The sequence below is a fragment of the Hibiscus syriacus genome, unplaced genomic scaffold (assembly GCF_006381635.1).
Source record: "Hibiscus syriacus cultivar Baekdansim isolate YM2019G1 unplaced genomic scaffold, ASM638163v2 tig00004072_pilon, whole genome shotgun sequence".
Lineage (NCBI taxonomy): Eukaryota > Viridiplantae > Streptophyta > Magnoliopsida > Malvales > Malvaceae > Hibiscus > Hibiscus syriacus.
The window spans coordinates 2,045,017-2,116,842 of NW_024061998.1; the positions used below are offsets into that span (position 1 = coordinate 2,045,017).

Below are 71,826 nucleotides of genomic sequence, written 5' to 3' on the forward strand. Positions count from 1 at the left end.
TGTCCGGTGTCTCCACATCTAAAGCAGACTCCAGAAATCATCCGACATACCCCTGAATGATTCTTTCCACAATGCGGGCATTGTCTGGCTTGACTCTGATTAGTTCTCCCAGCTCCAGATTCCACTGACTAAGTTTGTCTACCTCTCATTTGATTTGATCCTCTAGCGGAGGATGCCACTGATTCTGATCTAACCTGGGGTCGAAAACCAGCATCTTTGCCCCTTTTTGATGGTGCAGAACTCGAAGAAACACCCGTTCTTTTGACTGTCTGAGCTCTAGAATTTTCAAACCTCTCGTTCTGAGCTCTTTCCAGAGCCTTGGCACGGTTAACTACTTCTTGAAATGATGATAAATTTAAGACAATCAATATTTCCTTTAACCGAGGACGTAAACCCTCTACGAACCACTCACAAGCATCATTTTCAGTAGGAACTAGCTCGGCAGCAAAGTGGCTCAACTTATTGAATTCACGCTCGTACTCATATACAGTGTGATTCCATTGCTTCAAATTCATGAACTCTTGCTTCATTTGACGAACAAATTGATCTCCAATGTACTTATGCTTGAATTCTTCTAAAAATAATGACCAAGTTACTTGGGCATTAGATATCCTCAACGTAACATTGGTCCACCAGATCCTTGCTTGTCCTCTTAAGAAGGAAATTACTCCATCCAACTTCTCAGCATCGGAACAATGAAGTCTCGTAAGCATGACTTTCATGTCATTAAGCCAAAGGTCCGCAATAACAGGACCTTCATTGGCTTCCCCTTTAAACTCTGGAGCTCCTAATCCCTTCAACTCTTTCGCAACATTCATTTTTGGAGTTGAAGTAACAAGAGGTTGGAAACGCGTCAATACCACGTTTAACGTTCTAAAGAATATATCTTGATCATTGACAGGCATTCCAGAGGATGTCTGTTCTTCACTCTGCCTGGCCAGGACAGGTGAATTACTGCTTTCAGCGGGACTATCGTCTCCCGCTTCATTTCTAGATCTACTTTGTCCGGACATCTATAAAAATACAACCATATAGTTCTATTAGTAAAACAACATACTTACTATTCCATCATATCAAAAGTTTCCACTATTTTATTGGCATGTATACCTTATAAGACACTCTAGACTTCGGTTTATGCCGAGAATCGACTAAACCGTAGCTCTGATACCATTAAATGTAACACCCTTAACTCATATCCAGCCCGAATACAAGTCTGAGGTGTCACATTGACTTTTCAAACTTTGACTCTTATAGAAAATCCCGGGAATTTTTAAAACTTTCATTAAAACGAAATACATTAATTTACATAAGACCATAAAATACAAAATCAATCAGAGTATTCATAACTAACATTTATTACATGCCAACATTCTATACATAACCAAGTACATACTTTGTCAATTACTTCTGAAACTTTCCAATTTAGTCATTAACCCGGTATTGAGGATGTTACAAAAATGTATTCGGCTTCAGTGGTAGATAATGCAACACAATTTTGTTTCTTTGTAAACCAAGAAATTAGCATATTTCCAAGGAATTGGCAAGTACCGGCGGTGCTTTTCCTATCTAATTTGCATCCTCCATAATCCGCATCAGAAAAAGCATGCAAACTAAAGCTAGAGTCTCTAGGATACCAAAGTCCTAAACTAGGAGTGTCCTTAAGGTATCTAAAGATTCTCTTAACAGCTAGTAAATGTGATTCCTTAGGGAATGATTGAAATCTAGCACATAAGCAAACACTAAACATAATGTCCGGTCTACTTGTAGTTAGAAAAAGTAGAGATTCAATCATTGACCTATATAATTTAACATCTATACATTTACCTCCTTCATCTAAGTCAAGCTTCTTTGAAGAGCTCATTGGAGTGTCATGAGGTTTGCCATTTTCCAGTCCAAACTTCTTAAGCATGTCTTTGACATATTTAGCTTGATTGATGAAGATGTCATCTTTTCTTTACTTGATTTTGAGTCCTAAGAAAAATGAGAGCTCCCCCATCATGCTCATTTCGAATTCACTTTGCATTAGCTTAGAAAATTCTTGGCAAATAACATCATTAGTAGAACCAAATATTATATCATCAACATAAATTTGAACTACTAATAAATCTTTACATTTGTGCTTTAAAAACAATATAGTGTCAACCTTCCCTTTTGAAAAACCTTTTTCAATTAAAAATTTGACAATCTTTCATACCAAGCTCTAGGAGCTTGTTTTAAACCATAAAGCGCTTTTGTCAATTTAAGAACATGATCTGGAAATTTTGAATCTTCAAAACCTGGAGGTTGTTCCACATACACTTCTTCCTTTATAAAACCATTTAAAAATGCACTTTTAATATCTATTTGATATAATTTAAATTCATGAAAACATGCAAATGCTAATAACATTCTAATTGCTTCCATCCTAGCTACGGGAGCGTATGTTTCATCATAGTCTATGCCCTCTTCTTGAGTATACCCTTGAGCAACAAGTCTAGCCTTGTTTCTCACTATATTACCACTCTCATCAAGCTTATTCCTAAATACACATCTAGTACCTACAGTAGATTTATTACTAGGCCTTTCAACTAATGTTCATACTTTACTTCTCTCAAATTAATTTAATTCTTCTTGCATAGCCATAATCCAATGTTCATCATTTAATGTTTCTTTAATATTTGTAGGCTCTATGTATGAAATAAATGCAACATAATTACAAATATTTCTAAGAGGATCGATTTGTTGCCCCTTTGGATGGATCACCTATAATCTCATCATCCTTGACATAGTTGTACTCTCTTGGATAAGATACTTCCCTTTCTTCAATGGTTGGATTCTCGAGGGCATCATGAGTTTCCTCATCTTTCGTTTCTTCTTTTGATGATGATTCTCCAATGTCATGTCTAACGTCATTTGTATTTATAATACCTACATCATCATTAACACAAGAATCCTTCCTCGGAAGGGGATTATCATCGAAAACAACATGTATAGACTCTTCTACAACTAAAGTTCTTTTATTAAATACTCGATAAGCTTTAGAATTTAAGGAATAACCCAGAAAAATTCCTTCATCACTTTTAGCATCAAATTTGCCAAGGTTTTCTTTACCGTTGTTCAAAACAAAACATTTACATCCAAAAGGATGAAAATAGCTAATGTTAGGCTTTTTATTTTTGAAAATTTCATATGGAGTTTTCTTTAAAATTGGCCTAATCATTACTCAATTTACAATATATCAAGCGGTATTTGTGGCTTTCGCCCAAAAATATTTTGGCAAATTATTTTCACAAAGCATGGTTCTACCCATTTCTTCTAAGTTCAATTTTTCCTCTCAACAACTCCATTTTTTTTAGGGGTTCTAGGTGCTGAAAAATTGTGACTAATACCATTAGAATTACAAAACTCAGTAAATCCAAGATTTTCAAATTCAGTGCCATGATCACTCCTAACACTAGTTATAGAGTAACCTTTATCGTTTTGGATTACTTTTGAAAACGTAATGAATTTTTCTAATGCTTCATCTTTAGTACTTAAGAATAGAACTCAAGTATATCTAGAATAGTCATATACCAAGACAAATGCATATTGTTTTCCACCCAAGCTAGTAGTCCTAGTTGGCCCAAAAAGATCTATATGGATCAATTGTAATACTCTACTAGTTGATACGTCATTAATGGATTTAAAAGAAACTCGCTTTTGTTTTCCTTTAGCAAAAGCATCACAGATTTTATCATTATCAAATTTAAGCTTAGGCAACCCTCGAACTAAATCACCTTGAGTTAGCCGTTGTAAAACACTCATACTAGCATGTCCTAGTCTCCTATGCCATAACCAACTATCATGTTCATCCTTAGCAACTAGGCACAAATTAGTCATATCAATAGAATCTAAATGCACCATGTATATGTTTCATATTCTATGACCAACAAGCATAATCCGATTAGATGCAATGTCAATGACTTTACAACCATTAATATCAAACATGACATTGAATCCCTTATCACAAAATTGACAAATACTCAATAGATTATGCTTTAATCCATTCACATATAAAATATTCTTAATTTGTATGGAAGAGGTATTACCAATAGTATCAATACCTTCAATGTGACCTTTTGAATCATCACCAAAAGTCACTTCTCCTCCATTTTTGGCGTTAAGCTCAATGAACCGGTTTTTGTCTCCGGTCATGTGTCTTGAGCATCCACTATCAAGGTACCATGAATTTGGATTTGTTTCCCGTGCCTTGTAGCAATGCTCCTTTTCCTACAAACATAGATTAATTTCTAATTTTTTGTACCCAAATTCTTTTGGGTCCATATTCATTAGTTTCCAAAATCCTAGTCCCCTTAGGTATCCATTTGTGTAGGATATCATTATCTTTAGTAGTAATGAGCTCTTTAGGAACCCATATACTTCTAACGATTTTTCCATTAGAGGTTCTTTGGGGACCTCTATGATTGTAGTTTTTAAAACTTTTTCTAACAAAGTTGGATTTTGAATTTTCTTCATTTTCAAAACGTTTTGTTCCAACTTTATCAAAAGAAGTTTAAAGATCATCAATTTTCTTTTGATGATCATCATTGACCTTTGAAAGTAAATTTTGCAAATCCAAAATTTTCTTTTCAAACTATTCTAGTTTGATTTGCAAATCTTTTATTTTACTTTCAAGATCGTTGTTGGTTTTGGATATGAGTTTATTTTCATTTTTTAATTTTGAAACATCATTTTTATATTTTAAAAACAATTTCTCATAATCCGTAGCCAACCCATTATATTCCTCTAATAACTCATCATAGGATAAATCATCAAAATCAGATGAGTTAGAGGTTACCTTAGAATCTTCCCCGAATACCATCAAGCACAAGTTTGCTACTTCTTGTTCCTCTTCATCGGAACCTTCTTCATCGCTCCATATAGTCATATGAGCCTTGTGCTTAATTTTTGATTGACCGTTTCTCTTCAGTTGTGGGCAATCATATTTGATATGCCCCGACTTTTTGCATTCATAGCAAATGATCGGGTCCTTCTCTTTTGGTTCATTTTTGAGGCCTTCATTTCGTTTGAATTTTCTTCCTCGGTAAGGTCTCATCATTTTTCTGAACCGTTTGGCAAACAATGCCATTTCCTCGTTATCATCATCTTCATCTGAATCATTCTTATTTTTTGTGGATTTGAGAGCAACTCCAATGTTTTTCTTCTTCTCCTTCTCCTTTGGTGTCTCTTCAATCTTATCAAGGTCCACCTCATCTTCAATCATCATTTCATGAGTGAGGAGTGAACCGATTAGCTCTTAAAGAGTTAAGGATGTTAGATCCTTAGACTCAATGATTGCCGTCTTCTTTGATTACCACGATTTTGGAAGGGAGTAGACTAACTTTCTCATAAGCTTTTCATTTGAAATGATCTCTTCATATGATTTGAGACCATTGACAATCGTTGAGAATCTATCCGTCATAGCTTTGATATCTTCATTTGGTTTCATCCTGAAATTTTCATACTAATTTTAGATTTCTTTACCTCATCGGTACCTTCATGAGTGACTTGAAGTTTGTCCCATATTTCTTTGGCGGTTGTACAAGATGAAACTCTTCCGTATTCATCTGGTCCAAGAGCACAAAATATTATATGGATGGCTTTGGAGTTGAGCTGGAACATTTTTGTCTCTCCTTCACTCCATAATCTTGGATGAGTGAGAGGCTTGAAGTATCCTTCTTCTACGACATTCTATGCTCACATGTCACTTGCTTGAATGAAGTACATCATCATATTTTTCCAATAGGCATAATTAGCCCCATTGAAGAAAGGAGGCTTGTTGACGGGCATCGAATCGATACTGGAGTCGAAGTTTGAAGTAGAGGCCATTGATGACTTTGATTATCGATGTAACTCTTCCCAAATCGACTCAAGAGGCGATTAAACCTTCAAATGAGTTAGGCTCTGATACCAATTGTTGAGTTAATCGATTGACGGAATTGGCCAAGAGGGGGTGAATTGGCAATAAAAATTTTGGTGGAAGTTTTTGCAGAAAATTGAAAGAAATTGCACATCGATTTAGAGTGGTTCGACTTTCTCAACCAAAGTCTACGTCCACTACCTTAGCTATCCACACTAAGGATTTTCCACAAATTCACTAATTTGTCTTTCTTTTGAGGACAAAGAGTAACCTTACAAACCCTCAAGAATTATACCCCAAATTCTTGAGAACACTCTCTCCCAAAGAGAACAATACAAATTTGCAAACTTACAAGGAAATCCTCACAAGGTAGATTGTTTGCACAATTTTAGAACAAAGAAAAGAACACTCAAGAATGAATACAATTGAGCACAATAAGTGTTCTTGAAAGTAAAATGAATATTGAATGAAAAATAGGCTTGAAATGCTCAAACTTGAGGTTTGATGCTTTCTCTTTGATTCTCTCTTGATTCTAATTGCTTGAAGTTTCTTGTTTTTAGTTAAATACACCTTGAATCACTTCTGAATGTTGGGGATCATTAATGAAGATAATATAGCTATTTTAGTGTGAAATCAATTAATAAAACAGTTTGGAGCGTGGGGGAATTGGTACCCCTTAGGGGGAATCGGTTCCCTAAGTGTAAAATTCAAATATTTCGACTGTTACAAAGGGGGGAATCGGTACCCCCTAGGGGGGAATCGGTTCCCTCCGAGCATACTGGAATTCTCGGAGCCAAACCATTCAGGGGGAATCGATACCCTCTTGGGGGGAATCGGTTCCCTCTGAGCAATCTAGAATTTTTTGCTTTGAGATGGTTCGAAATATTTTGTAAAATCGTTTTGAAATTATTTTAAGATTAAAACTTAATTTTACACTTGAGTAAGGATTAAAAATGACATTTGAAAGATTTAGAATAATATTTTGATATTCGAATAATTATATCGAATATACTTAGAAAATCTTTTTGGAAAATCTTAAAATTCATTTAACTTAATTTGTTATATCAAAATATCAAAATGTTTTCAACATATAGTTTTCAAAAATATTTTTAAAACTATATACCATATAATTTTTCAAAATGATTTCAAAATTATATAATACATATAAGTTTTCAAAATGTTTTTTTAAAACTATATATATTTTCAAAATGTTTTAAAAAATATATATATTATATTTATTTTCAAAATGTTTTAAAAATTATATAATATATAAATGTTTTCAAACATATTTTCAAATATATATATATATATATATATATATATATATATTTTTAAATGTTTTCAAATAAAATAAAAAGAAAACAAAATAATTCCGGGCGAAAAATAAGTGTCTACAATAATATATCTTCAAGCCTCCCAATATTTGATCATAGCTCTGTCCGTCCTCATTACAGAGTTGACATTTTCAATTTAATTTATTTTAATCACAATATCAATATTTAAACTCTTGATCTTACTTGAAAATCTAATACCTCTTTCAAAAGTTTTTTAATATTATTGAGGTAACAAATCACTTATCCTAATTAAGATTGAAGTTGATTTATCTATAAATTGTACTTATTTAACAAGTATTAGAAGAAGATAAACATAATTAAAATTGAAAATAAGCGTTTTAAATAGTTTATTGCTATCACGCCAAACTTACCGAGTTTGTTTCTTGTTTTGGATTACTTCGGGCACTCACTCACGCGACACTTACACAATGTTTGTTGTATGATTGTGCCCTTTCCCCTTTGCTTTGCTTGCCTTTCACGACTTTTGTATTCATTGCTTGTATTAATGACAATGTGAACATGGTTTGCTGGATTTCGTCGGAAGTTTTCTTCGAAAGGCTTAATTCTAAAATTGGTCCTCTCAATTATACCTTTTCTACTAGGCACTTCTTTTAAAAGTGGTATTTAAACTATATTTTTTTGGTTTACCCAAAAATAATCATACGGCCGTCATACGACGGCACATGACAGAATATATAGTGTAACCCAGAGAAAAAAGTCTAGACATCTAGGTCGAAAGAGAGTATAGTGTAAAGACCGTGTATATTATTCAGCCTAAAAAGGGTAAACTACATCAAAGTTCACTAAAGTTTGGGTAAAATTCTATTTTACCACTGAAGTTTGAAAAGTTATGGTACGGTCACCAATATAATTGATTTGTAACAAGACACGTCAGGATAGCTGAAATGTCTTTTTCTTTAACAAATTAATACCATCAAATAATACTCTTGTTTTTTAGTGACCATTTTGTTACAAATCAATAATTTTAGTGAGTTTAACAGGACTTTCAAACTTCAATGGTGAAAACAAGAACATAACCAAGCTTTAATGACTTTTTTGTAGTTTAACAAATCGGGTTGTAATCAACGGAGTTTGCTAACAAGATATGCGAGAATGTCCGTGAAGCCGTGGGGCCATTAAGGAGACGAGAGGATTGTTGCCATTGCCAACAAGGAAAAAAAAGTTGAACCCAATACTCAATAATAATGGAGAGGCAATTGAGCCATGCTTTATAAAGAAGAAAAATATAGAGTTTGGCTTGAAGTATAAATGCTGATATCATCTTTAAACTGAAAAGGTCAATGTTTTGAAGACAATTAAAAGCAAAAATTGAACGTAGGCTATGGGCCATTTGCATTTCTCGACTTTAGAAGGCCTTCATTTGTTTTAAGTTGCGTTTGATTCACGGAATATAATATAACCAGTGAGAATAAAAGATTATACGGGAATAGGATTACTGAAAATATTGTATTTTGTGTTTGGTTAATTTAGCAGGAATGTAAGATTACCGTGTTTGGTTAAATGAATAAAAGATTATTAGAATGTATATTTGACCAAATTGTCCTTATTATATATTTGTTTTTTTAACAATTTGGAAAATATTTATATATTTTCTTTAAAAAATTGAAAATATAAAAAGGTTTAATGAAAGGATAAAATTTTATTTTAACCCCTGAACTTCATATAAAATTTTAATTATATATTTTTTTTGTAAATATAAAATAGTTTAAGGATAAATTTGTAATTTAACCTTCATAGAATTTTTATTATTTAATGACAAAAGAATGATATTTTTTAAGAATAAAAAAATTAAGGGCATTTTAGTCCAAAACGTCGGTAATGACATTCCTTGTAATATACCCAAAAAATTCACTATTAGTAATAAAACATTACCGGTAATGACATTCCCGGCCAACCAAACGGGGAATGTGGATTCCCCACATTCCCCAAACCAAACAGCCCCTAAGGGTGCGTTTGGTTCACGGAATGTAAGATTACCAGTGGGAATGTAAGATTACCAAGGAATAGGATTACTGGGAATGTTACATTACTGTGTTTGGTTTGTTTGGCAGGAATGTATGATTACAGTGTTTGATTGAAGGAATATGAGATTACTGGAATGTATATTTTACCAAATTGTCCTTGTGCTATATGTGTTAACAAGTGGAATTCTAAATATTTAAATTAAAATATTCATATAAAAAGCATAAAAAATATATTACTTTATTATTTTAAATTTATATACTTTTTAATAAAATTTATATATAATTTTTTTATAAAATTTAAAAGATAAATGGGTAGAATAAAAGAGTAAATATATCATGTATTATTTTAATTATAAATAATATTATTTTTTTACATTAATTATCTAAAAATATATTAAAATTTTACATCATGATTTAACTAAATAAGTATATGAAAATTTTAATAGATGAACCATTTTACTCCTAAAGGTTACAAAAGCTAAATTTTATAATTTAAACATTTTTTAAAATTATAACAAAAGCTAAAATTTATATTTATTCATTCAATAATTTCATCATTTTATTTTGAAGTTCTTGATTGAGGTTGTTATTATTATTCTCCCCTAGAGTGGTCTTCATTGTTGTTTAAAATTTGCTCTAGTTTGTGGTGTTGCAAAGTGGATTTGGAATTTCCGAAGATTGATGTTCAATTCGAAAATCTGGCTGTTGAATTTTTTGTCCATGTTTGGAGCAGAGCATTAGCAACCATTCCCAATTTTATTTTTAACATTATCGAGGTAATAATTAATCCCTTTTTTAAAAGCACATATAATGCTTCTATTTCTTGTTCATCCCATTCCAGGGAATGCTCTGCCATCCCAATGTAGTAAAACAATTTAAACCAGGCATACATGGAATAAGGATCAACCTGGTATAAATAATGAAAATTGAGAAGTAAATAGGTGTTCAGAACATAATTAAGTAAAAGTGCAAATTGAAGGATAAGAGATAAGCTTACGTTCTTTGTTTAGCTTACAGAACAAAAATAAGTATAACATTAACCATAAAAAACAACAACAATGTCCAGACTTACAAAAGATAATAGCCATGACATTCTAAACTTAATCATATATGTTGGCTATATTATATACAAAAAAAATTCTCCAAGTCAAAAGCTTCACATATACCTAGTGAAGCTAGACAAAAAAGTTGGGACCATATTCTAAAGTCAAAATAAAAAAAGATCGGCATACAATCTCCATCATTTGCAGTTGTAAAATAAGAACTATATCTGCAGACCACTGAAACCACATTGCCAGTTGCCAAGGTTATATCCTAGAACATAGTATATTTCCAAGGAATGACTTACTGCCCTCAACATATGGTAACATGAACTAACAGCAGAAAAATTCAGGATGAACTACCTTGACATGTCAATTTTTTCCACTTTTCAAAATCCAAGCTAGAAAGCAGAACAACATGCTTCTTTCCACTTGCAGCAGCAAAATTTGCCAAATATTTGGCAAATTCAACTATTCGCCCCTGATTGGAATGACCATTCAAAGATTAAATCATTCAATCTACATTCAAGTTTTGTCTAGCTTGAAAATGAAGTGGGAAAATTATTTGGAAGACAAATTTTAACAATGTCAAAAGGATACAGTTAGTTCACAATTGAATTTCAAATGGCATTTTGATCCCTCAGTCAGGACAATCAGAAATGACCCAGCACTCGATCTAAAAGTAGTCATTCATTGCTTCAAGAAGGTAATTGAAAGAAAAGAATCCATTAGCATAGGACATCAATCCAGGCACTTAACTATATAAATTTAAAAAATTTTATTAATGGGGTTCCCTATATCGAACTGACTAATATTTAGTTAACACAGTTGCATTCTAATAACGATCAAATAAAAAATAACAAGCAATTTACAAGTAAATTCAATGGCTGTTATCCTTATAGTTCAGTTTTAAGTAGTAAAACGGCCTTAAATCGATGATGAGTATTCAATGTTAACCATCTCAGAAGGTCATGGCAGCAGAACATACTTGCAACAGGAAAATATAATCGAATCATTCTAACTATAATTGAAGCAATACCATAACGACCAGAGACCACTGTTGGAGAAGAGTGCGATGACTGAAAGATGATTCGTAAGTTGAAAGATCAAGAAAGGACGTACTCAAGTTCTAATATATTAGTCCAAGCTTACTATAACAAACAATACGAAAGGGGAGTAAAGTGAGCACCTTCGAGAGGAAGAGCAAGGTCGCCGCAAGGAATAGGGTATAAGCATCGTTTCCAACGCAGGGAAGCACAAAGGGATAATATGTATGATTCTTGAAGAATTGTTGAAGTTGCCAGCCTTCACATCCTGCTTTTGACAGACAGTTCATGTTGTATTTGGTCCCTCAAGACTCTCCTAAGCAATTTGTTAGATGCAGTTCTGGGAAACTCTGGGATGATCTTCACACTGTTCACCTGTGATCAATCAACTATCAATGTCTCTCTCTTAATGCAAACCATAAATATCCCTAGCCAACATATTTATTTATGTAGAAACATATTCACAAACAAACCACAATACACCCAAATGGGTATGAGCCTATAACTGAACAACAATGCTATTGCAGTGAAATTCTAATTTACAATGAATCTGAAATAGCTTGACCATCCCAATTTTTTGTCAAAGTAAAAGGCAATTGCATAAATATAAATAAGAAACTCTAAAACATCCTCATGTTACATCTGTCTGTAAATCTTGTTTAACATTAAAATCAATACGATCTGAAGCTTTCAATTTAATAATTAGAAATCTGCATTAAGAACTCAAAATAAACATCTGATTGGATTTAATGCAAGTTATCAATGATTGGAACTTACAAAAGTTTAAACTTAATACATGAAAAAATATCACATAGCCACATCTATGTACAATCTCAAAGAGACCCAAAGATCACCCAATTAAAATTATATTGCCCCAAAACAGCCATTTCTATGATATAAAATGGTTTGCATCACAAGCAGGTTCTACTTTTTTCTGTTATATATTACTACAGCTATTGTTTCTCTAAATTTGAAATATTCAATCATTTGAAGTTAATTGTTCTTATCCCACAACAAATCCATCAAATAAGTTGTCAAAATGCCAGTTCAGCTAGACATGGTAGTAAACCAAACGCACAAAGCAAGAACTCAACTAAAGAAACTCGAACAAGTTTGTCTAAATTCAAAATTCCCTTTCAAAGCATAAACGGAAGGAAAGAAGAATTTAACCCCCAGCTGTTCTATCTCTACCAAATCAATACTATGAGCAAATAAACTCAACCATCTACGAAAATCCTCGTAACCAAACACCGCCTTACTCTCAAAAGTCCCTTTCAAGCCTTTCGTCCTTCAATTCATAACTTAAATTGCCATCAGATCAAATGACTAAGTGACCACAATAATGCAGTAAAACCAAGAAACTAAGAGGAAATCAAAATAAGGATAAACATATGTATCCTGGCAACCGTGGGGTCCTCCGCTTGAATCTCATCGGTAACCTGAAGGATGGTGTCGTTGTTAGTGGCGCGACCGAACGAGGGTGGGGGTTGAACCGCACCGGCGATCCCACCCGGCGATATCCGACCCATCATAAATCCTGAACTTCATATCCACCAAATCCTCCTCCGACATTTTTGCACCTGCTTCCACTTGTTCAATTCCTCCTCAAATCCACTCACCCACTTATCACCGTCGACGGCTCATCAAATCAAATCCACCACCTAAATTTTCCACAAACGGAAAACAAAACTGAAAATTCAACTAAATATTAAATTTAAGTACCGACCGAAAAATGAAAGGAGTAAAATTCAAACCTGAATTCTAAAATAGGAAATTCGAAGCTTAAAAAGGGAACATAAGAGGAATAGGAAGTGAGCGTTGGGGAAATCAATGGAGAGATGGGAAAAGACTTTGTCCATTTGCTTTGAAGTCTCACACCAAGAAGCTCATAAATAAAGGATAAGCGGTGCACCACTCTGGGTTTTTTTTTTTTTGGTTCTTTCAAAACCAAGAAATATGTTGAAAATAAAAACTGAAATATGAACACCAGAAGCAAATATCTAAGTTAAATCAAAGAAGAAGAAGAAGATTTCAGCAGAACGAAGGGGAGCGTGAGAAGGCTATTTTAGACAACGGGGACAGGAATGAGTAAATACCTAAGGGAGATGAGGGATAAACATTCCTGGGAATGCAGTAGAAAAAATCCCTGTTGGTATTAACTTTTTCCTGATACTTGGTAATATAACCCATCTAAACATGGGTATATTCATCTGGGAAAACAACATTCCTCCCAGGAAATAAATATACCCTGAACCAAACGAGGCCTAAGGGAATAAAATCTGGAATGAGTCGAGTCTAAAAAATGTAAACCTCAAACTAGAATGATCCAAACTTACAAAAAAAAGGTAAGAATTCACATAAAATAGTTATACATACCAAAAGAACATGCAAATGCTATATCGAATTTCCCACCTGTAGACACTTAATTTCGCCCGGAGTAATTTTGATTTTATATTCTTATTTTATTATTATATATATATATATATATATGTATGTATATATATAGTAATACAGTTTTTGAAAATGTTTTGACAAAATATAATGTATAATTTTCGGAAAAACGATTTTCGAAAATAAGTATATATTATATATTTTTTGAAAACGTTTTTAAAATCTATATAGTATATGGTTTTGAAAATTATTTTGAAAACATTTATATATTATATAGTTTTTAAAACATTTTGAAAATATATATAATATATAGTTTTTAAAACATTTTGAAAATATATATAATATATAGTTTTTAAAACATTTTAAAAACATATATTATATAAAACATTTTTGAAAACATTTATATATTATATAGTTTTTAAAACATTTTGAAAGTATATATAATATATAGTTTTTAAAACATTTTAAAAACATATATTATATAAAACATTTTTTGAAAACTTATATATAATATATAATTTTTTAAAAACATTTTTGAAAAGTATATAATATATAATTTTAAAATATTTTTGAAATTATATATTATATAGGTTTTGGAAAATATTTTTTTATATAATATATTATTATTAATTTTTTCATTTTCTCTGTTTTATTATTATTAACATTTTATTATTATTTTTTTGTAGGTCTAAAGTTTAGGTCCGAATAAAAGGGTCCAAGTCAGAGTCCAACAGGCCCAACCAGGTAGCCTGATCCAGCTGACCCGATTAGGCCCAAGTGCATGAAGATTACACAGCAAGACTAGGGTTTCTGAAACCCTAAAGTCAAGGCACCGCACAGCAAGGTCAAGGGACACGCGAACCGGTCGGACGTCGACCGAGGATCCCGGGACTAAACCATCCCGGGATTTCAGCAGTAACGCCACGAGCAAAACGGAACAACCCGGGGTATTGGTTCACCGAGCAGGGTATAAATACCCCGTGACCAACAGAGGACAATCGGTACACAGAGATCATCAGCCAAGATAAAGCCAAAAAACCATCACAGTGAAACAGAGATATATCACAAGACAAAAAACATCAACCATCGGCCAGAAAACACCACCAACGGGAGGCAAAACAACATCATCAAAAACCCACGGCAACCACAGTACCGATCACCAGAACCACGAGAGTACACGAAAGAAATCGAGCTAACAGTCAACCACAGAAACCATCAACATCGAGAAAGGCCATAAACATCAACGACGAACCAAAAACCACAGCCAATATCGAGAACAATCACAAAACAAAAACAAAAAAACCAAGCAAGCAAATATTCTACACAAGAAAACCCACAAGCACAAGACCAAACCGACGGACACCGGAAGTAAAAAGCCACCGACGAGAAAGGTAAAGGCCGAGGCTTTGACGCTAGATCTACGCCAATAGGAGTATTTTTCGGTTATTTGGGCTTTGGTGTTTAGTTAGAGACTTTGAGACGAATATTCGGCGAGGTTTCGATTTTCCGGCCGCCGGCATTTGACAATAGCCGGGCTCCCACCGGTGGTGCTCTCTCAGGAGAGAGGCGACAGAACCAAGTTTTCTCTCGTTTTAGAGAGAGAGAGCATTCTGAGGGAAATGGTGAGAATGAGGAGAGATTAGGCTTATTGAGGTATTTATATACCAAGGACCATAATACAATTACAGCATTGTTAAACTTTCTCCGCCGTCCCTAAGAGTTTAAATCGCTTTACAATCTGGTCACTTCATGTAATTTGGCCTTTGAATTTTCGATTTATTCAATTTGGTCATCGTTTACACTTTTTATATTTCATGAATTAACCCCCTAATTTTGTTTATTTTCAATTGCAGTTCACTTTTTAAATTCATTTCAGTCCATAAATTCCAATTTCACTCAATTTGATCCTTTTTTATTTTTATTTTTTTTCATTTTTCATTTTTCATTATTTTTATTTTATTTTATTTCACATTATTTTACTATTTTTACGTAATTTATTATTTTTTAATCATTTTTTTCATTTATTTTATTATTGTTAGTATATATTTTTTATTTTATCTTTCTTCTGACTTACTTTTTGTGTCCTTTTTTTAAAAAAATTCTCTCATTTATATTTCTCTTTTTTCCTCTCTTATTTATTTATTTATTTACTTTTTTTTGTCATCTAACATTTTTTATTTTTCTTTTGGAAGAATTTCAACCAATCAGATGTAAGTAATTCGAATCGAAATTTTAAATTTAAATTTAAATTTTTAATTTTCGCAATCTAGGCAACCGATAAATTAATTGGTACCGAAAGGGCGGTTCAAGGGTGATAATCCTTCCTTGACCGTAACCGACTCCCGAACTCGACATGTTTCTTGTAAAACGTAGATCATGTAAGATGGTGTCCGATCCACCTAAATATTTTTTAAAGTGATCGGTGGCGACTCCAATTCGTTTAATCCAAATCAAAACCCAATTTTAAGACTCAACCGAAAGACAGTTCCGACACCACCTCAACCTTGTCTCGATCTGTTGTGCACTTTGTCTATTGAGCAATTATGTGAGCCGTGCTTACTCCAGAAGTTGTTAAGTTTGTCACATGAGCTGGAAGGTGTTATGACGTCACCTGTACAGCTGGGTCTCGTTCCAGAACCTTTCATATGTCTCTACTGTGTAAACCTAAGTAATATACGAAGATGTCCTTTCAGCATTTCTTGTATTACAACATTGTCTAAAACAATGCTCGCATGTGTACAAAATACATTAGAGAAACAACAAAAAGCAACAGCATTCAACATGATGCGTATTGTCTTGAGTTAAAAGTGGTCTAAAATGGCAGACAAATCACTTCTCTTTATATAAAGCAAGTAATATTATGGTGGAACTGCACATTCACTTTGCCAATTTTGACTATCAAAAAGCCAATGGTTCGTTGACCATGAACCCGCTACGGACCGCCTCGTATGCATTTTATTTTCACAGTAAGTAAAACTCGATTTGAAAAATCAAATTTTTTTAACTCAATTCGACTAAAAAAAACTTGATTTGAATTGAGTTCGAGTTGCAATTTCATAAACTCGACTCGAAAAAATTTCAAATTCAAATCGAGTTATAAAATGCAACTCGAATAACTCGAAATTTTTGGTAATTAATAGATTTATTTTCAAGTTTGACTCGAATCTTTAGACTTTGTATAATATATGTATATCACATATGAAAAAATTATGAAGAAATATATTTGTATTACATATATGTTTCTAGAAAATCACTTACATTGGAATCAAATAATATTATAAATATTTACAATTAAATTTAAACAGAAATTCAAAAACTCGACTAGATTCGAATTTTTTTAAAATCAAATCCGAGTTATAAAATAAAACTCGTCAACTCAAAATTGTTTAACTCAACTCAATCTAACTCTCCCCCTTATTTTCTTTGGTAGTATTAAAAAATTGAGAACATATATTTATAGCAAGTTAACGACTACAATATATAGCAAATCTAAATTCTTGTAAATAAGGACAAACATAAGATTTTACTTCTATAATTTTAAAAAGATGAAAATAAATTATTAAAAGAAAATATAAAAATATCTAAAAATATATAATAATTTAAATTCATAGAAAACGATGGTTCCAGCCACACCAGTATATCTATCTCTGTTTGTAAATGGACCTCAAAATTCTGGTCATGCCCCTCATTTATTAATCAACAATGTTTGGTGTGTTTTCTTCCTGAACGTCTGAAAATAGGTGGCAATTACTTTGACTAATTTGATAATTATTTGGCAATTACGATGTTCGGTGTGTTTTTGTATCGTATTTGTCGTGTGCATAGAATACCTTTTTTTCACTTATATAAACTTCTTGCATTCTAGTCACCAACCTTCTAAAGTTGTAATACGAGTCTTATATGACACTTTCAGATATTATTTTTTATTAAATTCATTTAAGGCATGGTTCTAAAAGGGATAGAATTTGTAACTTTTAAGGAGAAAGTGTCGCTTAACTAAACAAAAAATTTATAATATTTTTAAATAAAAAATTAGGTTAAATTGCTATTAAAATTAATTTTATTTATTTTATAAAAATATATCAATTATAAAATTAATTATTATAACAGCAATAATCAGATTAGATTTTATATTGTTTTTCTCACGAAATATGTTTGAGAGAGAACAAATAAATAAAAAAATAATTAAGACCATTTTAAAATACAAATATTAAGATTTAAACTTAAATATTAAATATTATATTTTAAAATAATTACATAAATTTTTATTTTCAAATTAATAATAAAATGATCTATTTAATTTCTAGTAGTATAAATTTTAACTCCAAAAACAGGGCTAAAATAATAATAAATATTCTTAAATTAAATAAAAAATTGACAATGTATTAATTCCACTTATGGGTGGAAGTCCTAATATTTAAACAATAAAATAAAAGTACTAATATTTAATTGGTGTTCGTAAAATTTATATATATATCAACACAAATCATAACTACATATAAAAATTGATCAAAATTTTGAAAGAACAAAGGTAAATCATAATTAAAGATTACATGACACTATAAAATAAATTTTATGATGACACATTAGCATTATTATTAATTTTTTAACGATAGATAACCAAAAAATAACATTATGTGTAATTTAAGAAAAAATAAGACAACCAAAATAGAACGACAAGAATAAGTGGATAACTAAATACATATTTTACCATATATATATATATATATATATGATATTCTGATAAAAGATATTACTTTAATTTTTGTTGATATTAAATATGAATAATTTCTCTCGTTGACTCTCTCCTTTACAAAATAATAATAATAATAAAATGTCTTTCGCTGGAAGGTATTAATGTACTTTGCATATAAATATTTTTTTATTAATGTAGATTGATTATAAGATAGTATATATTTTAAAAAATTTCAATAATTTGATAATGAAAGTCTATCATCTTAACAGCTTATGGTTTTTAAATTTGAGACCTCTAGAGATAACAATTATGCATTTAACCATTGAGCTAACTTGGTTCGTATATTTTTCATATAAATGTTAAGATTAAATTTGTTCATATAATTAAATTTAAATGAAGAACAACTTTAATTAGTAATTACTCAACTGAAGATAATTGGACACATTACGCTCACTATGATGACTCTGGTTGCAACACACTCCTACTAGTCTCGTTAGGCCCCTTTGGCCATTTACGCCCCTCATGGATTAATTCTTACTATTACGGATCATCTTTAATCCTTTCAAGCCTTAACTGAATCAAATCTAATCATCCCAAGTGAGTAATATCGATACTCCACTTACAGTATCAATACCCTAGGGTCAAGTATCGATACCTATATGAATATCGGTACTATGAGTATTATTACTAAAAATGCATTATTTTTTAAAATTACAAAATCATTGTTTCAAACGATTAAGTAGCCATTAACTTTTGGCCAAATATTCCAACTTCAACATGTTCAATTTTCAAAAGGAGACATAAATGAAAAGTAAAAGAAGAAATCAAGTAGTAGCAACATGTTGAAAAATATGGCGTTTTTTCCGAAATATCACCTATACCCTATATATTTTCATGTCAGACACCCTTTAAACTATTTTTTCCGATCTAACACCCTTTGTAGTAAGGCGCGCCTCCTGCAGCACGCTTTACGCTGATCTGACGCCACGTGGGTATAGCGCGGGGCAGGGGTCGCGCTTTACCTTTAAATCTGACACGCGTCAGAAAGGCGCGTCCCCTGCGGCGCGCCTTAAGTTTAATTACCCACCTACCCCGACCGTTCACACCCCACTCCCTCCCTATAAATACCCTCATTCTAAATCACTTTCATCACACCAAATTCTCTCAACTTCCCTCAAATACTCTTATATTCTATTTTAAATGTTTAAGGTATATTTTATTATATTTAATATTTTGTTTTTAATTTATTTAAGTATTTAATTTATTTAATATTTTATTTAATTAATTTTTTGTAGATATAAAATGGAATGTGGTCTACTTCGCTTGGATGGAAATCATATATCGCGACATTTTGCTAATACAATAACATTTTAACGTTTTAATATAATTTAAATTATTAGTAATAATTTATTTATTTATTTAATGCATGATTATTAGTTTAAAAATTAATTTTTGTAATTATTTAATTTTAGGAGAGGGACCGTATATTAGATCCTTTTTATTAGGAACCTTAAGTTAGTGATACCAAGTAGTGTCTTGCCGTATTTAGTAGAGGTTGGATTCAGTCACATAGGTAGATATGAGGGTCATTGTAAGATAGAACCAGACCTTATTGCTGCCATAGTAGAGCGGTGGAGGTCAGAGACCCACACATTCCATCTTCCGTGCGAAGAGTACACGATTACACTTGAGGATGTTTATATGCTCTTGGGGCTTCCGGTGGATGGATATGTTGGCATACGGATTGTTCGTGGACCCACCTCGGTACATATCGTAAGGAGTTGCGGATGAATGCCTCTCCATTGAAGTTGATGTGATGGCACCAGGATGCGGATTTCTCATTATGGCGTTAAAATCATTACACATTACTATAGTCGGGCTGTCAACTTGAACAACTTGTTCAGCCAGCCCATAGTGGGAGCTTAACGACTGACCCCGAACAGCACGCACATGAACAAACTTTGCATACATCTCAATATCGCCATCTGAATAATTACTTTGAGAATCATCAATCATTTCAACATCATCATTGTTCGATAGTTCGAACGCTGTATAAGTTAATGACAACAATGATGTTGGAAATCTGTACTGCAACGACGACATTCTTCTACTACTTCCAACATAAACCTTCCTCGAAATCTTCGTTATCAGCTCCTCAAGAGTTATGTTTCTCTTGAATGATATTTAACACGCTCATTTGATACGAAAACAACGTTGGTTTCATCTTCTTGAATTTCTCCATAATAATAAACAATAGCTGAAAATCGCGTCATTCTTAGAGTTTAAAAGTGCGACAATATTATATTTGCAAAAAAACAACTGAAACAAACCTGATTAAATAAATAATATATGAACGAAAATATAACACAATAAATTTTTACACATAAACGTAAAAAATTTAAACAACATAATTTTATATTATTACATGCACCACAAAAATATTTCGACGTATGCTCCCGCTTTCCCCTTGAACTGGCACAAAAATTAATTGAAAACAATTACTATAATATTTTTTCAAATAATCATAATAAACAATAAGTATAATAAAAAATATTATAACAAAATTACCTTATAACGAAAGATCGAACGAACTTCTGAATCAAATATAAGAGGATTGTCGAGTGTTATTTACTGGTTTAAATGATTGTTGTATTAATTTCTCGGTTGAGAGGGAATTGTGAGAGAGTTTACAGGGAGAGGGCTATTTATAGCCGAGAGATGATGCTTTAAAGCCGAGAGGTCCAAGTAAATTATGCAAGGCGATGTCCCTGCACCGCGCCTTGCATTATGCATGTCTGATAATTGAGCATGTGATAATTGAAAAGCACAGCCCCTGCCTCGCGCTATAGCCCTACGTGGCGTAAGGCGCGCCCCAGGGGCCGCGCTTTAGACACGTGTGTCCATGTTAGCATAAGGCGCGCTACAAGGGGCGCGCCTTACCCTACGTGGCGCTATATCATCGTAAAGCGCGCTGTAGGGAGTGCGCCTTACTGCAAAGGGTGTTAGATCGAGAAAAATAATCTGAATGGTGTCTGACAGGGAAATATATAGGGTATAGGTTATATATCAGGAAAAACGCCGAAAAATACGTCATTGTTAGCTAGACCTATTTATGAATAGTATGATCGGTCTAGTTTTATTTAAATTTAAATTATTATTTTTTCTAAATTTAAAATATAAAATAAAATATAATAACCTCTTGAAATATTTCAAATATATGAATAATGAAAATAAATCATCAATTAGCTATTTAGCTTAGATCAAGATGAACTCATTCATATCTGAATTTGAAAATCCATTTTAAAATGAATGAATGAAGTTGTATGAATCAAATTATTTCAATAGTTAAATAAATGGTTGTTATTCCTAAAGGCCTCAGGCTTAAGCACCAATCACTGTAGAAGAGGTGATTACGTTTATTGTCAAATGATTGAAATTATTTAAAATAAATATTATTTTGTAACCACTTTAGCTTAATAAAAAAAAGAAATGAACGAAGTTAAACTCATCAATTGGCTTTGGTGGTTAAAAAGAGTGTTATTTTCCAGTTCGAGTAACTGTGGTTATGGAGCGTGTGCACATTGTCAATAGTTAAAAAAAGATTATGAACAAATACTATCTTGAAATCACCCATACTATTAAAAAAAATGAGTGAAGTTGTCAACTTCAAAACTAACTTGGACATAAAAGTAAGGATTAAATTGATAAAATTACAAAATTTAGGGAGTGGAAGCTGTTTTGTCCCAAGTAATTATTATCTTGTCACTTTAACGTATTGGTCTACGTTCCAAACCCTTTTTAATAGGCGATCCAATCGCACCGGTGAAAAACTTGACACACTTAACATATATTTACATCCCATGTTCTCTCTTTCAACGCCATCTTGTCTCCATTTTCTTCCATTTCTTCTTTTCATGAACAATGGATGGGGTCTTACCCTTGATTCTAGTTCCTTTTCTAATCTGTTTCCCGACAAGACCAGTTCCAGTACTAAGCAGCAGCAGCAGCAGCAGTTAGACATGTTTCAGTTCCCCGTTTGTTCTTCCACCGGGGAGAACTGCCGTGGAATAAACTCCTCCTCTGACGATAACCGGCGGTTCGCCGTCGATGAGGTTGACTTTTTCTCCGATGTCCGTGAGGATAAGAAGAAAACCACTGCTTTAACCGTCGTTAATATCAAGAAGGATATTTTTCATGGCGAAAGCGGTACGGGCTCCGAGTTGGATGTTAATGTAGGCGTTTAGTCAATGGTTTAATTTTAGTTTTAGTCCCTATTCTATATCAAATTTTGTGATTTAGTAACTGAATAATGGTTCTTTTCTGCATTGTTTCAGGTGGCACAATTACAAGTGGAATTGAGACGCATGAGTGCCGAGAACCAGAAGCTAAAAGACATGGTGAGTACTGTTAACAACAATTACACTGCTCTTCAAACGCGCCTCGCATCCTTAATGCAACATCAAAGAAATCGGGGCGGAGCCGATAACACCGAAGAAGGAAACCGAGGAATCGGTAGAGAAGAAAGCCCCGAATCCAACAAAGCTCGAAAGCTGAATCCGATGAAGCCAATTGATCAATCCGGTACCGAGTCTACCATGAGAAAATCTCGTGTCTCTATCCGAGCTCGATCAGAAGCTCCCATGGTATGTACGTGTGCGCGTGCCTGCGCTAATACTTTTATCCCGTAATTGTGAGGATTTAATCTGAAATTATTGTTGGGAATCTAATTGATATACAGATAAGTGATGGATGTCAATGGAGGAATTACGGACAAAAGATGGCGAAAGGAAATCCCTGTCCTCGAGCTTATTATCGATGTACAATGGCAGTTGGATGCCCCGTCAGAAAACAAGTATGTTTCAGGGTTCGTTGAACTTAGGTTTAAATGTTGCTTTAGTCCTTTTACTATGATGAATTATGATATATCATACCTCTATTTTAATTTAACGTAGTCGCAGCCGTCGTCGTGGACACCATCGACATTGCAGCCGATGGGATCATGAACCAAAATTTGCTCGCTAGAGCAATGCTTCCATGTTCTTCGATGGCGACGATTTCAACTTCGGCTTCGTTTCCGACCGTAACACTGGACCTCATTCACTCACCTAACGCTCTACAATTCCAAAGACCGACCCCAAATTTGCCTCAAGTATTTGTCCAAGCACTATATAATCAACCATAGTTCTCAAGCCTGCAGTTATCTCAACACGTTGTGTCTTCTTCGCAATTGCAGCAGCCTGATCAGTTGGCTGACACTGTGAGTGCTTCTGCCACGGCGGCCATTGTGAACGACCGGAGCTTCACCGCCGCGCTCGGGCCGCTATTATTCCATCATTGGGGGTGCTCACCCGAATAGTAGCAGCAACGCTTCCAAGTTCCAACAACAATGCGAATACCACAAATAGCAGACAATAATAGATTAGGACTCTTTGTCTTTCCATTGGGGTAGGGTTAGAACTTAGAAGAAGTCGTTCACAAATTTCATTTTTTGTTATTATCGTTTCTTTTTTCATAGATTTATAGTTGTCTTCCATTTTGATAGAATTCATTTCTTTTAACATGTATGCATGAGTATGCTTTCATATGTATGCATGTATGTTAGTTAATGTGCACATCATCCACGTATAAGTGTACTTAATATTAGGAGTGTTCAAAAAATCCGATCCGACTAATTTAATCTGTTGATTTAAAAATTTAGATATCTATTATATTTTTTAAATTTTTAGACAACTTAGATTGAATATTAAAAAAATCATATTATTGAACCAAATACGAATCAATTAAATTATAATTTCAAATTATCCGAAAATTTGATAAAGAAAAAAACTTTTAGAGTTTAGATAGCCTCTACTCCAATAAGTGAGTAACCCACCAAGTCTATAGACCATGTACCCCAAAAAACTAATTCTAAGATTTTTTTTAATTGTTTATTGGGTGTGAATAGTTAAATATATATAACATACTATAGAATGATAGAAAATGTTTAGTAAAGTAACAAAATATAAAATTTAAAACTGAAATTTTTGTCAAATTAAGTTTTATGTTCGAATACGAATATCCGAATATATGATCCAAAAAATTGGATATTTTATTTTTTCAGATCAAATATTGATCATAATTTTAATGATATGAATTTTTTGATATTCGATATTTTGGATTAGATAGTATCCAATATCTAAAATTGCACACCCCTACTTCAGATAGTGACAAATCTAAAAATATTTTTTAAGATAGAGACACGTATATGAACAACACATGTTTAAACGAGATGAATGCAAATAATATTTTAGGGTGTGCGCAATAAATAATAAGAAATTAATTGAATAAAATTTGAATTTTATGGTAGCCACAAGTCATCCACAACTTCACAAGTGTTAGAAGTAAATGACATAAACACCCTTAAAATTTTAAATTAGTATAATTATCCTGTATATATGTGTGTGCAATTTTGTTATTTTATTTAAACTTGAATTAGAATATTTAAAAAAATGAGTTCACTTAATTTAATTTACTTTAAAATTAATAAATTTTAAATATATATGATTTATTAATTTATTCAAAATTAAATTTAAAAATATTTTCTATAAATAAGATCTAATATTAATATATTTATATATTTGAATTCGATAGTCAAAATACTATTTGAGTTGGTATTAATATTTGAGTTTTCATAGAAATTTTATATTTTAATAAAATAAAATATAATAGTCATATGGATAAGTATCCGTATTACGCAGATTCTCTCCGTCTTCATTAAGATTTCACTTTCTTTATCGTTTGATTGCTTGAAGCTCAAGCAAGCCTTTGCAGAACCAGTTGCGGACCTGTGGTGATATTCCTTCATTCTACCCTTTTGGAATTGATGATTGTTGTGGCAGCCCTTATTGCAGAAACATGCTTGCTTGCTCCGACCCCGGCAAGCTCGAGCTTCGTACACCCTCCGGTATATACCCTGTATGCGGCATTAGTTACTTCGATTCATATTCTCTTGACGGATCCATTTATGTCGAATTGCCGTGACGGCGATAACTTTCATCCGACAAGACCTTTAGCCTTGACACAAGCACACATTTATCCATGTCCCCTGAAAATGACTACCTCTTCTTCGACTGCAGCAAGGATCATGTGATCGTCGAGCCGAAGTCTATCTTCTGTCTAAGGTAACCAGTGTGGTTCTTCATGTCATACCGATAGTTATCTTTGTAAGTATTTACCTGAATGTGTCACCCCAGTACGTGACAAATCTTGCTACTCGTTATTAGAATATTAGAATGTTAATGAGATTAGTTGGTATTTGTTATTCTGTTAGCGCTTCAGTTAGTTGGTTAGCAGGTTGTTAGTGGGCTATATAAACCTAGCAATGTAGTGGATTAAATCAAGAAGCTTTTGTAACCATTTCTCACAGTTTAATAAAAATTTCTTAGTTTCCTTCTATTTGTTCTCTTCATAAAATACAAGTCATTGGTTCTCTTCAACCTTCAACTGCTGCCGTTCACTAGTTTCCGGCCACTGTGCCTGAGCTACGACTTTCTAACACTCGTACTACCCGAATATGGAATATTTTGAGTCGATTTCGATGTTCTGGTAGCTACACATTGCCTCCAGTGTCAGGATCCATCCATGGGAGCCGGAACATGCAGATTCGATACGAATTTCCAGTGTCAGGTACACTTTTCCTTTTTGAGCTATGATTGCAATGAATTATCTGACTACTTTTTTGCCAATCATTGACTGCTTTTATGTTCTGCAGAGCATAACATTTCAAGGCACAATAGGGCAGGAGTCATTGCAGGTTAAATTTCAAAAATTTCGGTCTAGCATCCGATGATTTCTATGTGATGTACTTAGTATAACGAAAAACGAAGATCGGGATTTCGACAATTTAGTATTATTTGTAGGGACTGTGACTGCAGTTTCAGCTTCCGAAGCTACATGAATTGAGGTCAGCATTTAGTTCTTGAGGAAAATAAGAGCTAAAGCTCCGGTAACATGTGGGGTTCAACTTCAAAGCAATGACAATAGGCTTTCCTAAACAAGTCTAAAGAGTGTAAAATGAAAACCAAGGCTCAAACTTTATTATTTCCTTCCTAACTAAGCATATATTTCTTTATTTGGTTCTTTGTACTATGAATAACACAATTACAATGTTTTTAGTAAGAAAAGTCGAGTCAAGTCGAATTGAGGAAGAAAGAAGATACGATTAAACGAGTTTTACGGTCTTTTTCCTTTTCTTTTATAGCATGCATGGTCTGTCGATTAGACAATGTAAAGGACCAGCGTCAGCTGTTAAATCAGGGACCATGTATCCTGGAGCAACAATGAATGCTTGAGCCATGGTGTAAAGAGGATCGGAACTTCCATGGCCCGACGGAACGAAATAAGCACCGTTTATAAACACATCTCTCGAACTCTGCCATCTCCAACTTTCCCAATTACTTGTTTCTCTCTTGGTAACCTCTTTCGAGCCGGGATCATCGGAGGCTATGAAGTAGTTTCCTTCACTCAAAATGGTTGGATTAGCGCTGCCGCCGATGGCATACATCTTCCATTCGTCGTATCGGTTGTTGGCAACATGAGCATAGCCTATGCGGACCCTGTCACGGCTGTCAACTTACATCTATAAATCAGACCAAATGGCCACAAATATGGTTATAAACTTACCTCGGCATCCGTTCGATAAGTCCCTCTCCGAACCGGTTGAAAACTACCGTAATTTTCATAACTTCATCGGCGATAAAGTCGTCGCTGTGGCCTAACAACATCACCTGCAATTCGGGTACATTCAATAGGTTAAAAGACGACAACTAATTCCATAACGAAAAAGGAAATCGAAATCAGAATGATGACTTTATCATGTTCAGCGAAATAGTTATTAGAGATTGTGACATCAGTCGAAGCATGAATGACATCGATAAGTCCATCCGTCGAACGGGCAAGATAGCAGTGATCAATCCAAACGTTGGAAGAGGAATAAATGCTGATTGCATCCCCATCGCTGCCTCCGCGCTTTCCTACATACGTCGGGGAGTTCCGAACTAAACCGGCCGTCCCCGGCTTGCAATCATGTATGCTAATCCCATGTATGATAACATTGGTAACCCCGTGGATCGTTATGCAGGGTCCGTACGCAATCTCGACGTTAGCTCCTCTGCCATCGATGGTCTTGAAACTATTGACTATCAGTTCGTTTTTTAGAGTGATAACCATGTCGGTAGCAAAAATGATCCAAAGTGGACTCGACTGAATTACACCGAAACGAAGTGTGCCGGGAGTAGGGTCGACCGGATCATCATAAGGGTTCGTAACTAAATAAATCGGTCCATATTTGCCTCCTATCGATGCTTTCCCGAAGCCGACAGAACAATCGGCCAATGCCTCTCGGTTGGTAGCCCAGTTGATGGTTCGCCAACACGAGTCTATGATGTTCATGAGCTTCATGGAGGCGATGCCGGAGGTGTTGTATGGTATCAAGGTGTCATGGGGTGATGAATAAGCTAATTTTAAGAGAAGTGAAAGCAAAGGGAGAGTGGTAAAGGGAAGGGAAGCCATGGTCAAGTGGGAATTAAAGTGAGAGATGTTTATAGGAGAATTGTCGAGTAGGTGATCCACACGATTTAAAAGGGGTGGGTGAGAGTTTTTCTTCTAGTTGAAAGTAGAATTTCCATGCTGTAGAAAACATGGTTGCATGGACCAACATATTATACCCCTTTAACCTTACAAAATGAAATTATGCGTTTAGTCTAATTTGTTTCTCTAGGCCTTTTGTTTCAACACTCTTGTTGTCTGTCGTTTTGTTTGAATGATAAGGTAATTATGTTTTTCTAGGAGAAATACACACAGCACAAACAACATTTCAATACTATCATTATGGCATGGGTGAATGTTCGATCAAGTCTAAAGATGGATATAGAACATCGGATTTTCACCTGACTTAGTTTTGTAAGGTTTTATTTAGAGAATATAATTAGATTGGGTCGAGTTCAAATTTAAGATAAAATTATTTAATTTGAGATAATAGCATAATTGTCTCTTATATATTTAAAGATAATTACGATAATATTTATTTTATATTTTTTTAATCATCTTCCTTTTTATCTTCTCCCTCCCCCTCTCGGATCAAATCATGTTGGGTACAAGTTTTATCTAAAATGAGTTGGGTTTCAGTTCTAATCTTAGGTAGGGGGAATTTTATTCGGGTCGGATAGAGTTAGATTGACCAAAAACTTATCCAACACAACCCATACTCACCCCTAATCGAGCCAAATTGAAAAATTAAATTAACCGAGTTTACGAATACCATTTTATCATTCAAATTTATTTAAATTTTTTTAGTGGAATCAAGTTAAAATTATAAAATTTGAGTCGAATAAAATTTAATATATCTATTTGGATTTCTATATAAATTTAAATAAATTATTTATAATGTTACGATGACGATTGATTTCAATTTAATAACTATTCATAACCATATATATAAAAAAAGATTTATAATATTATTTAATAAATTAGAATCATTTAAAATTGTATAATATATTTATAATATTATTTAAAAAATTTAAGGTTAATATCAATGAACTAAAGGACAAATAAGAAAAAAGAATTTAGATAGAATTATAATTAAAAGATTTTTTTATTAAGCTATGATAATTACAAAATAATATTTTTATTAAATATTTTTATTTGACAATTAACGCTCAATTATTCTACCATAGTCATTGGTGTTTGAACATATATTATATAGGAACAACAACGATTCTTTAACTATTGAATTAAGTTTGTTCGTGCTATAATTAAAAGATTTAATATATTGTAGTTGAGTAACATATAGCTCGAAATTAATCGAAATATAATTAAAATAAAATTATAATAAAATTATTTAATTAAAACCTAAAATGGTATCGTTAGAATAATTATTTATACGTTAAAAACTCGGGATCTGAGGAGGAAAAGGTGGTCTCTGTGTGTGTGTGTGTGTGTGTTTTGGTGCGGGGTTGGCGGGGGGGGGGGAGTTAAACACGCCGTATTCCCCACAAGATGAAAACGCAACGTTTGGCCTAATACTGACGCTGAACTGGCCGAAAGGGGAGGAGAAGGAACAAAGAGAGTAGGAAACACGATCATTAGTTCTGATGAACAATCTGGAAGAGTCCAAAGGCAACAACAACCCTCAACATCAACAGGAAGAAGAGATGGCAGCCTCTTCGGCGGCGATGGACGGAAGAGCAGCATCGGCTCTCTGTTCAGTTCTCCCTAGAGTCCACCAGGCCGCGAGCGTTGTGGTCGTCAATCGCAGCGGATCTTCCATTTCCTGCAAAGAAAATCCAATTTGTCATTTTTTTTCTGGTTTCCATTTTGGAAGTGTAGCACTCAAGTAATAAACTTTGCAATTGCAGCTTCCGGTTGACAATAGAGTGGCATTTTATTGGGAATTTGCAAAGCAATAAAGTGAAGCCTTTGATTTGGTAGGCAGAGCTACGTTTTCTTTTTCTAGTAAATAAAACAGATAGAGGATTAATCCTATTTTCTTTATGAGTTATCTATACATTTTTTTCATCAGGGACTTTTGATCAAAATGCCATGTTCTACTGTGCTGCGGTCTAACCTAAAGCTAATTTTCTATGGGTTTTAACTTCAAATATTATCTTTCTATTTTAAAAAATATACAATTGATAATAATTTTAGTTGCAGCCTAGATGTTACATTGCCGCGGTTTTATTCTAAAATGTTGTCGGTCAATTACAGCTGACAATGTCGTGACAATAACTTTTTACCGTTGTAATCTTAATAGTTATACAATTTACATTATTTGTTTCCGGATAAAGTAATATTTTCCTTTCAACCGATTTTTTTTTTGGCCTCATATTAACCGCTTCTATTTTAGACTCATCTCCATGATACATCTTAGTTTATTACTACTTTTAGCCGCCCTTGTTTCCAAAATTGAACTTTGACTTCAGTTGGTTTTGCTTGTAATTCTGTTGGGAAATGTGTGTTGTGTAACTTCACTTATTCATTGTTATGCAGCAGGTGTGCCAAACTTTGCCATGGTGGAAACCGTAGACGATGAGAAGGTAAATCAAGGAGTTATAAGATTTTCTCTTCATTTTCCTTGATCATAATGTATAGGGTTGCTATAAAGTATTCCCAAAGTTTGCTGACACAATTAGAGAAAAGTTTTTTTTCTTTAATTTATACCTAATTTTGAATCTAGTTTTAGCGAGAATGGCTGATATGATTTTGTTTTACCAATCATTATGTAATAGCTATTGATAATTGATCGATAGTGTCACCAACAGCAATCATATCGTGGGCAAATATTTGTTTTTCTTTCTCTCTTATTTGTCATTAATGAGCAGCTTCCTTATTTTGGGCCAGATTGCAAACCATCTTAATCGTGCGGTTGGAAACCTCGAAAGAAAGCCTTTAAGAGGCTTAGTCCAGGTGAATACCAGTGGAGAGGAATGTAAGTATATTTCTGTCTTACTACCACTGAAATATAATGTTTTTTTAGTTGATTTGTATTGAGACTTCCACATTCAAGCTTATTGTCATGACTTTATACCGGATAAAACTGGTCTTTTTCCTTTAGCTCCTAATTCCGTACCATGTTCTATCAATATGGCAATTGGAAATAGAAAAACCTAGTTCGTTGGGGCTACATATGCTATTAGATTAGCTCAAGTATATTTGCCGACAAATAAGTTGCCTTTATCAATTGCTTGGAAATCGTTTTGATAGTATTCCCCTGCACCATTTTATTGCAGCGAAATCCGGTGTTGAGCCTTCAGCTTGTGCAGAACTTGCAAAACATGTTAGTCTGAATTGCTCGAACCTTCAATTTTGTGGATTGATGACAATTGGGATGCCTGATTATACATCAACACCTGAGAATTTCAAGGTGGCTGAACTTCTTACCATGTTTTACATGTACTTTTCAATCATTTCATTGTTTTTCTTACGACATTTCTTTGATATAGCCAGACACTAGCAAATTGCCGAAGTGAGGTCTGCAAGGCTCTTGGAATACCAGAAGAACAATGTGAACTATCAATGGGAATTTCTGGTGACTTTTAGCTTGCTGAAAGGATTATTTTCATTTTACCATCTAGGAAAGGAAAATATTGGAGTTGTAACAAATTGGCTTTCTTTACACTTTAGCACTAAAATATTGTACTATGTTTGTGCCTTTGTCACATGTGCACAAAGTCATGCTATGTTACTCAACTCGGTGCGTGTCAGATATGAATACATTTAATTTTGCCGGGTACCTAGAAGGAAGAAGAGTTGAACTACAGGGGAGCTACATATATATATGGCCTTTGTTTTTCTAATGGATTTTGTCATTGTCCTTGCAGATTGAAATGGGCAGTAGCAATGTGAGAGTTGAATCAACCATCTTTGGGGCAAGGGAACATCTAAAGAAAAAAATGAAACAAGTCCAGTTGTTAAACGAGGTGTGCACGTACAACACAAGCTTGGTTGATATGGTTAGATCAGAGAGAAAAAGAAATAGTGATTGATATTAGAATCCATGCAACTTGTTTATTCTACCCAAATAATGCTAATAAAAATGTAATAGTTTGTCTGAAATTCTAGTCTGAACCTTAACTCCAAGGAAATAAGAGGGAAATTCAATTGAACGACTAATGTTGTGTTGCCATTAACAATAAGTTGGGTAATAATGATTGTGGCATCTTATAAAGGAATGTTTGTGTTGATTCTTCCTATAACTGTTATGATCACATGGTTAAAAAATGTGGTAAGTTAATTGATGTGATAATGATTTGAAACAATTTATAGCATTTATTGTCAAAGTTGACTCTTCTTTATTTGATTTTCTTATAGGAAAGATGAGATTGTTCGTGACACATTGAACTTTGACAATGTATAATTAAAACGATGAAAATATCAAGAAAAAGTTGAACATCACAATCAGCAAGTAAAGAACTGACTTTTATATAGAACCGTCTCATACGAGGAGTTCATTTTCTTATGTGACATATATGGTGTGTATAAACAAATATCTTCTAACATGACCAATTTTAAAATCAAAATAATGAAACATAGTTTTTAAAAACAGAAGTATATCTCAAAAGCATTAATTTGACGTATTCCTTATTATCCAACGTGACAGACTTCTAGAACACGGTAAAGTCGAGTTTTGGCCTCAAATTCTACTAGTTCCAGCGGCATGGCTAGATTATGAGATGGAAGCGTAAGGCTAGAACATAATTTATCAGTGGACTAGATTTGTTCGGAGCAGGACGTCGGATTCCAATGCCCGATCAAAAATACAGTGAACCATGAAACCATAGAAATGGTAAGCTAAAAATATCGGTCTTTGTAAAACCTTCCAAGATTCAACCTTTAACGTGCAGTAGAATGAGTGATGAACAAGATAATACCCACTACCATCAGCACCACCAAATCCTTCAATTCCATCATCAACCGCCTCTCCTCACAAGGATCCCACGACCAAGTCCTCTTCACCTACATTTCCATGCTCAAATCCAACACCCTCCCCGATTCCCACACTTTCCCCAGCCTCCTCAAAGCCTGCACTTCTCTAAACCTCTTTTCCCTCGGCCTCTCCATACACCAACACATTATACACCATGGGTTTTCTTCGGATTCCTACACGGCATCTTCTTTGACAAACTTTTACGCGAGATTCGGTCGCACGACGAACGCTCGCAAGGTGTTCGATAAAACGCCGGACAGAGATGTTGTTCCCTGGACTGCCGTTATTGGATGCTATTGTCGTGGTGGCGACCTGGACAATGCTTTTTTAATGTATAATGAAATGCGATGCGGTGGGGTTGAGCCTAGTCCGGTTACTTACTTGAGCTTGCTCTCTGGAGTATTGGAGTTTGGTTACGTGCAGGCTTTGCATGGCTGTGTGGTTTTACATGGCTTTGAATCAGATATAACTTTGGGGAATTCGTTGTTGAATGCATATATAAAATGTGGGAGCATTGAGGAAGCAAAAGCGTTGTTTGAATTTATGAACCAACGAGATAAAATTTCATGGAATTCTTTGATTTCTGGTTATGCTCAGTTAGGGAATGTTGAGGAAATTTTGCAACTTCTTTCTGGAATGAAGATAGAAAGTACTGGCCCCGATCGCCAAACTTTTGGTTCTTTGATTGCTGCCGTTTCGGCACAGAGTAAACTTAATCTTGGAAGAATGGTGCATGGACAGACTTTAAGATGTGGCTTTGATTCAGATGCACATGTTGAAACAGCACTTATGGTTATGTATTTAAACTGTGGTAATACTGATGCTGCATATCGGATTTTTGAAGGGGTATCTGAAAAAGACGTGGTTCTATGGACAGCGATGATCTCCAGGCTAGTGCAAAATAATTATGCAGGAAAGGCTTTGATAGTTTTCAATAGTATGTTGAAGTCAAGAGTAGAGCCATCCGCTGCCACCATAACTAGTTCTCTTGCTGCTTGTGCACACCTGGGTGCTTTTGGCTTAGGAACCTCCATCCATGCTTACATTTTAAGGCAAGGATTGACGATAGATATTCCAGCTCAAAACTCTCTTGTGACCATGTATGCCAAGTGTGGTCATCTGGAGCAAAGTTGTGCAGTTTTCGAGAGGATGGACAAAAAGGATTCGGTTTCTTGGAATGCAATAATTTCCGGATGTGCCCAAAATGACAATTTATCCAAGGCATTGTTCTTCTTCAATAAAATGAGGTCAACCCTTCAAAAATCTGATTCATTAACTGTTGTCATTTTGCTTCAAATCATCACATCTACCAGTGCTCTCCATCAGGGAAAGTGGTTCCACAACTTTGTAATTAGAAGCTGTCTTAGGCCATGCATCTTGGTGGATACAGCTCTGGTGGACATGTACTGTAAATGCGGTGATTTGGACTCTGCTGTTAAGTGTTTTAGGGAGATGTCACAACGGGACTTGATCTCATGGAGCACAATTATTGCAGGATATGGTAGTCATGGCAAAGGGGAGGCAGCTTTAAGCATGTATTTTGAGTTTCTGCAATCTGGAATTAAACCAAATAAGGTGTTTTTCCTTTCAACTCTATCTGCCTGCAGCCATAGTGGACTTGTTGACCAGGGTCTGAGCATATTCCACTCTATGTCTAGAGATTTTGGTATTCAACCAGGAGTTGAGCATCGTGCTTGCATTGTCGATCTCCTTTGTCGAGCTGGCAAGGTGGAAGAAGCTTACAACTTCTACAAGGAGAATTTCTCGGAGCCCATCGCTGATGTTTTGAGCATGCTACTCGATACCTGTCGAGCAAATGATAACCTGGAACTTGCTGATGTGATTGCCCAAGATGTCATCATGTTGAAGCCTACAAGTGCTGGAAACTATGTCCAGATAGCACACTGTTACGCTTCTATGAGTAGATGGAACAGCATGGGGGAAGCATGGACTCAAATGAGGTCTCTAGGCTTGAGAAAACTCCCAGGATGGAGTTTCATTGACCTGCATGGTATAGTTACCATGTTTTTCTCCGGCCAAAACACTCATCCGAAACATGAGGAACTGGTTTGTACACTGTCAACTCTGAGGTGGGAAATGAGTGAAGATGGTGTGAACTTTAAGATGAACGAAGTTCGTGATATGTTCTTCGACTAGAGGTTTTTATGAACAAAAACTGCGGAGTACTCTATGCTTTGGACTGTAAAACAGATTCCAACGCAACAGATTAACTTTGGAAGATGAGAGGGAACAATTACGCTTGATATTATATCGACTGCCAGGTGCAGGTAATTTGTCTTTCTTCCATGTTACAGAGATTTGATGCATCAATGCTGTTAAGGCCTCTTAAAGGAAACTCTGAGATGCTCTGCAGAAAGATTTTTTTTTTTTTTTTGTGATTAGAAAACAGGAAAACAATTAATCATTTGTATAAGATTGTTCAAGATTGGGTGGAATTCCGAACCAAAGAACTCGATTGAATGAATTTGCTTGATTCGAATAAATTTAAATGTTCTTGATTTCGGGTTCTAACTTGAATGAATTTACTTGGATTCGGAGAAATTTAATTGTTCTTGATGGCTATTGTTTCAAACTTGTAAAATAACTCCCATTGGAAGGTTGAAATCATGCATCAATTAACTATTACAGACGATATGATTGGTGTTGCTTAAGGTTTCTGATTGTAAAGTTTGGGTTTTTTGTGTACTGTTTTGGTTTCATTGTCTAGGTAAAAGAACTTGAGTATTAGATCTAATAAGATAATTAGATAGGTTAAATGACCGTTGAAATATATATAATAATTATCATTGTAAGTATGGAGCTGTTACACTAAAAAAATTATGCAGATTGTAATGAAAATGACAGCTTTTCCTAGCCAGTAAACATGTATGATCTCAATCAGACTTCACTTATCATTTAACTAGCAACACCAATGTCAATGGTGATTATCCGAACTCCTGCACCGTGTTTCGATCTTCAGACTCTTCTATCTGCCTCCTGAAGCTCTGTTTCGAAACTAAAACCTATATCTGCATATACAATAGTGTTGTATATCAGCAAAACTTTAGCAGGCAACCTGCTTGCCACCCTAATTGTTCTTTACAGGCGTATCAGCTTAGAGTTAGGTGGTTTGAGATATTGTGATCAGCAATCATGTCAAATTGCATAACAACGATGAAGCATCAAAGGGAGCAACCACCCCATCACTCAAAAGCCGCATGGCGGCTCCTCTCGAGAACTTCCTGGCAAATAAAAAGCAAGGAACAGAGGTAGAGTTGATTCGACACCACTCTGTCCGGGATTCACTCTCGTAGTATACATGGTTGATGTCCTGTTCAAATAAGCACCACAGTTGGAGAAATGGTAAGATACAACATGCAGAATAATGGACCATATGGAGATGAGGCAAAATGATAAACCTTTATTTCTATGAGTCGTTTAGGGCTAGCATCTGCATAGTTGAATGTAACAGGATGCCAAGCTTTGTTATCCATTTTCGTGGCGGACTGATTCCACAGGGTATAGGTCAGCGATCTTCGTTCTATCTCACCTTCGAGCCCACTCATATGATGAGTAAAAAGACGAATGTAACAAAATCAGGAAAGTCGTGTATAAAATTGAAGAGACTAATTTTACTTACGAAGAATAGAGTAAAAGCTAAGAAAAACCAGAAACTAGCTCAGGGTAAAAGCTAACAAAATGGAATGGGATTATACTGATTCTTTACTTCCGCAAACAATATCGGCACATAATGTTCATCTGGGATACAATTGTGCTGTTTTTGAAGTTTCTGTGCAATCAAATGTAGGTCATCAAGCACATTGAAGGAAGCAGATTCTCTACCACAATATCTGAAACAACGCTAAACTCGAGAGCATTTGCAAAACAAGAGAAAATACGACACCTATGGGAATCAGATCTCACTACTAAATCAATGTTTTAGCTCCCGACTATCAAAACAAATAAAAAGGCTTTGCATAGGAACTATTCACCTTTGAGCTCTCACAGCTCCTTAAGAGCTGCAAGTGTTCCGATCTTTTGACTTAGTTAGCCGATTACTTAATTGGGTATGTCTTGCAATCCTTGCGCGAGTTTCTCTTCTAGAGTCCAGCTTGTTGAGGCGTCGTTCTAGCTCATCAAGATGTTTATACTCTCAAGAGGGTTCTCTTGTATCTTTTACAGATCCTTCAAATTCAATTTTATATGTTTTATTGAACTCCTCGAAACAAAATAAAAATTCTTCCAACAACTATCAAAATTTTCGTCTTATTTTTAAAAAAATCACAACTCCAAGTCTAGTTTTGTACGCTTCAAATGTAAATTTTAGGGACAATTTTGTAACTATTTGAAAAGTCACTGTTCATTTTTATAATATTTAAAAATTCAATATATAAAAAGATTAAATTTATGGACGTCTAAAAAAATGGAGTGGCTGTGCTTGTCAGCGAAATTATGGGATTTGGGGTTAGTTTTGTTGTTTCATTTCCCACTTACCGGTGCGTCGGCCACCGCCATAAAAGGATTTCGAGTTGTTGGCCAATACCCCGTTTTCCTTTAAAGCTAAGTTAATGTAAACATGAGCCGATGTACATCATTTAGTTCAAAAATAATCAAATTGAATTTAAACTCGATTTATTCGGATTTATCATGAAAAGACAATTTAATCATAAAGGGAGTTATATATGGTTTGAAAAGGTCACACGTTACAACATGCATCATCTATATACAAAAACATATAATCCCAGTTCTATGGATGTCCAAACCCCAACATCCAACATCAATCCTCTCTTCCTCCTGAAAGAACAAAAAACAAACAGGCGTTTTTATGTTCAAACTTCACATCTTACTGAACATGTTTGTATGATTTAAGACATAAAATACTCGCACCTGTACTCTTCCATACGCATTTGTGACTTACCAAGTTGAATGGCAGAATAAGAATGTTGAACTCAAAGCTGTCTGGGATCTCTTGTGAATGTGGGCACGTATAGGTGCACCAGAACTATTGGATGCTGCTCGCCTTGGCGCTTTGACGATCCAAGATAACGTTTAAGATCTTTCCGGGAACAAAGATTCTCTTTCTGATTGGTTTCCCATCGAGATACTTCGAGAGTTTCTCGTCTTGTGAAGCTAATGTAAAAGCATCCTCCTCCGAACATCCTTTTTCGACCTCGATTGTACCCCTGGTCTTGCCGTTTATCTGGATAGGCAGTACAATGGTTGATTCCTTCAAGTACACGGGATCAGCCTGGCATTGGAGTATGAACAAGGTTGTGAGAGGTTATCACACTATTACACCCCTTCCCCCCTGCCTATAGTAAGTGGTTTGTTGAAGACGAGCTGTAAAAATAAATAAATATAAATCTGAACAGAAAATTATACCTTAGGGAAAGCCTCGTACGCTATCGAGTCCGGATGACCGAGGCGAGACCAAAGCTCCTCCGCCATGTGAGGTGCATACGGCGAAAGCAACAAGACAAACGCTTCAATAGTGGCTTTTGGAAGTTTGTCCCACTGATGACATGAAATAGGGGAAAACACAAAATCAGATCACAAATGGGCAGAGACAAGCACCAAACAGAACACCAAAGACTTTTGAGGCAGAATTCTTCTAGACATTACACAAAAAGTGATCTAACAGGACCCAACTAAAAAAATGTTAGACAACACCGAAAGAAAACGTCCCAAAATAAAATGTTCCGAAAATTCCATATGCGTGAGCTTTTGCATAGTAGTAGCTGAACAACTTGTGTTGCTAGATCAAAAACATGTTAAACTTTGCTTAGGACCTGACAGATTGCACACTCTAGAATCAACATAAACCCGCTAACCCAACGATATCACTGACTAAAAGCCAAGGAAATATTATTCCGAAAATAATATATATTGAACACTGTTCATCGAGAAGTGGAATTCATGTCATTCATTCTCTGTGTAGCAAAATCGGTACAAGGGTCTGCCGTATATATAGCTAAAGAGAAAAGGTCGAGCTCCATTTGCTCAATGAGCAAAACCTTATATGCTGCATTGATGAACTCCATCATTGCAGAAATTCCAGTATTGAACCTTGTTCCTTCAATTTCCTCTGTCACCTGGTTAAAAAAAACAACCAATCACATTGAAACAATGCCCTCCTGGATCACATTTACATGGTTAATCAGATTTCCATAAGATGAAAAATCGAAAGAGAATATGACCTTAGCGATGCATTTATGGAAGGCACGAAGCTGTTCTGTAGTAGGTTCCTCATCAGTAACCAACGTTCCATCTCTAAATGCGCCATGATGCAAGGGTGAGCCAACTATCAGCCTCCAAGTTCGTCCTAAAAACCGATGGACCCCTTCAATGCCACTGGTATTCCATGTTTTTGAGTCTCTATAAGCAAAATGCAATAGGCACCTTTTGTTGGTTCCCTCTTTATACATAGTGATTAAAATACTAAAATAATTTGAACCAAATATTACCGAAATGGTCCCATGAACATTTCATACAATCGAAGAGAATCTGCACCAAATTCGGAAACGACATCATCAGGATTGACAACATTTCCCCTACTTTTACTCATTTTATGAGCACGTGCAGTCAAGCGAATGTTTGGGTTGTCTTTCAACAAAAAAAACTCCCCAGACTTCACAACCTACAGAAAGATCCACAAAAAAAAATAACAAGATGAAATGCCAGAATTTAAAAGCTAATATTCAGTATCGTGATGAACAAAATAAGAAAGGAAAACATATTGAAACATGTGGAAGAACATACTCTTTCCTCTGGAATGGTTTCTGGAACGTATTCGCCTAACTTTACAGAAGAGTCTGCAGATATATAGTTGCCATCTGTGTCTTTGAAAGCCGTATATTGAACCTGCCACTACAACCATGAGAAATACTTCGATTGAATTATCACTTTATTATGTACAAGAAAGTTTGCTTACTTCCCCAAGAATAATCCCCTGGTTTATTACACATTTGAAAGGCTCTTTTGTTGATACAACACCAATGTCATATAAAACCTGAAAGATAGAATTAGAATGCTAAAGTATTAGCAATGAGTAGAAATAAAATTAGAAGTTTTGATTTTCCAAAGGAGAACCAGACAATTTAGTTCGTGCTCTTAGGCAGCCCGCAATCAAGTTAGGAGTACTGCATGTCCATTGTATCTCTACAGAAGCTTTCAGTCATAAATCATAATGAAAGCTTTTTACCCGTGTTGAAATAATGAACAGTAGCTGAAAGACAACCTATCTTTATGTTTAGGCTCTAAAGATGTTAATTTGGTCCTGTTCTAGCACAAACAATCAGAATTAATACTTTAATGGCAATCCGGTTTAAGAAGGCAAGCTCGTCTTTCATCCAAGACAGCACCATTCGGTAGAAAAATACAAGAACAAAGGTTTATCATATTCTATAAACATTTCCACGTGAAGTTCTCTGTGGCTATCACATTGCAAACCGTACGTGCAAGTTGACATGAAAGATAGAATACATACATACCTTGTGCCAGAACCTTGAATAAAGTAAATGGAGAACAGCATGCTCAGCTCCACCAACATAGACATCAACTGGGCTCCAATACCTAAAAGTAGAGATATAATTAAGGAAAACAAAGAAATAAGGCAATAAAATATACACAAAAGACTCGCTCAAGTTCTTCAAGAAAACTTGACAACAAAACTAGAAGTTTTCATAGAGAGAATACTAATCTTGTAAACAATTCATATCAAACAATGAAAAGATGCCCTTACTTTTCTTTTGCCTTATCCACTAATTCATTGGGGTTTTGGGGGTCCATAAATCTCAAATAGTACCTGAATAAAGATGGAAAAAGTATGAGACCTTGACATTCTACCAACATATATGATTTTAAACAATGACCACGTTAATTTCTCGATCAAGCCAACGTAAATCAGCAAGCATTCTATTATATTATAGACAGAGATTCCCAACTTTTCAGACATATTCTGCAAATTCAAACTTTTATGTGACTTCTATCTTTCAAGATGATATCCTTCTTTTGTATCTCTTTCATTTGATGCATCTAAATCATTTAACTTTAGAAGGTAATTACAGGTACTTTACCAGCAAGAACCAGCCCATTGTGGCATGGTGTTTGTTTCTCTCGTGGCAGGTATCCCAGACGAAGGGTCTATGGTTTTAACCTGAGATAGATGAATGGATCTAAATCGATGCGTGATTAGCCATATAACTTGCACAAATAAGAGGAGGGGCTAAAATTGTACCCAAGACACTGCTTTAGACAGTGGTGGTTCCCCTGTACCACTTGGAGTAAAATCATCCAATTCGGGAAGGGTAAGTGGCAGTTCAGTTTCAAGAACCGGAATGCTCTCACCACTATCTTCCAAGAAGATAACCGGGATAGGTTCCCCCCAATAACGTTGCCGAGCAAAAAGCCAGTCCCTCAACTTGTAGTTCACCTAACAGATAAAACAACAGTTTAAGCAAAGGATGTCATAAATTAAAAATAACTATGGCCAAATCCATGCTTTTCACGGACAAAAGAGTTTCACATAACCATGAAAAGACACCTTTTTATTCCCCTTTCCATTCTTCTCTGCCCACCCGATAACTTTGTAAGCTGCTTCTTTGCTTGACAAGCCATTGATGCAAAGCCCCGCATTCATATTTGAAGAATTTATAATGATGCCTTCTCCTGAATAAGCCTTCACAGATTCAATGCAACTTCCATTATTGGGCGTCACAACCCATTTGATTGGAATATCAAATTTTGAGGCAAACTCATGGTCACGAGCATCGTGTGCAGGTACAGCCATAATTGCTCCAGTTCCATAACTGCACAAATAAAAATTCAAATATTTCTTGTGCATTGTTAAAAACTGTTTATATTCTCACTAACAGTCTAATTGTCATTGCATAAGATGCCAAGTAAGCACACAGATTTTATCATAGAGAAAACAGACAAATGGGCAACATCCACCAATTCGTAATAAATACAAAGAACATAACAAATGGAGTCAAACAAACCTCCCCAACACGTAATCTGCAACCCATATCGGAATTGGTTCCCCACTCGTTGGGTTTTTGGCATAGCAACCACTGAAGACTCCTGTTTTCTCCGTCTGGAGTTCAGTCCTTTCAAGATCGCTCTTTCTAGAGGCAATTTCTTGATATTCCTCCACCTGAATTGTAAGATTCATTATCCTCAATTTACCAAAGTACTGAAAGACAATTGTAGGTTACAACTGAAACAGGGACATACACTTTCCCTCTGTTTTGTGGATACTATTGATGACAGCAGGGTATACTCTGGTGCCACGACTAAATACCTGCATACAGACAACCGCTAAGAAAAATTATTCTTCAACAACTTTTATATTGATATATAGATTATAAGAATAGAGTGCAAGGGAAGTACGTTGCACCAAAGATGGTATCTGGCCTGGTAGTATAGACTGTAATTTTCATGTCTGTTTCTCTTCCATCACTGTCAAGAACACAAAATTCAACTTCAGCACCCTCTGACCTCCCTATCCAGTTTCTTTGCATTTCTTTGATGCTTTCGGGCCAGTCAAGTTCATCCAGATCTTCAAGAAGACGGTCGGCATAAGCAGTAATCTTCAGCATCCATTGCCGCATTGGCTGCTTGGTAATAAACAATGATACTGTAAAATATTAAACATTCACAAAAAAGGAATAAGCAAAGTAACTAAGCTAGGAAAAATGGATAGCCGGTGCTCAAATAATTAAACTAAAATACCTTTCTGATAACAGGATGACCCCCACGCTCGCTTACACCATCCACAACCTCTTCATTTGCAAGGACAGTACCAAGAGCCGGACACCAATTAACTGGTACTTCAGCCTGAACTTAGCATTAGATCAACCATCAGATCAAATTTTTGGTGAGTATATACAAAAAGTAATAATAGGAAAAATGAACCCGGAACTAGTCATAAGCCAGACCTGGTAGGCCAATCCTCTCTTTAACAATTGAAGAAAGATCCATTGGGTCCATTTATAGTACTCGGGTTCGATGGTGGATATTTCACGATCCCAGTCATATGAGAAACCCAACGATTTAAGCTGCAAGTAACGATTTACGTAAGAGGCCATTCAAGTTAACCACGTATATATTGCAAATTGGCAGAGATATCAAACCAACTGCCAAAGATAACCAGAAATTGTCAGAATTCAGCAGCTATATATTAAGAAAACTATAGAAACTTCTAAGAAAGATACTAACTCATAACGGCTAACAGAAAGCTTTCAGCATCTTAAATGATTTATATTTCCAAGTCATTGCCTCTTTGTAAGTGGGAGGACTTTGACCATATATTTTCATTATTTTCTTTAAATAAACACATTATCAAATACTGTGTATATATCTATTTGATTGGTAATAACCATCAGAACCATTTCAGGACAGTAAAAATGTAACTTTTAAAATGACTACTGTAAAAAATTCATCATACACATTCCACATAAGTTTTATCTCCAAGCACAGTAAAGAGTAGAAACCTGGGAGCGAAAGCGATTTATGTTCCTCAATGTTGTGAGTTTTGGGTGAGTTCCAGTCTGTGAACCACATTATGAAACCAATTAATAAATTAAAAACAGAACCATGGCATTCCACAACAATGAGAATTTAAAATCATGATTTCAACACAAACCTCAATTGCATATTGCTCAGCAGGCAATCCAAAAGCATCCCATCCCATTGGGTGCAATACATTGTAACCTTGCATGCGTTTGAACCTAGCAAGAATATCTGTGGCCGTATATCCCAGTGGGTGCCCAACGTGTAATCCAGCTCCACTGTAATGATATCAATCCAAAACATTTATCACAAAAACTTCATTCAAAACAACTCTGAGTTATTCAGTTCTAGGACTGTAAACAAGCCAAGTTGATCTCGAGTATTGTTGAGATCGACTCAACTCAAAAAATTCAAAGTTGAGCTCGACTCGACTCGAAAGCTCGCGAGCTTAAAATTGTCCAGCTAGACTTGAACTCGAAATAAAAATTTGAAGCTCAACTTGACGTGAAAGCTCTCGCGATCTTAAAATTGTCAAGCTCGAATCAAACTAAAAATCAAATAATGAAGCTCGATTCAAGCTCGAAAAAACTTGAACTTGAAACAATCTCATACTTAGCTCGATTGAAGCTCAAACTTGGGCTCGGTTCACGCACGAACTCGAATAAGTATATGAAAACCTTATATTGTATTTTCAAGAAACAACATATAAAATTTAAGAACTCAAGTCAAGTTCATTTGATTCGAGCGTTGACCTAACTTTGATAGAATCCAACTCCAATATCTCGCTATCTATCTCGTTTTATTAATGGAACTCAGAGCTAAGACAATCAATCAACTAAAAAGCACAAACATAGGCTTAATGAAACTGGGATTATCCTCAAAAATAGTTCTATTTTTGAAAATACAGTAAGTAAACAACAATTAAAAAAATGGATTAAAGGACCTGGGATAAGGGAACATGTCAAGGACGTAATATTTGGGTTTAGAAGCATCAACATCATCGGGTGTACGGAAGGTCCGATTTTCTTCCCAATACCGCTGCCATTTGGGCTCAATTTCATTAAACGGATATGCCCTTTTCACAAGCACTGGTTTCTGCTTCTGCTTCTGCTCATCTTCAACCTCACTTATCGAGCTCCTGATTCTACCTCTGCTAATACCAAAAGAACCATAGCTTAAAAGGGTATGTTTTCTATACACAGTGGAAGCAAAAGATGGCGAGTTTTGAACGTGGGCATGTTTCAATTTTCTTGGCATTGGAAGACTTTTGCTTGAAAATAGAAAAGCGGGGAGATTAAGAGGAGGAGAGAGTGGGAATGGTTGGAGTTTAGCATGGGTTATATTCATTTTCTGGTCATAAATTAAGGTTCAAAGAACAGAGTAAAGAAGAAGGAGCTTGAAGAGTGAAGAGGTTGAAGAGGAAAGAGAATTGGGATAATGCTGGAGATAAACTGATTGGTTGGTTTAATTTGGGCCCTAACATTTGCCTTTTGTAAGAGATTTCTGGGCTAAAAATTGTTCCTTTGCTAGATTTCTAATATCTAGATGAAGCCCAATCTACCAGGAATTGTATTTTTCCCGGTGTTGATATGGAGTACTATGCTTTTATTCTGATTCAAACTAAAAATTTTGATTAGATGAATTTGAATCTAAATTTAATGAAATAGATTTTATAATAAAAATCAATTTAAATTCAAATTTTTTATCGTATGTGTAATTATTTCACAGATGCAAATATATATAGTGGGGTCATTGGACATTATGACGCACATTCACATTTTGCATCTTTAGGGTGCGTTTGGTTCACGGAATGTAAGATTACCAGTGGGAATAAAAGATTACCAGGGAATAGGATTACTGGGAATGTTATATTTTGTGTTTGGTTGGTTTAGCAGGAATGTAAGATTACCGTGTTTGGTTAAAGGAATAAAAGATTATTGGAATGTATATTTGACCAAATTGTCCTTATTATATATTTGTATAATATTACAAATTGTAAAATATTTATATATTTTCTTTAAAAAATTAAATTCATAATAGTTATATAAATTTTTTTACAAAATTAAAAATATAAAAAAAATTTAATGAAAGGGTAAATATTTTTAATCTCTGAACTTCATATAAAATTTTAATTATAGAATTTTTTTTGTAAATCTAAAATAATTTAAGGATAAATTTTTAATTTAACCTTCGTAGAATATTTATTATTCAATGATAGAAGAATGATATTTTTGAAAAAAAATAAAAATTTAAGGACATTTTAGTCCAAAATGCCGGTAATGTTACAATACCTAAGGGAATGGAGGTAATGACATTCCCGGTAATATACCCCAAAAAATCTACTATTGGTAATAAAACATTACCGGGAATGAGATTCCTGGCCAACCAAACATGGGAATGTGCCCACAATCCTTGAACCAAACACCCCCTTACAGTAAGAAAAATATTTTTTTGATTAATCATTCACAGTACATAACAGTCCTTTGTTTTGCTGTCATGTTTTCATGTTAAAGTATAGTCCCTTCTCTTTTGAGTGTCGATTAAAACAATCGAAACCGACAGTCTCGTAATGTGATTTAAACTTCCTGTTAAAATAATTTCCCCGAAGCTGAACTCGTTGGTTGATTTACACTGGTTTCGATGTCCAAAACTTGGGTTCCATCTGGTGCTATAGTAAACCAAAGTGGATGCGAGGTAATCGTCGTCCCGTCCGGTGGTACCGCTAAGCCTAAATACGTATCTGGTTTGGGTACTCCATTCTTGAAACTCCGTCTCACCGTCAGTGATCTTCTTAGTGCAGATATTGTCACCGACAGTATATTCAAGTTAGCCCTGACTGCACCATGATAACATTATAAAGAACTACGTATTTTGGTCAAGCTTGATGATATAATTTGGAAGTGAAAAAGGTTTACCTGATGATAAGACTAAGCCTGTATCCATGGCATGGCTTGGATTAACAAAGCCGGCGCTGAAATCGAAATTATTAGCTGCATTCAAGCTCCCAACATCAAATCCTTCTGCCATTATAACGCCACCATTGTTATCAAACTTGGTGGCCGTTGTTGACATCGCCAATGCAATCATCGATGGAGTCTATGAAGGGTACTTTTGCTTGATTAGTGCTGCAATTCCAGCAACATGAGGTGCAGCCATGCTCAAACCAGATTTCAGAGCAAAATTATAGGCTGTATAACAACTTTCAAAGCATCAACTCTTTGTTTCCGAAGAATTAGTAAGAAGCTTGATTATCATTTTAATTAGTAACCGGTTAGAAACGGATCAAGGGCACTCAAGGGACTCCATGCTGCCCAAATTTCATGTCCTGGGGCAAGAATATCAGGTTTTAGCACATCAGCAGGGTTCCAGTTGATGTCGTTCCCCTTGAAGAGAATCTGCTAACGATGGGAGCTTGGCCACTAAACGAAGCAACTCTACCATCTCGTACAGCTGCTCTCGCGGAACTGTGTTAGAGGCTCTTGCATCCCTTAATGTTTGTTGTTCATAATATTGTGATATAATCTACATACGAACCATAAGATTTGTAAGAACTGGTTGTTAACAATGTGCCTGTTGTGGAACGCTAAAACTGTTTTATCTTTGCATCTGCAACTTTTGGGATCAAAATGCCAGAAACAGAATAAGGAATAGGTTGGCCAACGAAGTCACCGTAACTCGGACTTGCAACAAGAATGAAGCTCAATAATGGCGGATAACGTGGATGTCTCGTTATAGAAACCAGCTGAGAAAGTGCATAAAGCAATACCACCCCTCACTACGTTTCGGTTTGAAAGCTTCCGGATACTAGCACTCTTCAACACACTGTGGAGTCCCAGGGAATGTTATATGCTACCTGTAGTAACCAATTTTTGGTCCCTACATAGCTTCCATACATTGATGTCCCCCATGCACAACCCATGCCCTGTTGTTCCCCACTAAGTGTCATTTCAAACCCAACACCTTCCCATACCGTGCAAGTCCCATACCTACCCATCCATCAAACAGTGACATAAACAGATATCAATCAGAAAAATCCCAATAAAATATAAGAGCAAATCAAGTCTAAAATCCCGAGGGATTTATCAAATCCATCAAGCATGCAATAAAAGAAAGGGAATGAGGAGATATCAAGGACATTCGGTGATGGTTAAAAAAAAGGGAGAAAGAGACGAGGGAGAGCATTCGAAGAGAAAAAAAATACCCATTCGAAAAAGCAGAGAGATTCATAAAAAAATCAGAGAGTATAACCATCAAAAATAAAAAGAGTGAGAGGAGACTTACCTTTCCTTCATCGGACAGCAGTTGCGGTTTCCTTGGTCCATCGGAGTCATCCTCGTCAGTTACTGTGTGGGTATGATTCTTTCTCTCTTTCTTTCTTACCTTCATCTCTTGAAAATGGGGAGGTATAGGGAGAGTGAGAGAGCACGGCAGTGGAGGGAAGAGAGAAAGTAAACAGGGAAAAGAGAGAGTTTAAGGTTTTAGAAAAGTTAAATGAAATTTGGGGGGAACCAATTCAGTTTCATTTTAGGGCCCTGTGTTTGGTGTGAAATGACACCGTTTTGGGTGTTATGTTTCTCTGGGTCCATCTTGTGGTGTAATCATGAGAATGGGGTTGTATCTTTGTAAAGTTTGTATTTCAGTGCTTTCTTTTGTAAAGCTTTCATTTAGGTCATTGAATGAAATTTATTTCCTTTTATTTCGAGTAGTTATTTATTTGTACTCTTATTTTAATCCTCTTTTATGATAGATACATTTATGAAATTATTTAACTTTGGTTATTACATTTATATGTGTTTATATTTTAGCCTATGATTGCTTGCATTCATACATATATGGTGTTTGGATTTTGGCCATGGTATTTGCGAGACTTTCATTTTAGTTCTTGAGGTTTGTTTAAAAGATGTGTTTAATTGGTGTTGTAGATCCTAGATTTTAAATTAAATTTGTTTTATACCCTGCTTTTTAATTTCGAACATTAGTGCCATTGAATTTACTGCACATTTTGTTACTTTCTTAGTCAGGTTATTTGGCTTTAACTTATTCCTTAATTTAAGCCTTTTCTAATTTATTTATTTCATGATTTTTTTTTTATTATTTTTTCTTCTGCTTTTTATATATTTAGACTTCTTATTATTGGTTGTATATAGGTAAGATGTTATATATATGCAGGTGTATTCGACCCCAATATATATACGTTACAAATTGTGTTTAATTTCATTTTTATTTTAGGTACAAAATATATGTTTGTCAATATTTTTATTACTTGTATCAGATTCCAATATCTTGTAAGTATATTATCTGAATAATTTCAAGAATCGATTTGTAGAATGGACGTGGAAAGTATCACTTGATCGAAGTGGTATAATCCGATACGACGTTCGAACGAAATGAAAACTCGAAATAAATTTAGTTTGTTTTACTAATTAAATTTTATTATTCAAATGATCCAATACGTTTTTTATGTGTAAGTTATTTTATGCAAATATTGATTTTCATTTCAAGTTCGATGCACATATTTATCAATGAGGAGAGAATATTCTTTTACTGATAAGAAATAATCGAATTGGTTTTCCCAACGGAGGATTGTTAATTTGGATATTTCATTTCGAGTTAAAGAATTTTTCCTAATTAATTAATTTAAAGTAAATTAATCAATGTTCAATAAGCGGATCATTTTTTAATTTTATATTTGATTCATCATTTCCATCATTTACGACAACGTGTACGCGACACAGTACTAATTTTGGGCGTTGTGGGGTGCTTCTCCTTCCCTATGCGTAACCGACTCCCGAACCCGTTAAATATGATTTCTGGTAAATGCAGACCATTTTTCTTTAAAATGATTTTTCTTTAAAATTGTTTTAAAAAGGCGTTTTTAGGTATTCGACCTACCTAACCCAAAGGTCGATGGCGACTCCCTTTTCCATTTTATTTCAATCAATTCAAAATCACCGATTTTTCCAAAATAAAGTCATAATCGTTTTTTAAAATAATATTTAATTGTTTTATGAAAAAAATGGTTATGACAGGTTGGCGACTCCACTGGGGACTTTTTTTAGAGAGTCAGGCTGTATGTCGTTTACACATTGTCGTCTTAGTGGAAATTATAAGTTTGAGTACATAGTTAACTTATGATCCGTTTATTGAAATTTTTAATTGCTTCATTTTTAATTATCATACTAACATTTTATCTTTTTGCTTTCAGCTCTGTCCAAGTTTTTGTCGAGTTTTTTCTTTTCATTTTGAGTCAAAGGTAGGTATGTTCCTCCTCACACACATCACTCGCATTGGCATAACATAAGCTCTAGACACGAGCTTCGATCCAAATTAGTTGGGGTGAATGCTTCACTCTCGTAAGAATTTATTCTTCGTATGAGTTTTAGCAAATAACCCATGGGATACATACTTTATACCTTCGTAGGGATTTATTCCTCGTACGGGTATAAGACAGTGAATACCCTCGAATTGAACTCGTTCCGTTTGAAACCTGTAATGGGTGAGGATCGAGGGTCTGGCAGCCCAAGGGGGCACCGACATCAAGGACAATTCGAGTCCCTTTTTTCCGTTAGAGCCGAAACCAAGCATATAGTGAACCGTCGAACGATCACCCTAGGTATAGTCATACCGAACCTTTGTCCGTCAGTAGGTACCCAAAATAGGTGTACACGAAGGAGGAACGACTCTAAACCTTAACCTTTTAAATTTGTAGAATTTTTTTTTTCCCGAATAAAGCATGCGAACTAGACACCATGCGGTTAGGACCAATTTCTTGAATGAAAATAGATCATTTTGGGTAGATAGCATGTCCGGGTAGGATTGTTATTTAATTGAAAGCATGTTTGGGTAGATATCATGTCGGGTAGGTGTTATATTCATCTTTGAATAACATTTTTATCCGTATCAATTATTTTACATGTACTAACTTATTTTTCTCTTTTGTTTGTGTATACTAACTTATTTCTTCTCTTTTGTTTGTGTCATTTTGTCATTTGCATTGCATTGCATTGCATCATCATAATGTAAAAGTGTTGATCCGTAAGGGGATATTCGAGAGAAAATTTTCACAAGAAGAGATAAAAGTTTTCAATCAAGCGATCGCATATACAGACATGCATCGAGGGCTAAAAAGAAGTCCAGAGTACAAGAATGAGATTTTCTCGAAGATCGTGCATCATTCGAGACTGATATGATAATCCACTGATCTACGGAGTAATCCAGCAGTAGATTCTCATCCACAATTATTCCATCGTTAACCATCAGGGAGTGAAGCACAAACTTCAGCATAGACGAGGTATTAATGGAGTTAGTTTACAGAGCATTGAGGGGCATCGGTTCCAAGTACAAAGATCCGAGACGAAGCAGTGAGCTCGAAGATCGTGCATCATTCGGTACTGAGATGATGATCCACTGATTCAAGGAGTAATCTAGCAGTGGAGTCTTATCTACAATCATTTCATCGTTAGTTATCAAAAAGCGACACGCCGACCTCACTACCATCGAGGCATTAACGGAGTCAGATTACAGAGCGCTTGAGGGGCATCATTATTGAGGACGAAGATCCGATATGAAGCAGTGATCCATTCCAGGCTCACCATCTAAGCGAAGACATGTCTGTAAAGTGGACTGTCTTGTAATGTGAAATTTTTTATCTCTGGTGGGAATTGTTCTACGGTATTTATCGTTGGGATCAATATTTTTGCATCCGCATTTGTATCATTGCATTTTATTCAACATTCATTTAAGCATTGTTACGTGCATTAATCATACCTTGTGGGAAACTTTGAGGAAGCGCTTCTAACTGTGCAACTGCATTCACACAATATTGAAAATGGATGCAAAATTTGAGGAATTGAAGAAAGAGCTGAACGAGAGTTTGCAAAAGTTGCAAGCAGAGTGGGAGGTTAAAATGGAGCAGATGCAAAAGACCACCGTGGATCGTATCTTGCAAAACCAAAAAGACCTAGTTGACCAAATGGTAGCAAAGATGGCTGAGCTCAACCAAGAAAAAGGCAAAGAAAAGATTTCATTGACCCGTGAAACAGTTAAATGTGTGAAAGCACAGGCTAGTTCGCAACCAATTATCTCGCCCAACAGGATTCCTAGTCACCTAGCGACGAGAAGAGCCAAGAACGAGATCCCAGATAATTTGAAACAGTGGTGCAGAGACATTTTCCATGGAATGAGAGGACAAAACTCTCACAACGGGATGGATGCAACAGAACTAGTACTAGTTCCTAACCTGGTACTTCCGCCCAAATTCAAGATGCCCGAGTTTGAAAAGTATAGTGGAACCAGTTGCCTTAATGCCCACCTCACGATGTTTATTCGAAGGATGACTGGATACACTAACAATGATCCGATGTTGATCCACTGTTTCCAAGATAGTTTGATTGGACCCGCTTCTAGGGGGTATAATCAACTGAGTCATACTCAAGTCCGCTCCTGGAGGGATTTGGCTAGTGCTTTTTTGGGCCAATACAAGCACATGATTGATGTGGCCCCCGATCGAACAATGCTTCAGAATATGAAGATGAAGAATTATGAGAGTTTCCGACAATATGCTCAACGATGGAGGGATGTCGCATCTCAAGTGCATCCACCAATGACTGAAAGAGAGTTCATCACTCTATTCATCGATACATTGAAGTCTCCATATATCGACTACATGATAGGGGTTGCCACTAAGAGTTTTTCTGACATTGTCATGTGTGGAGAAATGATCGAAAGAGCAGTCAAGAATGGCCAGATAGGAGGCACTAGTCATTCCGACAATGAGGAAAGAGATGATATTAACATTGAAGGATCTTATCTAGCTAATCTGGGGACCAAACCTCATAAGGCATTCCGTCGCATCAATCCAATCCCAATGACATATGAGGAATTGCTCCCAATGCTAGTTGAGAGGAACCTTGTGACTCCAGTTCAATCCAAACCAAGAGAGACCCCATATCCTGAAGGCCATGATATTAACGCCATATGCAGCTATCATGTTGGGAGCTCGGGGCATACCACTGACAACGGCAAGACACTAAAGCACAAAATCCATAATATGATTTATTCAGGGGTATCCTAATACTAAGCCAGAGAAGTCATTGCATCAACCACTTGCATCCATAGAGATTGTTTTGTTTGAACTCGTTTTTGTTCTTTCTTCAATGTTTGCTTAAATATTTTTAATCTTTGATGACTGAAATGATGCTACCTTCTAAGGTTAAATAATTGAACAAATTTTAATCTTTAGTTCTTTGAATATCGAATGAATTACATATTCTTTTAATTCTTCAAGAATTATAGATTTTTGACATATGGCAAGATTAGACCTATTTTATCCTGTCTAAAACCCAAAATAAAATCTCTCAATTTTTACCCGAAATAATTCCTGGTCACTACCAAATAACCAATTTTTGACATTCTATTTCTTTGAGACCTTGAAATATTCTTTTCGACCTTGAAACATTCCCTCTCTTTGAGACCTTGAAATATTCTTTCTACCTTGAAACATTGCATTTATTTTTTTATTTTTTTTGAGACACAAAAGTCATACCCATACCTTTCTTTGAGCCAATAAAGTCATCATTGTCTTCTTAGACGTAAAACCAACATTTTCTACCAATAAAACCTACAGACATTGAGTACAAGATGTTCACTTGAACATAAACCTTCCTACAAAGAAGACACAGTGTGGGGCATTTCGCATCAATTTTCTGAAGACGAGTATGAGCAATTGAGACATGTTGAGAGCAAGAAGCGAAGAAAAAATAGAATTCACTCAAAATAATTCTATCATGCATTAATTACTGTTTTCATTTAAATAAAAATTAATCTTGAAAATTAATCCCCTGGGGATACCTCTTCTGCAAGGACTTCTGTGTATGAGATAATGAACGGCTTTCTTTCTTTATCCCTTCACAAAAGGAGAAAATATATCCCTTGTGTCCCCTTTAAGCCTGAATGATATTTTCTTTTGATTCAACCCTAACCAAGGATCACCCTCCACACTGGGGGGCAATGTGAAGGAAATCTGAGTGAAGAAAATTGATCCAAATGAGATACCGAAAGGTGAACCAGACGCAGAGTGCAAAGATCAAACCAAAGAAAAAAAACAAAGAGCAAAGAGAAAAATCAAAGCAAAAATCAAAGAAAAAGCAAAGAACAAAAGAGGACAAAGAACACAGACAAAGAGTCTCCTGACTTAAATGACGCATCAAGCTGTAAACTATGAGATGGATCAAGCACAATCATTTCAGAATCACTTCATTTGAAGATCATAGAACATTAAGAGAAAAACACATGTGAGCAGATTCAAATTGAGCAAGACAAAATCGAAGGCATCAGAATGAATTGATCCTTGGTTTCAATTACCCGTAAACACTTGTTTGGGCCTTTTATCCATTTCTTTCATAACCCTGAACCATGACCTACATTACGTGCCTTACAAGTCCCTTCTAATCATACATGGATTTCTAAGCGGAAGAGACTATCCTCATATTTCATCCCGCCTATCAGGATTAATATTTTACTTATAAAGATTTTCTAAAATCTTTAATGCATGATAGATAAAAAATAGCAAAGGGGGGTTAAAGACGTAAAATTCTGAGTAACGTCTTGAAACCAAAGGAGAATTCGAGTTGAAAACCTGAAAGGGCGGCTCGAATATGAAGATTATTACATAGGAGACGATTGCTCAAATCCCTTGATGAGGCATCACACAACATGAATGAGAACATGAGAGTTGGGAGTCAGAGAACACTTCCAATAACTGAGTACAGAAGCTACTCCATCAGATCAGAGAACATCAAATAAATGAGAACACTATACTTTTGACCAAAATTAACCACTTGAGACTTTTTATCCTTCCTTACTTAACCATCTCTCAAAGATAGCACTGATCTTGACACTTGTCAAATAGCTATAATTTATTGAAGGATTAAAAGAGTAATTAATTCTTTGATATCCAATGAACTCTTGTTTTATGAGTTGTCAATTGAGAAACCTTGAAAGGAGCAATATTTTCAAAACTTTTGATTAAACATTTTTCAAAACTATTGATATTTTCAGACTTTTGAAAATGAAAGAAGAAGAAAAACATTTTTAAACAAGATAATCTCTCTGGAGGCGTATCTTGGAATTCAAAAAATATATATCTGAAGCTCAAGATCGAAGCTAGGGCAAGAGAAGCTAAATTTTAGGGCAAAATTTGATGGAATAAACAAATGGTCTCAGGTCAAGGTTTGTAAGAGTACACATTGGTGGAAATACAGACAAATTGAATCAATGATAGAGTGAAGACTGCTCTCGCAACAATTCTCCTTCCAGATTGAGAAAACATACATCAACACATATATACATATATACATACATACACATACATACATGATACATAAATTTGCATCAAACATTTATCATCATGTGTATTAAAGACATTTTTCTCCTCGCTGGAGGACAAATTCAATAAAAAATCAAATAAATTTCATCTTGACATCCATCATAACATCCAAGATAGTCAGTCAAAAATACATCATTTTGATCTCTCAGGAAATCAAAGCTCAGAAATGACCAGAAATCCCTAACTTGAAGAAGCAATGATTTGACTTCTTGAAGTCAACAATCAAGACATTTCCTCAACATACAGGAACAAGAAGACTATCTATCATCTTTGAGGTTTTTTATTGAAGTAAAATTCAGTCTCTTGAGACATTTTTCCACAAACTTTGAGATTTTTCTAAAAACAAATTTTGTCTCGCTTGAGACAATTTATTTCAAAAAAAATTTCGTCTCATTTGAGACATTTTTCCTTTGAAATCCAAATTTTGAATTTGTTTCACATTAAACAAAGTTGATCTCATTTGAGATCGTATCTATTTCAAAACAAAATTTTTGTCTCACTTGAGATATTTTTCCACAAATTTTGAGAATTTTAAAACAAATTTTTGTCTCGCTTGAGACAATTTCTTTCAAAGCAAATTTTGTCTCGCTTGAGACAGCTTTCTAAAAACAAATTTTGTCTCGTTTGAGACAATTTCTTGAAAAACAAATTCCGTCTCACTGGAGACATTTTTCCTTGAGATACAAATTTCGAATTTGATTCGCATTAAACAAAGTTGATCTCACTTGAGATCGTTTTCTCAAATTTTGTTTTGCTTGAGACAATTTCTTTAAAAACAAAGTTTGTATCACTTAAGACAAATTCTCTTAAAACAAACTTCGTCTCGCTTGAGACATTTTTCCTTTGAGATACAAATTTTGAATTTGATTCACTTAAAACAAGATTAATCTCACCTTAGATTGTTGTTTCTTTCAAAACAAATTTCGTCTCGCTTGAGACCTTTTCCCTTTGAGATCCAAATTTCGAATTTGTTTCACATTAAACAAAGTTGATCTCACTTGAGATCGTTTTCTCAAAAACAAACTTTGTCTCGCTTGAGACAATTTCTCTAAAAACAAATTTTGTCTCATTTGAGACTATATCTTAAAGCAAATTTCGTCTCGCTTGAGACATTTTTCCTTTGAGATACTAATTTTGAATTTGTTTCACTTAAAACAAAATCTCACTTGATATTGTTGTTTATTTCGAAACAAATTTCGTTTCGCTTGAGACATTTTTCTCTGAGATACAAATTTAAATTTGTTGTACTTGAAACAAAATTAATATCACTTGAGTTTTTCAAAATCGATTCGTCTCGCGTGAGACAGTTTCCCTTTTAAAAATAAACACCTTTGAGATTGTTTCCCTAGAAACAATATCGACAATCTTTGAATCTTTTTCTCTTAAAACGAATTTTGTCTCTCTGGAGACAGTTTCTCTTGAGATAAATCTTTGAGTCTGTTCCTTTTGAATAAAAATCTTGGAGTTTGTTCCTTTTGAATAAATATCTTTGAGTTGTTTCTTTTGAAAAAAATCTTTGAGTCTATTTATTTTGAAACAAAGTTTTGTCTCTCTTGAGACAATTTCATGAAAAATCTTTGAGTCTGAAACAAAGTGTTGTCTCTCTTGAGACAATTTTGTGAAAAAATCTTTGAGAGTGTTTCTTTTGAAACAAAAAATCTTTGAGTTTGTTTCTTTGGAAACAAAATTTTGTCTCTCTTAAGATAATTTCTTTTGAAACAAAAATCTTTGAATCTGTTTCTCTTAAAATGAATTTTGTATCTCTTGAGACCGTTTCTCTTGAAGTAAATCTTTGAATATGTTCATTTTGAAAATCTTTGAGTTTGTTTCTCTTAACAAAATCATCTTTGAGTCTATTTCTTTAAAAACAAATGTTGTCTCTCTTGAGACAGCTTCTAATTAAAAACTAATTTTTGAGATTGTTTCATTTGAAACAAATTTGGTCTTACTTAAGATGTAATCCATCTTTGAGTCTATTTCTTTTGAAACAAAATTTTATCTCTTAAAGACAATTTCTTTTGAGAAGAAAATCTTTGAGTTTGTTTCCTTTGAAAAAAATTTCTCGAGACAACTTCTTTTGAAAATACCCACCTTTGAGATCGTTTCTATTAAAACAAATTTTGTCTCGCATGAGACAATTTCCTTTCAATGTCATCTTTGAGTCGTTTCCCTTGAAACGAATTTTGTCTCTTGAAACATTTTCTCTTAAAACAAGACCATCTTTGAGTTTGTTTCTCTGGAAACAAGGTTTTATCCCTTAAAACAGTTTCTTTTGAAGAAAATCTGAGTCTGTTTCTTTGGAAACAAAATTTTGTCTCACTAAGATACAATTTTCTGAAAAACAAAGTTTTGTCTCTTATGACAATGTCTTAAAAAAAAAATCATTGAATCTCTTTCTTTGGAAACAAAATTTTGTTTCTCTCGAGACAGTTTCTTTGAGAAAAATCTTTGAGTTTGTTTCTTTGGAAACAAATTTTACTATCATTTGAATCTGTTTCCCTTGAAACAAAACAAACAAAGTCTTTGAGTATGTTTTTCTTGAAACAAATCTTTGGGTTTGTTTCTTTTGAAACAAATCTTTAATTTGGTTTCTCTTGAAACCATAACTCCTAAAGATGGCCAGCCATCCTCATCACGTAGGAACCGTGTTATCACCTTTAGATGGCCATAACTCTTCATCACGTATGAGCCGTGTCATTCCCCAGACCAGATCTCTTCATCACGTATGAGCCGTGTCAACCATAGATAACCAGCCGTCCTCATCACGTAGGAACCGTGTTATCACCTTTAGATGGCCAGAACTCTTCATCACGTATGAGCCGTGTCATTCCTCGACCAGACCTCTTCATCACGTAGGAGCCGTGTCACCCTTAGATAACCAGCCGTCCTCATCACGTAGGAACCGTGTTATCACCTTTAGATGGCCAAGAACTCTTCATCATGTATGAGTAATGTCATCCCCTGACCAGAACTCTTCATCACGTATGAGCCGTGTCAACCTCAGATAACCAGCCGTCCGCAGCAGAGTGGAACCGTGTTAGCATCATTCCTAAAGATGGCCAGAACTCTTCATCGCGGATGAGAAGTGTCATCCCTCGGCCAGATGTCCCCAGCAGAGTGGAACCATGTTATCATCTTTCCTAAAGATGGCCAAGATTCTCTTCATCGCGGATGAGCAGTGTCAATTTTACGAGGTTCGGCAATGTGCTTACGTCCTCGGTGCCTAAGCGGCGCTAGAAGTTTTATTCAATGATATTTTTAGGTCTAGGTTACATCTCTATTTATAATAGAAAACCCTGGTACATAATTACAAAATCAACCCTGTACCGTACCGCGGGGCTGCGCCCCCACACCCCCAACCCACATAATTCGTAACCCCACAACGAGACTTTTTATGAGCCATACATAACAAATCTCCACCTTGGCGAATATCCTGCCCCTTGGAAACTTCAATGTGGGTTGGGTTACCTTGCTTCTTTAACAACTCGAAACATTCAACAAGTCCAAGCAATGCTTGAACTTGTCTGTCGTAACTGGCTTGGTGAACATATCAGCGGCATTCTCATCAGTATGTACCTTCTGAAACAAAACCTCTCCAGATGCAACCAACTCTCTGATCTTGTGGAACCTTACATCAATATGTTTAGTTCTAGCACGATACACCTGATTCTTAGCCAAGTGAATAGCATTTTGATTATCACAAAGCAACTGAACTCCACCTTGTTGAACACCAAACTCCTTCACTAAACCAGTAAGCCATAAAGCTTCTTTTGCAGCTTCAGCCGCTGCCATGTATTCAGCTTCAGTTGTAGATAGTGCCACGACAGATTGAACAGTAGACTTCCAGCAAATAGGCCCTCCACCAAGAGTAAACACATACCCTGTCGTAGATCTTCTATTATCCAAGTCACCTGCATAATCTGAATCCACATATCCTACAACCAAAGGGTTATCCCGCTGACTCCCAAAAACAATTCCATGTCCCACAGTACCCTTTAAGTATCGAAAGATCCACTTGACTGCTTCCCAATGTTGCTTACCAGGTTTAGACATGTACTTACAAACTTGACTAACAACATGAGCTAAATCAGGACGAGTACATACCATCGCATACATCAAGCAGCCAACAGCATTAGAATACGGAACCTTTGCCATATCTTCAGCTTCCTTATCTGTCTTGGGGCACTGTTCTGATGAGAGCTTAAAGTGATTCGCCAATGGAGTGCTAACTGGTTTTGCGCTGCTCATCGCAAACCTTTCTAGCATTTTCTCAACATAACCCCGTTGAGATAGCCGCAGTTTCCTTGAGTCTATGTCCCTGCAAATTTCCATTCCAAGAATTTTCTTTGCAGCACCTAAATCTTTCATATCAAATTCCTGACTCAATAAAGTTTTCAAACCGATAACATCATCCATGTTCTTCGCAGCAATCAACATATCATCAACATACAGTAATAGAAAAATAAAAGAACCATCATCAAGGCTCTTAACATAGACACAACAATCATACTCACATCGGTTGTAGCCAATCTTGATCATATAGGAGTCAAACCGTTTATACCACTGTCTCGGAGACTGTTTTAACCCGTACAAAGATTTCTTCAATCTGCAAACTAAATGCTCATTTCCAGGTTGAGTGAAACCTTCAGGTTGCCGCATGTAGATCTGCTCCTCTAAATCACCATGCAAAAAAGCAGTTTTAACATCCATCTGCTCTAAATGCAAATCCCAACTAGCCACCAATGCAAGTATTGCTCGGATTGAAGTGTGCCTAACCACAGGAGAAAAGATTTCATCATAATCAACTCCTTTCTGCTGTGAAAAACCCTTCGCTACCAAATGAGCCTTGAACTTCTCCCCCTCTTTTTCTGTTACTGCTGGTTTCTTCTTATACACCCATTTGCAACCAATCGGCTTCTTACCCTCAGGAAGGGGAACTAACTCCCATGTGCGATTGTGATTCAAAGACTCCATCTCCTCAACCATGGCTGCCATCCACTTGTCGTTTTCCTGACTAGTAACGGCATCATGAAAAGTAACTGGATCATCACTGCTAACAGTAAGTGCAAAAGATACCAAGTCTTCAAAACCCAATCTGTTCGGAGGCTTTATATTCGTCCGTCTCACCCTGTCTCTGGCGAGACTATAATCCTGCAAATCATCCGTAGTGGAACCACCAGAAGTCGGTTGAGAAGTTTCTGGTTTCTCAACTGGAAACTGCTCGAAATCTACCACTGTCGTGTCTTGCTTCTGCTGCAACATAGACTGTTCATCAAAAACGACATCTCTACTAATCACAACTTTCTTCGCAACTGGATCCCAGAACTTGAATCCTTTGACACCTTTCTTGTAACCCAGAAAAATGCACTCCTTCGATTTTGCATCAAGTTTGGATCTCTCATCAGCAGGTACATGCACATAAGCAGGACAACCAAAAATCCGTAAGTTATCAAAACTAACATCATGACCAGTCCATACCTCTTCTGCAACTTTCCCAGCCAGCGATGCCCTTGGCGATCTGTTGATAAGGTAACACGCCATGTTAACAGCCTCAGCCCAGAAGTGTTTGGGAAGCCCCGCATTCAACCGCAAACATCTGGCTCTTTCATTCAACGACCTGTTCATTCGTTCCGCAACACCATTCTGTTGTGGTGTCTTGCGCACTGTAAAATGCCTCTGAATCCCATGCTCCTTACAGAATTGTAGGAACTGTGAATCTGTGTACTCCGTACCATTGTCAGACCGCAAACACTTGATTTTTCGTCCTGTTTGGTTTTCTACCTCAGCTTTCCACAGCTTGAACTTCTCAAAAACTTCAGATTTCTGTTTCAAAAAATACACCCAAACTTTCCGTGAAAAATCATCAATAAAAGTAACATAGTACCTAGATCCACCCAAAGACGATGTCGTGGAAGGCCCCCATACATCAGAATGCACATAATCAAGAATCCCTTGAGTTGTGTGCTTCGCAGTCTTGAAACGGACTTTAGTCTGTTTACCAAGAACACAATACTTGCAAAAATCGAGCTTACAGCTTTTGACACCATGCAACAAGTTTCTCTTGTGTAATTCTGCCATACCACGTTCACTAAGATGAGCAAGGCGCATATGCCACAATTTTGTCGTATCATCACAGGACTCAACAGAGTGAACTCCACCTGCAACGGTACTCCCTAACAATCTGTAGATATTCCCTGCAGTCATCTTGCCTTTCATCACAGTCAATGCTCCTTTAATAATCCGAATGGTTTCCCTATCCTCGTCAGCCTTAGGGATAAAACCATTCTTGTGCAAAGTGCCCAAGGAAATCAAATTCTTCTTCAAGTCTGGGATATGTCGAACACCACTCAACGTCCGAACGGAGCCATCGTGCATCTTAATTCTGACATCACCAATACCAACAATATTGCAACATCGATCATCACCCAAATAAACCGAACCAGAATTAACCGGCCTGTATGTCGAAAACCATTCCCTATTTGGCGTGATGTGGTAAGAACATCCAGAATCAAGAATCCAAGCATCTGTCAATTGTGTCGTTGAAATAGAAAGCATATCACCCTCACTGCAATCAGAAGTATCATCCTCGACCACGTTCACAGACTTGGATGAGCCATCACGCTTCTCATCAGTCTGCTTTTTCAACTTCGGACAGTCTCGCTTCATATGTCCCGCCTCCTTGCACTTGTAACAGTGAATCGTCTTCTTATCCCTGGATTTGGATCTGGAATTCCGCTTCCCGGACCCTGCCTTCTCTGGCTTCCGTCCACGATCTCGATTACCCTTGACATATAAGCTATCGGCTTGAGAGCTTTCCCCTGCATTCTGCTTCCGCTGGTTGTGAGCCAACAAGGCTGCAGTAATCTCCTCAACGTTGATAGTCTCTTTCCCATATGTAAGAGTAGTCACCATGTGTTCGTAAGAGGAAGGCAACGAACACAACAGAATCATCGCTCTGTCTTCATCCTCAATTTTCACATCAAGCCGAGCCAGATCAGAAACGATTTGATTGAAGACATTCACGTGTTGCGCCAAATCGTGATCGTCCTGCATCTTCAGCCCATACAGCCGCTGCTTCAGATACAGTTTTGTCGTTAAGGATTTGGACATAAACTGACTTTCCAACTTCCTCCAAATTTCGTCTGGAGACGATAGATGCATGATGTGATACATGACATCGTCCGCCAAGCATAATCGTATGGTTCCTGCCGCTCGCTGCTGCAATTCTTCCCAATCTTCCTCATCCATCGACGCCGGCTTTGTAGGTCGCAAAGCCTTCAAGATCCCTTGCTGCGCCAATAGATCCTTCACCCTCGTTTGCCATAATCCGAAGTTACCCTGACCATCGAATTTCGCGACTTCGAATTTTGCTCCTGACATCTGATACCAATTGTTGAATAAAACTTCTAGCGCCGCTTAGGCACCGAGGACGTAAGCACATTGCCGAACCTCGTAAAATTCTCGTGTTCTTTCGTTTTCTTTACCCGTTTTCGTCAACAGTCTTCAACATCAAACATACCAGATCTCTTCATCACAAAGGAGCAGTGTCACACTCAGACAATCTGACTTCCTCATCACGAAGGAACAACATCGTAATCGAAAACGACACGATCTAATCATCGCGGATGAGCAATGTCGTCTTCAGCAACAAATTACCTCCAAAAAGAATGTGTCATCAATAAACAACGATTAATCGAAGAAATGAGAGCCGATCAAAGAAGAGCTTGAGACTTGTTGACAATCCAAAAATTGGTATTTTATGTCTTTGCTCTATTCCTGTTCTCACAGCAATGAGCAAAGAGGGGCAGCTGTAGTAACCAATTTTTGGTCCCTACATAGCTTCCATACATTGATGTCCCCCATGCACAACCCATGCCCTGTTGTTCCCCACTAAGTGTCATTTCCAAACCCAACACCTTCCCATACCGTGCAAGTCCCATACCTACCCATCCATCAAACAGTGACATAAACAGATATCAATCAGAAAAATCCCAATAAAATATAAGAGCAAATCAAGTCTAAAATCCCGAGGGATTTATCAAATCCATCAAGCATGTAATAAAAGAAAGGGAATGAGGAGATATCAAGGACATTCGGTGATGGTTAAAAAAAAGGGAGAAAGAGACGAGGGAGAGCATTCGAAGAGAAAAAAAATACCCATTCGAAAAAGCAGAGAGATTCATAAAAAATCAGAGAGTATAACCATCAAAAATAAAAAGAGTGAGAGGAGACTTACCTTTCCTTCATCGGACAGCAGTTGCGGTTTCCTTGGTCCATCGGAGTCATCCTCGTCAGTTACTGTGTGGGTATGATTCTTTCTCTCTTTCTTTCTTACCTTCATCTCTTGAAAATGGGGAGGTATAGGGAGAGTGAGAGAGCACGGCAGTGGAGGGAAGAGAGAAAGTAAACAGGGAAAAGAGAGAGTTTAAGGTTTTAGAAAAGTTAAATGAAATTTGGGGGGAACCAATTCAGTTTCATTTTAGGGCCCTGTGTTTGGTGTGAAATGACACCGTTTTGGGTGTTATGTTTCTCTGGGTCCATCTTGTGGTGTAATCATGAGAATGGGGTTGTATCTTTGTAAAGTTTGTATTTCAGTGCTTTCTTTTGTAAAGCTTTCATTTAGGTCATTGAATGAAATTTATTTCCTTTTATTTCGAGTAGTTATTTATTTGTACTCTTATTTTAATCCTCTTTTATGATAGATACATTTATGAAATTATTTAACTTTGGTTATTACATTTATATGTGTTTATATTTTAGCCTATGATTGCTTGCATTCATACATATATGGTGTTTGGATTTTGGCCATGGTATTTGCGAGACTTTCATTTTAGTTCTTGAGGTTTGTTTAAAAGATGTGTTTAATTGGTGTTTTAGATCCTAGATTTTAAATTAAATTTGTTTTATACCCTGCTTTTTAATTTCGAACATTAGTGCCATTGAATTTACTGCACATTTTGTTACTTTCTTAGTCAGGTTATTTGGCTTTAACTTATTCCTTAATTTAAGCCTTTTCTAATTTATTTATTTCATGATTTTTTTTTATTTTTTCTTCTGCTTTTTATATATTTAGACTTCTTATTATTGGTTGTATATAGGTAAGATGTTATATATATGCAGGTGTATTCGACCCCAATATATATACGTTACAAATTGTGTTTAATTTCATTTTTATTTTAGGTACAAAATATGTTTGTCAATATTTTTATTACTTGTATCAGATTCCAATATCTTGTAAGTATATTATCTGAATAATTTCAAGAATCGATTTGTAGAATGGACGTGGAAAGTATCACTTGATCGAAGTGGTATAATCCGATACGACGTTCGAACGAAATGAAAACTCGAAATAAATTTAGTTTGTTTTACTAATTAAATTTTATTATTCAAATGATCCAATACGTTTTTTATGTGTAAGTTATTTTATGCAAATATTGATTTTCATTTCAAGTTCGATGCACATATTTATCAATGAGGAGAGAATATTCTTTTACTGATAAGAAATAATCGAATTGGCTTTCCCAACGGAGGATTGTTAATTTGGATATTTCATTTCGAGTTAAAGAATTTTTCCTAATTAATTAATTTAAAGTAAATTAATCAATGTTCAATAAGCGGATCATTTTTTAATTTTATATTTGATTCATCATTTCCATCATTTACGACAACGTGTACGCGACACAGTACTAATTTTGGGCGTTGTGGGGTGCTTCTCCTTCCCTATGCGTAACCGACTCCCGAACCCGTTAAATATGATTTCTGGTAAATGCAGACCATTTTTCTTTAAAATGATTTTTCTTTAAAATTGTTTTAAAAAGGCGTTTTTAGGTATTCGACCTACCTAACCCAAAGGTCGATGACGACTCCCTTTTCCATTTTATTTCAATCAATTCAAAATCACCGATTTTTCCAAAATAAAGTCATAATCGTTTTTTAAAATAATATTTAATTGTTTTATGAAAAAAATGGTTATGACACTACCTTTTTTGTTTCATAAATTACCTTCCATGGCCAACCACGTCAGCTGGTGAAGGAACGTCTATTGTAGCATTAAGAGGAGCCAGTGCTTGAGCTCCAGCTAAGAAACCTGGCGGAAACTATCTTGCCATTGCATGAAAACGGTAGGGAATCGAGGACCGGTCTCGCATGCACCAGAAAAAAGAGAGATATTGGATGTTATATGATTATGTCATAAGCAAAGTTGGATGAAGAGGGTTAATCCCCGTGTCGACAAAACCGATAACAATCCTGTCTCCTGCGTTTCAATCACCTCCTTGAGTCCAAACAGCTTGTGTTAACCCCAAGAACTGAGGACTGTAAGTAGTCATCACTTTGGCTCTTCTATCTCCTTCAACCAACTTCACTCCCGAAGCATGTTGTAGTTTCTTAGCCTGGAATTTTCATAGCAATTATAGTTCGAGACAACGAAATGATGGCTGAAACAAAGTACTAGGAAACAACCTGAGATGGTGTCATGTGGACGGCAAAGCCATTAAGAACATGTTTGAAGCTGCATAGCTTGTTATAGCTTCCCTTATCTAAAGTGCTTTGAAGAACTTTATCATGAGAATCCACCAACTTCTTTGCATGATCTTTGGAAGCTTCACTAATCATTCATACAGAGTGCAAGCACTGTCAAATTACTAACAACATAATACTAAGATCAATGATGAAGATGAAACATGATACAGCTGCAAAACATGATGTTTTTCGTAACCTATCGGGTTCAAATCTTCTTAAGTTGCCATGAAATGCTACTGGTTCTCCTTCCATTAAAATCAAATATATCGATCTCTCTTCTACAATGGATGAAATGGAACTCATCGCGAGAAGATGAAAGAGAAGGATAACTGCGAAATTCAATACAGCCGATGAATCAACCCCCTTGGCCACGTTTATGCAAGGACATGAATGGTTTTTGTGGGGCATTCTGTGTTTAGAAGGAAATGACAAGCTTTGAATTCTTTCATGAGTTAAGTGCAAAACAAATGGTTATCATCCTCTGTTAACGTGATTAAAGCTGTTTCTTTTATGGAAATGAATCCCCACTTGAAGAATTGTGTCAGTTACCTTCGTTTTTCTTCTTAGATTCAAATTAAATCTGGTAGTAATCAAGATTAAATCAGGAGGTTCATGTTTAGCCAATGCTGTTTCACACCAAACCCATCATGAAAGGCGCATTGCTTCAAAGAAATAAACTAAGCTGACAAGTTTTCATTATTACAGTTGATCAATCTTGCACTACCTCGTGTTAACCATATCAGTTCAATGTCAGAGAACTACATACGATTGATTCTCCAGAACGAACTTAATCTCCTAAACCTAATACATATACTTGTGATGTCTCCTACACATAAAATACTAATAACCACCAGTTGGGGCAAAGCAAACAATTTCTACAATATACAGAAATGTATGATCTCAAAGTTCTTTTGAGATCATCCTCGGAACATTCAAAACACACAGATTTTCACATTTTGGCTTCTTCAATTGTCATGCCTACAAAAGCAGGATGATAACTAAAGGAACATCAAGGATAAAAATTGCAGCAATCTTACAAAATTACCAGGCATGTGGCACCAAGAAATCCTAAAAGGAAGCATATAATGACATACCAGTCCTTGCAGTCCTCACATTGCACCATGAGATCATCAGGGTTGTACGGCATCTCACATTTGCAGTACCTTTAAAAAAAGAATCCATTGTGAATAAGAAAAATTCACGTCATAGTACTCACACAGAAACTCGGTCAGGCGTAAAGGCTCCCGTAGCAGCTTTTTATTTGAATCTGCAATAGTTGTCCTCAGCCCCAACATTCTTAAGCTTAGTGTAGTTCTTGAAAGTATGAACAATGCACTTCCGTTCAATGGTGTGAGCACTCTGCACATCATAGTGGTCAGTCAACAACATCTCCTTTGCTCCATGGAATTGCCTCCTGCCTCCAAGTGATTCCTCGAGACGATAATACCATTGTCTGATTCAATTTTCTCAATTCTGGGGCTTACCATTGTCGGAACTCCAAAGGACGCATCAAAACACAATCTCCAACTGAAAAAACATCATTCTTTCACTCTTAAGCCATTACAAAGTAATTACATTGCTCAAATCATCTATCTACGGTACACCTTTAATACACACTTAATTCCGTACACGTTAATTAATGTTAATATGCATAGATAGATGCCTTTGCATCTTTCTGCACCAATGCCTTTGCATCCCATTAAACCCATCAACAAGCAAAATCCAATTACCAAATCAACGAACCATTCGCTTCTTAACCATCAAAACCAAAGTTACTCTTTTAACATATTTGAAAATTTCATATTGATAAAAGAGAAATGCCAAGATTAAAAAATTCCCAGAAACCATGTATCTCTGACAACTTTGTTGGTACCTCTGATGCTGTAAGAATCAAGGTCCTTCTTCCATTGTTTGGGCTTGGCAGCAGAGTTCCCTGGTCTAGGTTTTTCCATGGAAGAAGCTAAGGATTGAGGGTCAGAGTTTTTACAGGAAAGTTTCAATCTTTATCTTCAAAAAGTGAAACTGATGGAGATTAGAAGAATTAAAGACAAATCCTATGTTCCCCTCGTGGAAGAGATAGATGGTTAGCTATTGGAGATCCATTAGGCTAAAACCCGATTAAAAAATAAACCTATGCTCAATTGAATTTTGAATGGGTCGGAATGAGTTATTTAATATCGGATTAGAAAAATTGCCAGTAATTTTAAAAAATAGTATATTAAAACTTTAAAAATAGATTTTTCATATTATTATCATTTATATCTTGTTTTTTATAAAATAAGATATAAATATAAGATTTTTATATATTTAAGATTCAGGTTTAAATTCGATTTTAAGCTTTAATCGAATTAAGTTTGAGAATATTTCGAGTACAAACTTTTTAAACTTGAGTCAAGATTCAATTTTTTATTTGAATTAAATTTGACAATTCTAAGTTCATGAATTTTTAAATCGAATTGATTTTAGTTTTAATTTTTTTTACTCAAGTTTAATTTTAAACTTTTATAAATTAAATTAAACTCAATAATATTTAAGTTCAACTCGTACATTGTAAATATAAAAATAAATTTGATTCTAAAACTAAAGTTAAAATGAAAAAATTAAAAATTTTAGTTTTTACAGTTGATTTGAAAGCATTATTTTTAACATATTTATTTTTTCAATTTTTATTCATTTAATATTAGTTTTGTGGTCAGAACGAGTTTTTTTAAATCAAAATTGCTTTTTAGACAACATTACGAAATGGGGCCTAGGCTAATTGGGATTCCACTTTCGCCATCAGTGCCATCTGGGCTCTAGCTACGGATGTGACCGAATCAGATTTAACCAAATAAAGTTATTTGTGTCATTCATTTATTTGTAAAGAGGTATATATTTTATTTGTGTTTTTAATATCATGATCATTTATTTATTTTTAAACATGTTCATAATTAATTGTGTGACATTCATAAATATATTTATATAATGTTAGTTAATATTCACGAACATGTTCATTTAATGTTTGATAATCATACCTTTTTTATCTTTTATTTGCAAAATAAAGGAAAATTAATGAAATTATGTCTCTAATCCTTAAACTCTTACATTTTAAACTTCAAGATTTATATTATATTCAATTTAGTCTATGCCTTTTATCGGGTTAAAATGGAGAGAAAAATAAAACGAAAATGAGAACCAAAAAACGAACTTATAAACAAGTCAACCATCGAGTTTGTTCGTGAACATAAATGAGTTAAACACATTTTTGTTGGTTAATTAAATGGACATAAAATATTTGTTTATAGTCATTTTTTTAACTTAATAAAAAAATATAAACAAACGTTATGTGAACGATTCACGAACAATTCATCAAATATACGAATGTTTCACGAACAGTTCATTGTTTAATTTTTTTTTTTTGATAATTTTGGAGCTTTGAATGAGAAATTGATCCAAACGTTGTTGAGGAAAATGTGGAACCAATTGTTGGTTCGTAAATGTGCATACGTGCATGATGTGGGTAACATGAATGTTCGACCCGGTCTAGCTCTTTGTGGGCTTCCGGATATTTTAACCGAAATGTGAGATATTTTCCTAAAAATAGAGAATATCTTTTCAAAATCTGTTTTGGAATTAAATGATAAACATTAAAAGGTTTCTTTAATCAAAAACATTAATTTTGGAAATTGTTTAATTGTTTGATTCTCATTAATGTTTCATCAGGTCAAAAATTTCCAATTGTTCATAATGTGAACTCCCTATAAATACCAGCTGACCTACTAGGTTAAACAAGTTTCAAAACAACTCAAAGATCAATTCAAAAGAATTCTTTTCTCTAGTTTTTAGTGATAGATAAAGACAAAGAATGGATCGTGATCTCGACAGTTGTGCTACTGTACGCTGATCCTCTCTTGTTGAATCCTAGAAGACAGTCGACCAAAGATCTCCAGCATCAAAGAGTCATTACAGCAAAATGGGTTAATAGCGACATTTGTAGCGGCATTTCTAGAACAAACGCCAGTAAAGACTCGTACTATAGCGGCATTTTTATACAAACGCCGCTAAATAATTTACTTTAGCGGCGTTTTTATACAAACGCCACGAAAGACTGTAATTTACTGTCGTTTATAGAACAAACGCCGCTATAACTCGTGATTTAGTGGCGTTTTTATACAAACGCCGCTAAATACTCGTACTATAGTGGCGTTTTTATATAAATGCCTCAAAATAATGTACTTTAGTGGCGTTTTAAGCACAAACACCACTAAATACTCGTACTATAAAACAACATTTTATAATTAGATTATTATTTTATAAATTCTAATAAAGTAAAGAACTTAACAAAATAGTGCTGTATAAAATCGAATTATTTGTATACTTCGTGATAAAATAAATTAGAATAAAATATTTTTTTTAAATATTTAAACAATAGATCAATCAATGATACTGTAAAGAAAAAAAGGTAAAAGGTGAAAAAAAACTCCAAAATTAGCGAGGAGAGTGTGATGTGAATCAGACATTTCTATTGTCGCGTCGATGACTAAAATCCATTCCACGGAGCCCAGCGAAATTCAATGTCAGATATCAAACCACCCTTTCGGAGATGGAAAATGATTCTAATTATCTGTTTCCATCGACTCGCGGAAACAGAATTATGATTTCTTAGCTATCTTCCCCCGTTTTGTTTATTTCGTTTACCTAACCCTAGCTTTTCTGTTAATTATAATAGTAATTTGTTTTTGCCTTAAAACAAAGACGGAAAGTTAGATCTTTTATATTCTTCTTCTTCTTTTGTTGAATTTTTGAAATTCTTTTACGTGATTAAAATTTTCTGTGTTTGAATTGTAGGAGCGGTTGACTGGGTGTTTACTGTATAGTGTCTCCATATATTTTCCTCCTTTGTTTGGGGAAAGTTTTCCGAATTAAGGTTTCAAGTTTTAGTTAGGGCTTGGAATTGATGGAGCCTCGTGTCGGTAATAAGTTTCGACTTGGTCGTAAGATCGGTAGCGGCTCTTTTGGAGGGATCTGTTTGGGTTTGTTGCATAATCCCCTACCCCTGTTTTTGGGTATGATTTTGAATATAGGTTGATATATAGGAGTATTTTATATTTGCAGGTACGAATATTCTGACAAATGAAGAGGTTGCCATTAAGCTTGTAAGTAGCCTTTGCAAATTCACTTCTTTTTTATTTGTTCAGTTTATTGCATATTAGCATTCTATAAACAACAATGTAGTTGATATTCTGGCTAGGTTTTAATCCGAGTGAATGCTCATTAGATTTCTTGCTTTAACTTGATCGTTTATAACTTAGAAATGCACTATGGTCATAGGTTATATTGAAGCAATAAACTGTAGAAGTATGTAGTTGAGGTTAAAATGTACCATGATGGATAAAATTATAATATTCTGGTAAAGTATTATATAGCAAAGCAAATGTTTAGAGCCCTTGACATGTTGGATTACTTTTTTGGTTTTTCACTTCACTTGGTGTTATTTTTGTTATAGTTTTTGATTCACATTAAATTAACGATGATCATAGTTTGTGGGCTACTCCCTTAACAAAAAAGAGAGAAAACAGAGAAGAAAACTGTTAGTTACAGTTTAACTTTGTAGGATTTTCGTATATTACCCCAAGGAGGATTGAATTCGTTCGTAAATGTAAATTTCTCATTTTCTAATTGTTGGCTGGCATCATAGCAGACAAGAAGAAGATGCTTTGGGTGGTTATCTCCTGAGATAAATATGGTTAAAGGGGGTTACTTACGTTACAACTTTGATTACCTATTTACCATTGTATATATGTTATTCTCATTACTCTCCCGACACATCGTTAGAATTCTTTTAATCAATCAGTGATACTTAATAAGCTTTTTAGAGTTATCTTTCAATCTGGCTGACATAAATACATAATTAATAATTTTATTTTATGCTTGAATCATTGTTTTGATTTTATTAGTTAAAAGCTTTGGCATTCTATAAAACAAAGCTTGCTTATTTTAAATTTAATAATAGTTTTCTCTTTTGTTGTAGTTCTTTTATTCCATATTAAATTCTTTATGTTACATAAGGAAGTGGACGACTTTTTTCTTTAATGATCAGGAGAACGTGAAGACAAAGCATCCTCAATTGTTATATGAATCGAAGTTATACAGAATCCTGCAGGGAGGAAGTAATGATACTTACAGTTTCTTTTTTCTTCTTAGACAATATAGCTCTTGTTTCAACCTTTGACCGTTCTTTGTATTTCATATCACTTATCCTTTTTCTTGGCAGCCGGGATTCTAAATATAAGATGGTTTGGAGTAGAGGGAGATTATAATGTTATTGTTATGGATTTGCTTGGACCTTACACTGTAAATATTTTGGCATCATTTCAGACTAGCTGTTACATATCAGGAATTGCTCCTTTTGGTGATTCTTTGGTTGTTCTAGCCTATATTCTTGGTGAAGAAGATGGAGAAAAGGAATTTAGTTGCACAATACCTTCAAGACAGGTATGCGTCCTTTACAGTTCTGAAAAAAGCTAAGTTCCTTGTCATGGTGTACACCCCCTATTTTGAGGCTTTTTGTGCTATCATTAGTGCATTATCTGTTTC

At 35.1% G+C, this 71,826-nt stretch overlaps 7 protein-coding genes and 1 pseudogene across 9 annotated transcripts in view; 5 read left to right on the top strand and 3 right to left on the bottom strand.

Moving 5' to 3' along the window:
* The first annotated feature begins 12,674 nt into the window (after positions 1–12,674).
* Positions 12,675–22,618, top strand: LOC120190153. Its single transcript, XM_039193282.1, has 3 exons — positions 12,675–12,740; positions 15,140–15,327; positions 22,176–22,618. Exons 1-3 carry the CDS (start codon positions 12,675–12,677, stop codon positions 22,612–22,614), a joined length of 693 nt encoding a protein of 230 aa, XP_039049213.1. The 3' UTR covers positions 22,615–22,618.
* Positions 22,619–22,622: 4 nt separating this feature from the next.
* Positions 22,623–23,261, top strand: LOC120188795 (WRKY transcription factor 6-like). Its single transcript, XM_039192193.1, has 2 exons — positions 22,623–23,013; positions 23,109–23,261. Exons 1-2 carry the CDS (start codon positions 22,735–22,737, stop codon positions 23,241–23,243), a joined length of 414 nt encoding a protein of 137 aa, XP_039048124.1. The 5' UTR covers positions 22,623–22,734; the 3' UTR covers positions 23,244–23,261.
* A 3,342-nt stretch (positions 23,262–26,603) lies between these two features.
* Positions 26,604–27,919, bottom strand: LOC120190163 (probable pectate lyase 16). Its single transcript, XM_039193290.1, has 3 exons — positions 27,218–27,919; positions 27,032–27,135; positions 26,604–26,964 (listed from the first exon to the last, which is right to left on the bottom strand). The coding sequence occupies exons 1-3, from the start codon at positions 27,917–27,919 to the stop codon at positions 26,604–26,606; spliced, it is 1,167 nt and encodes a 388-aa protein (XP_039049221.1).
* Positions 27,920–29,499: 1,580 nt separating this feature from the next.
* On the top strand, positions 29,500–31,469 carry LOC120190174 (pyridoxal phosphate homeostasis protein-like). The gene is made up of 5 exons (XM_039193297.1): positions 29,500–29,698; positions 30,395–30,441; positions 30,746–30,833; positions 31,135–31,268; positions 31,352–31,469. The coding sequence occupies exons 1-5, from the start codon at positions 29,500–29,502 to the stop codon at positions 31,442–31,444; spliced, it is 561 nt and encodes a 186-aa protein (XP_039049228.1). The 3' UTR covers positions 31,445–31,469.
* Positions 31,470–32,692: 1,223 nt separating this feature from the next.
* Positions 32,693–35,186, top strand: LOC120189562 (pentatricopeptide repeat-containing protein At4g04370). Its single transcript, XM_039192817.1, has one exon. It carries the CDS (start codon positions 32,760–32,762, stop codon positions 34,986–34,988), a length of 2,229 nt encoding a protein of 742 aa, XP_039048748.1. The 5' UTR covers positions 32,693–32,759; the 3' UTR covers positions 34,989–35,186.
* A 2,309-nt stretch (positions 35,187–37,495) lies between these two features.
* On the bottom strand, positions 37,496–44,690 carry LOC120189574 (leucine--tRNA ligase, chloroplastic/mitochondrial-like). Of its 2 annotated transcripts, none has more exons than XM_039192829.1 (21): positions 44,287–44,690; positions 43,477–43,621; positions 43,325–43,381; positions 42,770–42,889; positions 42,564–42,668; positions 42,222–42,445; positions 42,066–42,132; positions 41,831–41,985; positions 41,374–41,638; positions 41,068–41,262; positions 40,907–40,986; positions 40,573–40,635; positions 40,322–40,403; positions 39,763–39,840; positions 39,591–39,692; positions 39,296–39,468; positions 39,029–39,206; positions 38,846–38,923; positions 38,214–38,345; positions 37,750–38,079; positions 37,496–37,625 (listed from the first exon to the last, which is right to left on the bottom strand). In XM_039192829.1, the coding sequence occupies exons 1-20, from the start codon at positions 44,688–44,690 to the stop codon at positions 37,834–37,836; spliced, it is 2,949 nt and encodes a 982-aa protein (XP_039048760.1). In that variant the 3' UTR covers positions 37,496–37,625; positions 37,750–37,833. The 2 variants fall into 2 exon arrangements, with proteins under 2 accessions (XP_039048760.1, XP_039048754.1); XM_039192823.1 differs by having other exon boundaries at positions 37,719–38,079.
* A 21,772-nt stretch (positions 44,691–66,462) lies between these two features.
* On the bottom strand, positions 66,463–67,292 carry LOC120189593 (annotated as a pseudogene).
* A 2,394-nt stretch (positions 67,293–69,686) lies between these two features.
* Positions 69,687–71,826, top strand: part of LOC120188806 (vacuolar protein sorting-associated protein 41 homolog) — a 3,853-nt gene continuing 1,713 nt past the window's right edge. For both annotated transcript variants that reach the window (XM_039192202.1, XM_039192209.1), the window contains exons 1-4: positions 69,687–70,262; positions 70,345–70,385; positions 71,330–71,399; positions 71,504–71,724. In XM_039192202.1, the coding sequence (XP_039048133.1) occupies positions 70,187–70,262; positions 70,345–70,385; positions 71,330–71,399; positions 71,504–71,724 (408 nt within the window). In that variant the 5' untranslated portion in view covers positions 69,687–70,186. The remainder of the gene's footprint in view (positions 70,263–70,344; positions 70,386–71,329; positions 71,400–71,503; positions 71,725–71,826) is intronic.

Coding starts and splice junctions, on each gene's coding strand:
- LOC120189562 (XM_039192817.1), top strand. CDS start 32,760: ATGAACAAGATAATACCCACTACCATCAGCACCACCAAATCCTTCAAT.
- LOC120189574 (XM_039192829.1), bottom strand. CDS start 44,690: ATGAATATAACCCATGCTAAACTCCAACCATTCCCACTCTCTCCTCCT. Junction 40,404..40,572: donor GTGGATAAGGCAAAAGAAAA/GTAAGGGCATCT, acceptor CTCTACTTTTAG/GTATTGGAGCCCAGTTGATG. Junction 39,469..39,590: donor AAACCATTCCAGAGGAAAGA/GTATGTTCTTCC, acceptor ATCTTTCTGTAG/GTTGTGAAGTCTGGGGAGTT.
- LOC120190153 (XM_039193282.1), top strand. CDS start 12,675: ATGTATCCTGGCAACCGTGGGGTCCTCCGCTTGAATCTCATCGGTAAC. Junction 12,741..15,139: donor ACCTGAAGGATGGTGTCGTT/GTTAGTGGCGCG, acceptor TTTGGTGTTTAG/TTAGAGACTTTGAGACGAAT. Junction 15,328..22,175: donor GAGAGATTAGGCTTATTGAG/GTATTTATATAC, acceptor CCTTTTTAATAG/GCGATCCAATCGCACCGGTG.
- LOC120190163 (XM_039193290.1), bottom strand. CDS start 27,919: ATGGCTTCCCTTCCCTTTACCACTCTCCCTTTGCTTTCACTTCTCTTA. Junction 27,136..27,217: donor ATTTCGCTGAACATGATAAA/GTCATCATTCTG, acceptor CCCGAATTGCAG/GTGATGTTGTTAGGCCACAG. Junction 26,965..27,031: donor CTTATCGAACGGATGCCGAG/GTAAGTTTATAA, acceptor CAGCCGTGACAG/GGTCCGCATAGGCTATGCTC.
- LOC120190174 (XM_039193297.1), top strand. CDS start 29,500: ATGAACAATCTGGAAGAGTCCAAAGGCAACAACAACCCTCAACATCAA. Junction 29,699..30,394: donor CTGCAAAGAAAATCCAATTT/GTCATTTTTTTT, acceptor ATTGTTATGCAG/CAGGTGTGCCAAACTTTGCC. Junction 30,834..31,134: donor GAATACCAGTGGAGAGGAAT/GTAAGTATATTT, acceptor ATTTTATTGCAG/CGAAATCCGGTGTTGAGCCT.
- LOC120188795 (XM_039192193.1), top strand. CDS start 22,735: ATGAGTGCCGAGAACCAGAAGCTAAAAGACATGGTGAGTACTGTTAAC. Junction 23,014..23,108: donor CTCGATCAGAAGCTCCCATG/GTATGTACGTGT, acceptor ATTGATATACAG/ATAAGTGATGGATGTCAATG.